This window comes from Staurois parvus, unplaced genomic scaffold (assembly GCF_062004578.1).
Source record: "Staurois parvus isolate SC_StPar_1 unplaced genomic scaffold, SC_StPar_1.0 ptg000394l, whole genome shotgun sequence".
NCBI lineage: Eukaryota > Metazoa > Chordata > Amphibia > Anura > Ranidae > Staurois > Staurois parvus.
This window is the reverse complement of record NW_028318190.1, coordinates 9,256,890-9,328,978: the sequence shown is the minus strand read 5'-3', so window position 1 is coordinate 9,328,978 and position 72,089 is coordinate 9,256,890. Positions and strand designations below refer to the sequence as shown.

The window sequence follows — 72,089 nt, the reverse complement described above, 5'->3', positions numbered from 1 at the left end:
TCTCTGGCACATGCTAACATTTTTGTTGACACATCTACAATAAGGAAAACATTAAACAAGAATGGAGGACATGGGAGGACACCACGGAGGAAGCCATTGCTGTCCAAAAAGAATATTGCAGCACGTTTGAAGTTTGCAAAAGAGCACCTGGATGTTCCACAGCACTACTGGCAAAATATACTGTGGACAGATGAAACCAAGATTGAGTTGTTTGGGAAGAACACACAACACTATGTGTGGAGAAAAAAAGGCACAGCACACCAACATCAAAACCTCATCCCCACTGTAAAACATGGCAGAGGGAGCATCATGGTTTGGGGCTGCTTTGCTGCCTCAGGGCCTGGACAGATTGTTGTCATTGATGGGAAAATGAATTCCAGAGTTTATCAAGACATTTTGCAGGAAAACGTACGACCATCTGTCCGCCAACTGAAGCTCCGCAGAGGATGGGTGATGCAACAGGACAATGACCCAAAGCATACCAGTAATTCAACAAAACAATGGCTGCAACAGCACAGAATACGCCTTCTGGAGTGGCCCAGTCAGAGTCCTGACCTCAACCCGATTGAAATGCTGTGGCATGACCTTAAAAGAGTGATTCACACCAGACATCCCAAGAATATTGCTACACTGAAACAGTTTTGTGAAGAGGAGTGGTCCAAAATGACTCCAGATCGTTGTGCAGGTCTGATCTGCAACTACAGGAAACGTTTGGTTGAGGTTATTGCTGCCAAAGGAGGGTCTACCAGTTATTAAGTCCAAAGGTTCACATGCTTTTTCCTCCCTGCACTGTGAATGTTTACATGTTATGTGCAATTAAACCATGGCAACATCTAATGTTTGTGTAGTATTATGTTCAGCAGACTGTGTTCTTCTATTGTTGTGACTTAGATGACGTTCAGAGCACATTTTATGCCAAATTCATGCAAAACTCCATGTAATCCCAAGGGGTTCACATACTTTTCCTTGCAACTGTACAAGAGAGCTAGTGAACCAGGGGAATCCTGGGAGAGCAGATATATATTCTACTGCAAGTGGTGGGATATCTCTCTTGCCTAAGGATTCAGAGGACAAGAGGTGACTGCTATTCTCCTCAAGTGAGAGACTGTGAGTCTGTGGCTTCAGGACTATGGGCAGCAGATCTGCACGCCGATGTCCACACCAGGATTGCGACAGTCCTTCTCTGCACCAGAACTACCACTGTCCAGCCATCCCTTTCGCTGACAGGCTGTCACTCTTCACATTTCCACAGACATCCAAGAGCCTGAGCAAGAACTCTTTGCTCCTAGGAGACCGTGCTATTTACAGGATTTGTGACTGCCCAACCTCTTTCTGTCACTCTATAGACACTGCATGCAGACATCTTTACACCTCAGTTACCAGGAGATTTTTGCTTTGAGCAGTACTACAGCTTATCTGTTTAAATAACTGAATTACAATTCAATAATATTTATGGGCCCCACCATTGCTAGCAAAAGACAGTGGATACCACCATATTAGGACTCAAGCCACAGTTTCTAGTCTAAGGGACTTCCTCCTTTCTAAGGTCATTGTTACTCAAACAAGGGTTCCTATGTATATTTGTGCAGGTGCATACATTTACATAGGATCTTCTGCAAACGCTCCTTGTAACGCGGGTGGCCAACAAGTCTTCGTTTCCCCCTCTTACCACTAGTGTTACAATTAAATGGTCGAAGCTTACTTCACATAACTATATAATCTGTTGAACTTTACTAATTGACTGTTCCTGTTGTACTAGTGTTTCTGCTTTCATGCTTTAACTGGGGTTGTGCATACTAATCCCGTTATTCCTTTGGTCTACTATTTTAGGCAGGTAGGTGTTACTAAAGAACTGTATCTCTTGCATTATTATTCTTTAATACTGAAATATGTCTGAACCCAGAGCGTCAGAGGTGTCTGGAGGCTGGCAAGGTCAGGGCAACCACTGGGGACAAGCATCATCAAACGGCCCCTACAGGAGTAGCGCTACACAACCTTTAGGATCACTTTAACACTAGCAGGGGGTGCTTACAATGACCAGTTTTTATTTATTCTTTTAAATATTTTGGGATAAACCTTTAACCCAAAAGAATAAAGGTGTTTACTGTAACTGCTTATAAAGTATTAACTGGAGTTTGGCTTCAGTTTGTTAGTGAATTTAAATCTGCTAGTACACCAAACACTCCCCCCTCCAGACTGACAATGCTGCTGTCCAAAGGTGCCCCCTGTACTCATTCATCCAGAGTGGGGTCACTATAATACTGGAGGGGTGTTACTGGCTAGATCACTAGGTGAAAACGGAGGGAGAAAAAAAGCCTAAAAAAAGAAGTCTGATGCAGCCACCACATCTAATGATTGGTAAGATGCAAAATATTATATTTTTGTTTTTTGGGTTTAATATCGCTTTTAGACTGAACTCTGGGAAAGCAAATATCATCTAAACAAAGGAGACGTGTACATTTGTTTGAATCTTGGTGTGCTTTGTGTATTTCATGCAAATCTGCGCATTAATCCAATGTGAACGTTTGCCTATGTGCAGCAATTCTCTGTAACAAAGACCAATCACTGGTGCTCTCTTCATGTTCTGGGTTTGCCAAGGCATTTTATGAACACAAAGTGACTGATTTTCTTGAGAATTTTGCTTTAGATTTACCAAAAACCATATAATATGAGCTCAAATTTAGGCTGGCCATAGATTATCCAATTTTCTTGAGATTTTTGGTTTAGATTTACCAAAAACCATACAATAGGAGGTCAAACCTAAACAACACTTTCAATTGTATCCAATTAGGCAGGCCCTTGCACTACATAGTTGAAGGTAAATCTAAAGGAAATTGGACAGAAAACTGTATAGTGTATGGCCAGCCTTAAACAACACTTTCAATTGTATCCAATTAGGCAGGGCCTTCCGCTACATAGTTGAAGGTAAATTTAAAGGAAATTTGGCAGAAATTGGTATAGGCTAAGGCTGGCCATACACTATACAATTTTCCCAGAGTTCAGATTTTCCCAGAGTTCAGATTACCAATTGGGCAGAAATTGGACAGAAAATTGTATAGGTTATGGCCAGCCTAATGCAGGCCATAGATGGGTCAAAAACCAGCCGTTAAAAAAAAAAAATGAAAAAAACGGTCGTTCAATAGGCCGACGTTAACACCAATGGTAAAGAAAATCGGGCAATTTTCGTCCCGTCTACAGCCGGCATTTAATCACTTCTAACCCTGCAGAGAGCTCCGCTATCTTTTTGTTCATCCTCTTCTTTTTTCCTTCTTTTTCTGCTTCTTCTTTTTCTTCTTCTTTTTCTTCCTTTTCTGCTTCTGCTTGTTCTTCTTCTTTTTCTTCTTCTTCTTCTTTTTCTTCTTCTTTTTCTTTTCTTCTTCTTCTTTTCTTCCTTTTCTGCTTCTGCTTTTTCTTCTTCTTTTTCTTCTTCTTCTTCTTTTTCTCTTCTTTTTCTTCTTCCTGTTTTTCTTTGTTCTTCTTTTTCTTCTTCTTTTTCTTCTTTTTCTTTTCTTCTTCTTTTTCTCTTCTTTTTCTTCTCCTTCTTCATCTCTTTCTTTTTCCTCTTCTTCTTCTTTTTCTTCTTCTTCTTCTTTTTCTTCTTCTTCCTCTTTTTCTTTTTCTTCTCCTTCTTTTTCTTTTCTTCATCTTCTTCTTTTTGTTCTTTTTCTACATTTTCTTTTTCTGCTTCTTCTTCTTCTTTTTCTTCTTCTTTTTCTTCTTCTTTTTCTTCTTCTTCTTTTGCTTCTATTTCTTCTTCTTCTTTTTCCTCTTCTTGCAGGCCATGTCTCATGCACAGATTTTTTATCTGTAAAAATATCGATCGATTTGCCCATCATTGCTGGGAAAATTGGCCGACCGGCAAAATCGGGCAATTTTTTTCCAACTTCACCAATAAAAAAAAATGTGCCCAAACCCCGAAAAACAGCCGACCAATTAACCTATTAACGGTGTGAAAATCGGCTGATTTTTTTTTCCGTCGAAAAATCAGCCGATTTTTTTTTCGGTCGAAAAATCGACCGATTTTCGACCCGTCTATGGCCTGTCTCATGCACAGATTTTTTTATCTGTAAAAAGATCGACCAATTTGCCCATCATTGCTGGGAAAATTGGACGATCAGCAAAATCGGCCAATTTATTTCCAACTTCACCAATAAAAAAAAATATGCCAAAACCCCGAAAAACAGCCGACCTATTAACGGTGTGAAAATCGGCCGATTTTTTTTTTGGTCAAAAAATCAGCCGATTTTCGACCCATCTATGGCCTGCATAAGTCAGAGGAACATAGGGAGGTAACAATAACGTTTTGCACATTAGACAACATCAGTGACACCCCTATACAAAAACAGCTAAAAACCTAAAAGGAGACAGGAAATCTATTTAACCACTTGTCCAGCAATCGATTAAAAAAAAAAAAAAATAGACGGGATCCGATTAACAAAGAATCTGAATTAGGCTGCAGAAAACAAAACGTGACAAAATTGAGATCCTAATTCTTCATCCACAGAATAGGGCTAAGGCTGGCCATACACTATACAATTTTCTTGAGAATTTTGCTTTAGATTTACCAAAAACCATATAATAGGAGGTCAAACCTAAACAACACTTTCAATTGTATCCAATTAGGCAGGCCCTTGCGCTACATAGTTGTAGGTAAATCTAAAGGAAATTGGACAGAAATTGGACAGAAAATTGTATAGTGTATGGCCAGCCTTAGTCAGGGGAACATAGGGAGGTAAGGCTGGCCATACACTATACAATTTTCTGTCCAATTTCTGCCTAATTTCCTTTAGATTTACCTATAACTATGTAGTGCAAGAGCCTGCCTAATTGGATACAATGGAAAGTGCTGTTTAGGTTTGACCTCATATTATATGGTTTTTGGTAAATCTAAAGCAAAAATCTCAAGAAAATTGTATAATCTATGGCCAGTCTAACAATAACATTGCACATTAGACAACATCAGTGCTACCCCTATGCAAAAACAGCTAAAAACCTAAAAGGAAACAGGAAATCTATTTAACCACTTGTCCAGCAATCGATAAGAAAAAAAAAAAGAAAAGACGGGATCCAATTAACAAGGAATCTGAATGAAGCTGTAGAAAACAACTCGTGACACTGGCTAGAAATATTGATATAACCGTAGTCGTCAATCAGGGCCAGCCCTGACCCCTTTAAGAAAAAAAATCCAGACAACGCTAAGCTCGACTTTGTTCAAAAAGCATAAAAAAAAAGATGGAGAGGTTAGAAATAATCGATTGAATATTTATAGCTTTTTCTCACTCTGTTAGAGCAATGAGCTTTATGTGGTGCCCACCAGACAGAGTGTGACCCCAGTTCCTCTCAGTCACTGGGGGAAGGGACTTTGAAGAACCTTCCCTGCCCCAGGCGTAACATATGTTGCCTTGCACCCTCACCCCTCCGCCCTCTCTTACTGCCAGGGCGTCAGGATAGGAGGGGTGAGGGAAGCGGGGAATTATTTTATGTTTATTAATCACCTGCTGTGAATGGAAGTCAATGAATCCACCAGATCATCACTACTTAAAAGTTCATTCTTCAAGCCAAGAGCAAACGACTGCAGGGAGTACGAATGACTTCTTGTGATATCTCCGAACTTTGCTGGGATTGTAGCACTGGTGATAGCCTTACATACTCAAGCTGTGGCCACAAAATGGCCAGAACATCTAATGGCCTGTACAGTCGGTAAGATGATTGTACGAACATTTCCATAGGAGGAACAATCGACCGATTGTCTGATCAGTAGTATAGTACTCTCGACTTTCCCACTTCTCCGACGACAAAAACCGAGGGTGCAAGCCAGAACATGTTTATTGTATGTGAACACAACATCCGATTTTCATACAATGTGTACAGTAATCACACTGAAATAATCAAATAGAAAAAAAATGTGCAGAATCAGAAGCACTGAACAACCCTACACGTCTTCTAGTACATAGATACCTTTGTCTTTGTCATTCTGACTACATCATCATATTATTATTAATATTATTATACAGTATTTATATAGCGCCAACAGTTTGCTCAGCGCTGTAAATGCATGATATACATTTTCATGGGAAACTGAATGATCAGTCATCAGATTTTCTCTTAGGTTCCATTCACATCTGAAGCGCAGCGTTTTTCAGCATTTGTCGCGTGATTTTTTGTACATATTTTACAGCAAGTTTTGCGTGTTTTTGTGCATTTTCATACAGTGTTTTTAGCCATTTTTGATCTTTGGCGGTTTTTTATTAGCCAATAGAGAAAAATATAATCTGTTGCATCATTTGTTTTTCTGCTTTAGCTTCTCCATCAGCTTTTATTTCTTTTTGTTATTATTATTATTATTATTATTAATAACAATAATAATGTGATATTATTTTGTTTTTTGTTAGGGTAAGGGGTTAGAATTAAGGTTAGGTTAGGGTTAGGATTAAAGGTTAGGGTTTGGGTTGGGGTTAGTATTTTATTTATTATTTTCTTCTTATTTATTTTTTTATTTTTTGTTAGGGTTAGAGTAATAATAATAATAATAAAAAAATGAATAAATAAATGTAAAACAAATAAACAAGTTAATAAAAATAATTATAAATAAATACTATGTAATAATAAATAAATAATAATTAACCCCTAACCTTAACCCCCTAACCCTGAAAAAATATATTAAACTAATTATTATTATTAATAATAATAATAATAAATACCTAAATCTGAACAAAAAAATAAAATAAAAATAATAATAAATTAATAAATAAATGTAAAATAAATACATAAAAAAATAATCATAAATACTTGTAATAATAAATGAATAATAATTAACCCATAACCTTAACCCCCTAAACCTAAAAAAAGTAATAAAATAATAACAATAAATTATTATTATTATTATTATTATTATTATTAATAATAATAATAATAATAATAATTTATTTTTCTATTCTGGTGTTTATTTACTATTTATTTTAAGGTTAGGGGTTAATCATTATTTATTTATTTATTATTTATTTATCATGATTTTTTATTTAGATGTGTATTTAATTTGTTTATTTTACATTAATTTATTCATATATTATTACAATTGTTTGGTCCATTCCGGAGTGTGTAAAATACATCATTATTAATAATAAAAATAATAATAAATTAATAAATAAATGTAAAATAAATACTCAAATAAATAAAAAATAATCATAAATAAATACTTGTAATAATAAATGAATAATAATTAACCCATAACCTTAACCCCTTAAACCTTAAAGTTGTATTATTATTATTATTATTAATAATAAGAATAATTATTATTATTAATGTTTTTGTTCTGGTGTTTATTTACTACTTATTTGAAGGTTAGGGTTAATTATTATTTATTTATTTATTTATTATTTATTTATCATGATTTTTTATTTATATGTGCATTTATTTTTTTTATTTTACATTCATTTATTCATATATTATTACTAATTTTTTTTAAAACATTTTTTCATTTGAGCAGAAAATGGCGCAAAGTGCTTGTTACAACGCATGCAAATGCCCAAATGTGCCAATTGTGCATTTCTATTCTTTTCTATTTGAATAAAAAGCGCCAAAAATGTGCAGATCTGCTGAATTTGAGCTCCAAAAGTAGCTCCAAATGGTTTTTGAGCTTCAGTTGCTCTGCTTCAGGCGACTTGGAGTGGAGATGTGAACCATTTCCATAGAGTAATATTGATTCCCCCCCCCGCCCCCGAGCGTTTCGGAGCTTCAAACTTCGCACTACAAAACGCTCAGGTGTGAATGGGGCCATAGAGTGTATTAGCCTTCAGACTGCATTTGTGTACAGAACATAAAACACAAGGGTCCATTCCGGATTGTGTAAAATGCATGCAGACCCATTTGGCTTTTTGTTTCCATGTTCGATGCATGTAAAAAAAACACCAAAACTATACAAATGCACATTTTTTTTAAAAAGCAAAGTGTGAAAGCACCCATAGATTTTAAGAAGGCAAGTAGAGGGTTGAATTCGTATTACACTGCAAATCCCAAACTTATTGAACTCAAGGAATGAATAACATTTTTTCAAAAGGTGAACAGGATCAGATTTGTGTGTTAATATAGCCCATATGAGGGTCTTCACATCAGAGAGCCGATCTAAAACAGCACAAGATGTAAGGACTGGTGGATGTGTGGACTAATAAAGGCTGCAGACAATGTTACAAAGAAGCAGACAGTTTCATCTTTTGTGTCAGAAAGAACAGATTATTTAACGGTCATAAAATGTGATCAGCACACAAATGCATACAGATTCTATTGTACACAATCACATACTACACTCTTTGCAACTTTACCGGTTTGCTTTTAGTCACAGGTCACACCGCAGCGATTTAACCTCCCTGGCAGTCTAACTAATCAATATTTTCGAATGTCAATGTGGTACATTGTTTTTCATGGAAATTTGTTGTTTTTTATTGTAGGCCTGTAATTCTTAGGAATAACTCACTGAAATCTGTCCGAATAAGAGTATAGTAAACATCCCGGGGATGATAAAGTTTGAAACACGAAATCATAAATAATAATATAATAAATAATTATAAAACATAATATTATAATAATAATAATACATTTTATTCAATAATGTAATCAAACCAAAAACACTGAAATTTGAAATATAGCGCCAAGTTCGCACATCACTGAGCTCAGTCGCAGAATCGTTGCTGTCATCACTTTCAGTGTCTGATGAGGAATTTCCCCACGAATCATTATCACTCAATTCTGCAAGTGGTTCTAATTTACTATCGCTGTTCTCTAGCTGGTCTAAAACCGCTTTTGACCTAAAGGGACGCTTTTTGGACTCCATGGACGTTTCCCAGTTTCCAGGCAGAAAGAACAGTAAAAATGCAGGCAGGGCACAGGACAAAGCACTCGGGACAAAATGTATGTGAAATGGTTTGATACAGTAATGTTTTACTAAGAGATTACAGTGTATTGGGTGTATGTAAAATTGAAACTTTTTTGAATCTCCTGCCGGTTCCACCCCCGTACGTCCTGACGCTCGCAGGGAACAGAACTCGGAAGACGGATGCCAGCATCAGCCGGCGGACATGGCCGGGGGACACAGCGGGAGGATATCGCGGAATCACGGGACACGGTAAGGCTTGAGAAATCGCTGCAGTGTAATCCTGAGTATTGCTCGGGGTTACCACTTCTAGTACTGAAATTAACCCCGAGCTACACTCGGGATTACCACCAGGAAGGTTAAAAATCATGCGATTTGTGTGCAATTTCAGCGCGATTTCTGAAGACTTTATTGCTACTTGTGAAGTTTTTCAACGATTTCTTGCAATTTGCAGTGCGATTTCCAATTATATTCTATGTATGTGAAATCACAACAAAACTGTAGAAAAAGCAAATCGCACATGTTAAGACACTGACATTCACATTCATTAGATGCGATTTCAATTCACAAATCAAACCGGTATGACTTAACCCCTTCACAGCTAAGGGTAAAACAAATCTTAATGCCTAAGCACAATTTTACAATGTTGACACGTGTTAGTAAAACCGTACATATCATCACAACTACTTTGTACATCCAGGTGGATTATACCTTGTTTTTTTCAGGACAAATTCGGCTTTCATTTGGTGGTAAATGGTAATGGATATCTCCTGATTTTGTTTTATTATCAAAGGAAAACTGGCCCAAAATAGTAAAAAAAAAATTTTTTTATTTAGCTGTGTGTTTCTTGTTACTACCACAACCTACCACCAAAGAACAACCCAAAATAAATTCTCCATCTCTTGACGATCGCAGAGATACCATATATGTGTATGTTATTTGTTGTTTGTACCTGTAGTACAGCCCAGAAACAATAGCACAGATTTTGTTTTTGTCTTTTTTTTTTACCTAAAACACACTGACACTAACTGACACTGATACCAATTTTTTTTTTTTAAATCCTGACCTTTGACCCTGACCTTAAACCCAAATACTAACCCTGGCACTGAACTAGATCATACCTTGATCTAGGTATTTTTTCTTTATTTTTTATTTTATTTTTTAATATTTATTTATCTTTTGTTTTCTTTTTTTTTTTTTTACAAACATTTTTTTCCCTTCTATGCCAGGAGTTAGAGAGATACAATATATCTCTCTCCTCCATTCATAGAGAGAGAAAAAAAAACAAGGGGGACAGACTGTACAGTGACTGATCACTGTGATAGCCAATCAGAGGCTATCACAGCAATCCTGTCACCCAGAATCGGGAGTCCCGGGTCCGGATTGTTAGAACGGGACCCAGTGCTTTCAGTGACACCACAGTCTTTGTGCTGGGAGCGCACCGTGCGGTGCGATTGAGCAATTAAGCCATGTGGCGTGCTCCCAGCACAAAGACAGATACACAAATATGCGGCCCCACGGAAAAAAAGCCCAGTTCTGTGAGGCCGCATATTTGTGTGATGTTGGCATGAAGGGGTTAAGGTACAAGCACGATTTTTTGCAGTAGTTCTTATCACAGAGCTTCTGGCACAGAGGTCTATTTAAAGTGACACTAAGCAGTATTCTGATTTGTCAAAAATAATCAATACACATCCACTACTTGTCATTTATTTGTTCCAGAATTGTTTCTGTGTTTTTCTGCTTCCTTGTAACATCCTCTGTGAGCTCCTGAACCTCTGCCCTTCCCTCTTACTTCCATTTGTTTGAAATAAGCAGTGGTCATGTGCACTGCTGTCTGCACATTACAAATCCCATAGTCCATCTCGGGAGACAGAGAGGGTGGCCACGTTTCGGCATACAAATGACCGTGGTCATCCTCTAACAGGAAGTTGAGTCACAGCAGCAAAAAAAGGAATTTGGAGATTTGAAGGGGCTATAGAGCAATGGAGTGAAAGAAGGGTCATTTTGGGTTAAGAATACATACTTCAGTGGAATATATTTTTTAATAACCAGAATTTAGTGTCACTTTAACCGCCTCCTGCCCGCCATATAAGGGTGGGCGGCAGCTCTCATGTTCTGGGAGGATGTCATATGACGTCCTCCCACCCTAACTGCGCATGCGTGCCCCCAGGAGCGTGTAGCACGGTGATCAGCGGTGCGCCGTTGTCGTTGGGACACAGCAGATCACCGATCACAGTGAAGAGTTGATGACACCGGCTCTGTCATGTGATCAACTGTGTCCAATCACAGCAGATCACATGTAAACAGGAAAAGCTGGTTATCTGCAGTCCTCTCCTCACGCTGACAGCGCGTGAGGAAAGGAGAGCCAGTAATCGGCATTCCTTAGAGGGGACATCTACACTGATCATCAGGGCACTGATGATCAGTGTAGCCCCAACAGTGCCACTTGTCAGTGCCCATCAATGCCACATATCAGTCCCTACCAGTGCACATCAATGCCACATATCAGTGCCCATCAGACATGTCTTTCAGTGTCGCCTATCAGTGCCAGTCAGTGATGCCTACCAGTGCCACCAATCAGTGCCAGTCAGTGACGCCTACCAGTGCACATCAATGCCACATATCAGTGCCCATCAGAAATGCCTTTCAGTGCTGCCTATCAGTGCCAGTCAGTGATGCCTACCAGTGCCACCTATCAGTGCCAGTCAGTGCCACCTATCAGTGCTGCCTATAAGTGCCTGTCAGTGACACCTAACAGTTCCAGTCAGTGCCGCCTATCAGTGCCATATATGAGTGTTACCTTTCAGAGCCCATCAGTGATTCCTGTCAATGCCCATCAGTGCCTCCTAATCAGTGCCGCCTATTAGTGCCCATCAGTGCAGCCTGTCAGTGCAATATATGAGTGTTGCCTTTCAGTGTCCATCAGTGTTGGCTTTCAGTGCCCGTTAGTGATGCCTGTCAATGCCCATCAGTGCAGCCTATCAGTGCCCATCACTGCAGCCTCATTAGCGCACATCAGGGAAGGAGAAAAATTACTTATTTACAAAATTTTATTTCAGAAATGATAGCAAAAAATAAAAATTCAAAAGTAGAGACTGCTGCGGGGGAAAGGAACCCCCCACACCCTGTTAGTAGGTTGTTGGTCTGCAAACCTGTTACATGTTACACTGTAAATACGGGTGTAACATGGATTAAAAGATGGAGGGCTCTCACTAAAGGGTAACTTTTTGACATGAAAAAAACACCCTAATGCTTAGTCCTCACCTGACTTTGACCCAAAACCTAACCCCCTAGATGAAATTATGACTACTGTCATGGAAAATGTTGTCTTATATATACAGTTGTGTTCAAAATAATAGCAGTCAGACATCACTAACCTGATCAATCACTGTTTTTGGTAGAAATGATATTTCTACATGGCAAATAATTTACTAGCAGGTGTAGTAGAGTAATAGAAATCCAACAGACCCAACAGTCATGACATGCATGCTGCTGATTCTGTGTAATTGAATCACTCATTGAAAGGGGCATGTTCAAAATAATAGCAGTGTGGAGTTCTATTAGTGAGGTCATTCATTCTTTGAAAAAGAGGTGGCAATTATTGCCCTTATTTAAGGAAGGAAGGCAGCAAATGTTGAACATGCTGGTTACAGTGCATTTCTGTCTGAAATTCTGAGGAAAATGGGTCGTTCCAGACATTGTTCAGAAGAACAGCGTACCTTGATTAAAAAGTTGATTGGAGAGGGGAAAACATATAAAGAAGTGCAGAAAATGATAGGCTGCTCAGCTAAAATGATTGCAAATGCTTTAAAATGGCAACCAAAACCTGAAAGACGTGGAAGAAAGCGAAAAACTACCATTCGAATAGATAGAAGAATAGCCACAATGGCAAGGACTCAGCCAACAATCAGCTCCAGGAAGATCAAAGAAGGTCTAACGTTACCTGTGAGTACTGTTCCAATTAGAAGATGCCTATGTGAAGCCAAGCTATCTGCAAGAAGCCCCCGCAAAGACCCACTGTTGAAAAAAAGACGTGCTGAAGAGGTTACAATTTGCCAAAGAGCACATTGACTGGCCTAAAGAGAAATGGCGCAACATTTTGTGGACTGATGAAAGTAAGATTGTTCTTTTTGGGTCTAGTGGCCGGAGACAGTTTGTCAGACGACCCCCAAACACTGAATTCAAGCCACAGTACACTGTGAAGACAGTGAAGCATGGTTGCGCAAGCATCATGATATGGGGATGTTTCTCATACTACGGTGTTGGGCCTATTTATCGCATACCAGGGATCATGGATCAGTTTGAATACATCAGAATACTTGAAGAGATCATGCTGCCTTATGCTGAAGAGGAAATGCCCTTGAAATGGGTGTTCCAACAAGACAACGACCCCAAACACACCAGTAAACGTGCAACATCTTGGTTCCAGACCAACAAGATTGATGTTATAGAGTGGCCAACCCAATCCTCGGATCTTAATCCAATAGAAAACTTGTGGGGTGACATCAAAAATGCAATTTCTGGGGCAAAACCAAGAAATCGAGAAGAACTGTGGAATGTAGTCCAATCATCCTGGGCTGGAATACCTGTTCACAGGTGCCAGAAGTTGGTTGACTTCATGCAACACAGATGTACAGCAGTTCTCAGAAACAGTGATTATACAACTAAATATTCATTAAGTGATTCAAAGGAAAGCAAAATCTTCAAACATTTTTCAGTTTATATAGTGAATGTTTGAGTTTGTAAAGAAGAATACAAACACTGCTATTTTTTTGAACAGTCTAATATTCACTTTTCTTCAATTTTATTTAGAGGAACAACACATATTTTTCCCAATGCATTTGTGAGTATGGAAATAAAAGCTATTAGAAGGATTTTGAGCTTTATTCACTTTTTCCAACACACTGCTATTATTTTGAACACAACTGTGTATATATATATGGTGTTTAGCTTAACCTAATCCCTAAAATGAGTTCTTAAAGAGGACCCCTTTCACTTAAAATCACACCAGCTTTCAACTCTGCATGTTGATACATTCACTAGCTAAACATGTTTTGCTTTTCCTTTTTTTATTTCTTCTATCACAGTTGAGTGAGGCACTGATGATGTAGCCCTGGCCTCTTGGATGCATTCTGGGAAGATTACATCACCAGTGCCTTCCTAGGAAATCTCATCTGTAAACTGTGAGATGTCTCGAAAAAGCATTTTTTGCCCTCAGATGATGTGTACTGTCATATGTTCCAGGATGCAGGCCCAGAGTTCCAGGTAAAGAGGGATGGATTCAACTGCCCTTAGTGAAAATGGGCAACACGATGAGAATGGTGAGGAAAGAAAAATAAGATATGAAAAAATAAAAAAACAGTAATTATTTATACATTTGTAGACTGCCATTACTAAACATTTCTGGTGATGTCCCTTCCAGTGATAATCTTTCCAGTCTTCCGGATATACACACTGCCAATATCAGCTCTCCTTCCATCTGGTGCTATTCCAAGGTCCCCTTGGCTGCAGGTTTCCTTTCGATGTCTCAGCATTGCCTCCTTCGAGTGGCCGTGAGGTTGGGTAACATAGAGCCACACAGCTTAACATCATACCATAGTGCTGCAGTACAGTGATGCGGGAGAGGTGACTTATGGTTTTATGGCCTTACACTTTTTTTTTCACTAATTAAAGTGTACTAATTTGCCATCATTCAGTGGTTTAGAGTGCATCTGTTTGCTTTATGGACACTGTAAATGAACCGTACCCAGACTGCACTTGGGCACTTCCGTTAGACTACTGCTTCCCCGTCCGAACACCGACCACAGACACCACAGCAGACCATACAAGACTAGACAACACCAGTCTTGAAGGAAACCAGGAAATAGACTAGTTTATTTTAACAGAGATACAAGATATATACATTCAAGGGAACAACCCCCCCTCCCTGCATAATGACACAGGGCGGGGCAATCTACCTTTAGTAACAAGAGACACACCAACAGATAGTCCCATCAGGAGGGAAACACCCCCCACCAAGCCAATACACAAACACATATATTCCATAATAGTTTGCTCCCAAGCAAGACGCGCAATAGAACAAATGGGCTGCAACCACATGGCATTAAACAATCAACAACCCCCCACCCCAATATTAGGACAGATCACCCTGTATCCCTAACAAGCACAGGGTGATTTACACATAACAGGGATATGGGGAGCTAAGACAGGGGTCTCCCCACCTTTCTAAAGTGAGCTGTGTTCCATGGGCCCCCCACCCAAAGTTATTCCCATCACATACACCATTATTGGTTTCTGGGGACCATTACGTAATCCAGCACATCCATATACCTTTGTCCACAGCACATCTCAGTCCTCATGCACACTGGACATTTTTACAGCTGCGGTTTTTGGCTTTCGTTGTTTATTTCCACAGCTAGTAAACCCCCCAGCATGTTATCCTATGTGTCCATGCACACATAGACTGTAATCAACGTTTTTTGGCTGGGACATTTCTTGGCTGGAAAAAAACCTAGGATTAGTGGGTTTCTAGAGGAGCTTTTTTAGCTGTAAAAATTCTCTAACGCTGAAAAACATGGCAAAGCACAGTAAAACGCCGCAAATCGGGGTTTTTGGACTTTTTTTGACCAAAAAAAATTTTTTTTTTTCTAACACTGAAAAACGCAGTAAAGCACAGTAAAACGCTGCAATTTGGCATTTTTGGACTTTTTTTGACCAAAAACAAATATTTTTTGGTAAAGAACGCAGATGCGGAAAAACGTGTGAAAACGCAGCTAAACATGGCAAAGTGCTAAAGCAAAAACGCTAAAAAAAGGTGAAAATCTCACGTTTATAATATGACTTTACACAGCTAACGTTACCAGCGTTATCAAAACGTCCCGTGTGAAAGAGGACTTAGTACTGTTGCGTTCTACCAATGAAGACTCGTTTGGCTGCAGAAGGTTTGGATCACAACCCCAACAGCCGGTGTGGTCAGGCTGTTGCTGCTTCTGATTGCAAAATGACAATATGTGTGTATGGGTTATGTTTCAGGACCTGTCTAAGTGTTTTGTTCCTTATAGGAGTCCATTGATGTAAAGTTGATCCAAATTGCCCCTATGTTATAGAAAGTTTTGTATGGGTCAATCAGTCTATAATATTTCCACTGCTCTTTACAGATGCCTTTCTAGCTTTTTTTTTAATTTGTAGGTATGCTGATCTCTACACTGTATAGTGTGTAATAGAATAAAGCACTGCTTATTATTATTATACAGGATTTATATAGCGCCAACAGTTTGCTCAGCGCTTTACAATATAATGGGAGACAATACAGTTTAATACAAGAGGGATAGGAGGGCCTGATCCTGGGAGCTTACATTGGCCTTGCCCTGTACGGGCAGCTTTCAGAGTAAGGCCCCATGTACACAGGACACTTCTGAACGTTGGAAACTGACTGCTGGAAAACGTAGGTTAAAAAACATCTGTTTAGCCGCGTTTGCATGCCGCATTTATGAGCGTTTGCGTGTAGAAGCATTTTTTAAAAATAACCTCAGGAGACCTTCCAAAATGCCCAGAATGCACTGAAAAACAGGAAAAAAATTAACTATTTCAGACATTTTGAGAGAAATAGAGACAGCAGTATTTGTTGAGATTAGCGGTCTTTTTTTTTTTTTGTGGTGTTTGGATGTGTTCCAGCTCATTTCATTGCAGAAATGATTGCAGCAGTGTCTAATATAATTTCTTTCATGTGAAACCTCAAAGTATGGTGTACCAGGTCCATTTGAGTACCGGGGAAAGGCTTTGCATGCATTTTTCATGATGGAAAAAAGGCTCTGGACAGCATCTGGAAATGGAAGCATTAAAGATTTTTTCAAATGCTTATAAACGCAGTTAGCCACGTTTACAAGCATTTGAAACGCTGATAAAATCTACTCCTGAACGGAAGTTGGTGCGTTCAAAAAAATGACTGTAAACTCAACTGCCTGTAAATGACTGTAAACAACATAGTGTACATGGACACATAGGAAAACATTAGGGAGAGTTCAGGGGCTGCTGAAAAAAACGCAGAAAAGCTCCTAAACGTGAGTTTATCAGCTGCAGTGTACATGGAGCCTAAAGAATACAAAAAGACACAGCTAGGTTTGTATTTGTAAAGTTGCCTGTTGTCCCTGGATATGAAAGAGACATTATGATTTAAAGGCAAGTTATTATTTAAACCAAATCTGAGCAATTCAAACTGAGTGTATGAAGAAAAATTACACATGAAAAATGTCACACCCAAGGGCAGACTGACCATTTGGAAACTCGGGCACTGTCAGCAGGGGGCCCCATGAGATGCCCCTGGTACCTTTTTCATAGGCTTTTTTGAGTTTTGGCAAGGACACAGGGACCCCATGATCCCCTATTGCCCGGGGGCCCCATGAGTTGCCAGTCCGCCCCTGGTCACACCCCTCTAGATCCAGAGATAAAGATAGTTGGTTATTTGCAAATCTCAACTTTTTCTGTAGAAAATTCTAGTCTGGCTCTACCCTCCCCTATTCCTTCCGTGCCAATGGCCAACCTCACTGTCTAATAGGTAGGATTAAGTTGATATTTGCATAAAAAACTCATCTGCTTTTACCTCTTCATCTGCTCATCATTCTGATATGTAGTTTTTACTGACAGTAATCTCTGCTTATGTGTTTCACCTTTATCATGTACTTACACTCAAGGCCATTTTATTAGGTACACCTGTTCAATGGCTTGGCAACACAAATTGCCAATTAGCCAATTACGTGGCAGCAACTCAATGCATTTAGGCATGTAGACGTGGTGAAGACGACTTTCTGAAGTTCAAACCGATCATCAGAATGGGGAAGAAAGGGGATTTAAGTGAGTTTGATTGTGGAATGGTTGTTGGTGACAGACAGGATGGTTGGAGTATTTCAAAAACTGGTGATCTACTGGGATTTTCACACACATCTCTAGGGTTTACAGAGAATGGTCCAAAAAAGAGAAAAAATCCAGTGAGTGGCAGTTGTGTGGATGAAAATGTCTTATTGATGTCAGAGGAGAATGGGCAGACTGGATGCTGCGACATTCAGATGGTAGGGTCAGAATTTGGTGTAAACAACATGAAAGCATGGATCCATCCTGCCTTGTATCGACTTTTCAGGCTGGTGGTGGTATAATGGTGTGGCGGATATTTTCTTGGCGCTAGCAAGAGGTGTACCCAATAGAGTGGCCGGTGAGTGTAATTTGCATTGTCACACTTATGGTGCATTTGAGATGATATGTTTTCTCCTTCAGTGTCATCACAAGTTGTCTGACTATCACGTACCCTTTCATTGCAACATTTATTACATACCTGTGTATCTTACACATAGAGCTGGCTTCGTGTTTGAAAAGTACTGTACAGACTAAATGGTAGAATAATTAGCATACTTCTTTTACAACTTTCCAAATAAAGTCATTATAGACAAGCTGGTATCCCCTAAAAACAATGGGCAAAGAAGATGTCCACCCCTCAGTGAATACTGGAGCTACCTGAAGCTCTGCCATACTTGCTGATGACAGTATCAGTGAAATTGCGCTCTTTGCGAACACTCAAGTGTTCTACTTGAAAGAAAATGCATCCTGTTCATGACTACTATGACGCCATACACACATCAAAATGATGCTGGGGCTGGTGTATAATCCTGATGCCTGGGCCCAAAAGGATTGGTCCAAAATGCATTACTATACTAGAGTACCTGGTGATTCAGCCCTGAGAATTAGGAAAATAAATGCTGGCACTGCTTTGCCACTGTATACATTTATTTATGTCACAGGTTTATTACTGAACAGACTCTTAATTTGACTGACACAGAACTACTAATATGAATTTATCTTCGCCAACACTCCAATTTAAATGGAAATTACAGAAAGATATTAGGCACGGCATATACCCAAGTCTACATTCCGCTATCTGGTCATCATTGGAAGTTTACTAAGTGAGGCAGTGCATACAAGCAATTAGATTGTGCAAAGTGCAGTAACTCATATGAAGAGGCATATTTACAAAACAGTGAATGTGACATTCACCAAACAGCAGGTGAATCTTTCTGGTGAATGTGCATAATATACAAAAAAAGATTCACCACCAGTAAACATCTAGAGAATGTCACATTCAGAGGTACCCAAATATGCCCCCAAGCATCAATGTGCTAGAGTCAGGTTAGAGCCCATTCACACAAAGAGGGGGTAGTTTAACATATGCACATTATGGGCAGCACAGTGTATAAATGGTTAGCACTTCCGCCTGGCAGTACTAGGGTTGTTGGTTCAAATCCCAACCATGACACCACCTGCCTGGAGTTTGCATGTTCTCCCTGTGCCTGTGTGGGTTTCATCCAGCTTGCTCCACACTCCAAAGACATGCTGGTAGGTTAATTGGCTCCTGTCTAAACTGTCCCTAGTATGTAGGTCAGGGACCTTATATTGTATACCCCTTGAGGGTTAGGGACTGATGTGAATGTACAATATATACAGTCATGGCCGAAATTGTTGGCACCCTTGATATTTTTCCTGAAAATCAAGTATTTCACACAAAAAAGGTATTGCATTAACACATGTTTTGCTATACACATGTTTATTCCCTTTGTATGTATTGGAACAAATATAAAACAGAGGCAGAAAAGCAAATATGACATAATGTCACACAAAACCCCAAAAATGGGCTGGACAAAAGTATTGGCACCCTTAACTTAATATTTGGTTGCACACCCTTTGGAAAACATAACTGAAATCAGTCGCTTCCTATAACCATCAATAAGCTTCTGACACCTCTCACCCGGAATTTTGGACCACTCTTCCTTTGCAAACAGCTCCAGGTCTCTCTTATTGGAAGGACACCTTTTCCCAACAGCAATTTTAAGATCTCTCCACAGGTGTTCAATGGGATTTAGATCTGGGCTCATTGCTGGCCACTTCAGAACTCTCCAGCGCTTCTTTGCCATCCATTTCTGAGTGCTTTTTGACGTATGTTTGGGGTCATTGTCCTGCTGGAAGACCCAGGATCTTGGACGCAAACCCAGCTTTCTGACACTGGGCCCTACAGTGCGACCCAAAATCCTTTGGTAATCCTCAGATTTCATGATGCCTTGCACACAGTCAAGGCACCCAGTGCCAGAGGCAGCAAAACAACCCCAAAACATCATTGAACCTCCACCATATTTTACCGTAGGTACTGTGTTTTGTTCTTTGTAGGCCTCATTCCGTTTTCGGTAAACAGTAGAATGATGTGCTTTACCGAAAAGCTCTATCTTGGTCTCATCTGTCCACAAGACGTTTTCCCAGAAGGCTTTTGGCTTACTCAAGTACATTTTGGCAAACTGTAGTCTTGCTTTTTTATGTCTCTGTGTCAGCAGTGGGGTCCTCCTGGGTCTCCTGCCATAGCGTTTCATTTCATTTAAATGTCGACGGATAGTTCGCGCTGACACTGATGCTCCCTGAGCCTGCAGGACAGCTTGAATGTCTTTGGAACATGTTTGGGGCTGCTTATCCACCATCCGGACTATTCTGCGTTGCAATCTTTCATCAATTTTCCTCATCCGTCCACGACCAGGGAGATTAGCTACAGTGCCATGGGTTGCAAACTTCTTGATAATGTTGCGCACTGTGGACAAAGGCAAATCTAGTTCTCTGGAGATGGACTTGTAACCTTGAGATTGTTGATATTTTGCCACAATTTTGGTTCTCAGGTCCTCAGACAGTTCTCGTCTCCTCTTTCTGTTGTCCATGCTTAGTGTGGCACAGACAGACACACAATGCAAAGGTTAAGTGAACGTCTCTCCTTTTTATCTGCTTTCAGGTGTGATTTCTATATTGCCCACACCTGTTACTTGCCCCAGGTGAGTTTACAGGAGCATCACATGCTTGTAACATTCTTATTTATCCGCAGTTGTGAAAGGGTGCCAATACTTTTGTCCAGCCCATTTTTGGAGGTTTGTGTGACATTATGTCGAATTTGCTTTCTTTCCTCCCTTTTTTTGTTTTGTCCCAATACACACAAAGGGAATAAACATGTGTATAGCAAAACATGTGTTAATGCAATACGTTTCGTGAGAAATACATGATTTCCTGGAGAAATATCAAGGGTGCCAACAATTTCGGCCATGACTGTATGTAAAAGCACTGTGTAAATTGATGGCGCTATATAAGTACCTGAAATAATAAATAAAATGTTGCATATGATTGTATGCTGCCCTAGGACAGCAGCATACACTATATTGCCGAAAGTGTTATGCCTGCTTTTGCACACACATGAACTTTAATGGCATCCCAGTCTTAGTCTGTAGGGTTCAATGTTGAGTTGGCCCACAATGTGCAGCTATAACAGCTTCAACTCTTCTGGGAAGGCTGTCTACAAGGTTTAGGAGTGTGTCTATGGGAATGTTTGACCATTCTTCCAGAAGTGTCTTTGTTAGGTCAGGCACTGATATCAGACTAGAAGCCCTGGCTCGCAGTCTCCTCTCTAATTCATCCTAAAGGTGTTCTATCAGGTTGAGGTCAGGACTCTATGCAGGCCAGTCAAGTTCCTTCACCCCAAACTCGCTCATCCATGTCTTTATGGACCTTGCTTTGTGCACTGGTGCACAGTCATGTTGGAACAGGAAGGGGCCATCCCCAAACTGTTCCCACAATGTTGGGAGCATGAAATTGCCCAAAATGACTTGGTATGCTGACGCCTTAAGAGTTTCCTTTACTGGAACTAAGGGGCCAAAGCCCAACCCCACAACATAATACCCCCTCCACCAAACTTTACACAATGCAGTCAGGCAAGTACCGTTCTCCTGGCAGCCGCAAAACCCAGACATGTCCTTTGGATTGCCAGAGAAGTGTGATTCATCCCTCCAGAGAACACGTCTTCACTGCTCTAGAGTCCAGTGGTGGCGTGCTTTACACCACTGCATCCGATGCTCTACATTGTACTTGGTGATATAAGGCTTGGATGCAGCTGCTCGGCCATGGAAACCCATTCCATGAAGCTCTCTATGCACTGTTGTACTGATCCGAAGGCCACAGCAAGTTTAGAAATCTTTAGCTATTGCCTGCAGACAGTTGGCAACTTCTGCATTTTAGCATGCGCTGACCCCGATCTGTAATTTTTTGTGGCTGTTGCTCCCAGTTGCTTCCACTTTGTTATAATACCACTAACAGTTGACTGTGGAATTTTTAGTAGTAAGGAAATTTCATGGATGGATTTATTGCACAGGTGGTAACCTATCACGGTACTATGCTTGATTTCACTGAACTCCTGAGAGCGACCCATTCTTTCACAAATGTTTGTAGAAACAGTCTGCATGCCTAGGTGCTTGGTTTTATACATCTGTGGCTGTGGAAGTGATTGGAACACCTGAACTTAATGATTTGGAGGGGTGTCCAAATACTTTTGGCAATATAGTGTATGTAGAAGCAGGAGTCCCATTTTAGATATCAGGCATACAATGTCCGCAAGCCCTTCAACACAGTAGTGCAGGGCACTGGACGTAAGTTCCAATTGTTGGAGAACCAAAATGATCAGTAAGAATTAAACAGGATCTCTGGACTTGTCCTTGGACTATACACCCAGGGATTGGCAGATAGATATGACAGCAAAAACTGGTTGCAGGGCAGAGCCTGTTAGGGAGAATGAGACTTTTATCCACAGGATCTTTAAAGCAGAGCTCTAGTCGAATCTGAGAAAAAATTAGTCAGCAACTACAAAAACTGAAGCTGCTGACTTAAAAAAACCCCCCAAAAACCAACCAGTCACCTGTCCCATGATCCAGCGCTGAGTTCACTGGCTGTCCTTTCTCCCCAGCATCTTAAGTGTGGGTACCCAGCTGTGACAGCTTGCGGCTTCACAGCCAGGTGCCCTCTGCATCTTGTGAACGGTCCCATAAGTGTTCTGGGACCTGTCACGTGTCCCAGAAGACTGGAGGAAGGTAGGACAACTTCTGCTCGCTGAGGCGGTCAGAGTGGGTACCTGTTAAAATTGGGTACCCGCTCCCCAAAGATGCCAGTTCCTCACTGGGAGCAGGGGACCAGTCTTTAAAGCAGAATTTCCCCTTTTGGGTGGAGCTCTGCTTTAAACAATAAAATGTCCTCAAAGGAACAGCCAACGTCTTGGTAAGATAGCAAATGGCTGGATCTAGAACAAGAAAGGCCCTTTTCTGAAGGAACTCCTCCTTAATTGGGTATTGCTGGGCAAATCGCTTGGGAGGAGCGAACATCCACATTAGGCCTGTACCATACAAAACAGGTTTCAGTAGCGAGTGTAATAGGAACGTTTTGGCAGACAGGGGGCCTTACTTACTGATAGCTGAATGCAGTCTGCTCTATGTGTGTACTGCGGCAATAACAACTGAAATGGTATGCCTAAAGAGTAACTCCACTTTTGTTGAGAAAAAAAAACAAAACAAAAAACGTTCCCTTGGCGTAATGTACATTACAAGGATTTTGTTGCAGATTACCACCGGTTTCTGCTCTGAAGAAAAAGTTACTTTTCCTTTGGATACTGGTTCTGAATGAGAGTGATTCATTTTAATCAATGGATGCATTTTCAAGTTGCAGTGTCTGCATCCCTTTAAAAGTGATTAACTCTTAGGAAGGATCTCACCAAATTTTTGTTGCAGAGGATGCCTAAAACCTAACATGTATCTTAGTGCAGACTTGTTCAACAGGAAATTACATTTCTTGGGGGAGTTCTGTACACCATATTGCATTCAGTTTTTACTGTATATATTATTTTCATTTGCTATATATTTTTTTTCATCCACAAAAGTGGAGTTACACTTTAAGCCTAGGCATAATGTCAGTAGACTGAGGTTCCTTAGGTACTAACTCATCCAAAAAGGATAGCTTGCAGTACTCCTCGGTCAAACTGTACAGAGGCAGATGCAACCGTCCTGCCAACGGGAGGGACTGCAGAACTCCTCGCTCTGTGCTTATGGTCCAACATACTACAAGTGTGTAAGAATGCAGGTCACATGAGGGATACTCCTCCTTACAGTGCCTTGAAAAAGAATTCATACCCCTTGAAATTTTCCACATTTTGTCATGTTACAACCAAAAACGTAAATGTATTTTATATGATAGACCAACACAATGTGGCACATAATTGAGAAGTGGAAGGAAAATAACTGGTTTTAAAAAATTTTCACAGATAAGTATCTGAAAAGTGTGGAGTGCATTTGTATTCAGCCCCCCAAGTCAGTACTTTGTAGAACCACCGTTCGCTGTCATTACAGCTGCAAGTCTTTTTGGGTAGGTTTCTACTACTCTCTACTGCATATCTAGAGAGTGACATTTTTGCCCATTCTTCTTTGTAAAATAGCTCAAGTTCTGTCAGACTGGATGGAGAGCGTCTGTGAACAGCATTTCTCAAGTCTTGCCACAGATTCTCAATTGGATTTAGGTCTGGACTTTGACTGGGCCATTCTAACACATGAATATGCTTTGATTGAAACCATTCCTTTGTAGCTCTGGCTGTATATTTAGAGTTGATGTCCTGCTGGATGGTGAACTTCCGCCCCAGTCTCAAGTCTTTTGCAGACTCTAACCGGTTTTCTTGGAAGATTGCCCTGTATTTGGTTCTACCCATGTTCCCATCAACTCTAAACAGCTTCTCTGTCCGCGCTGAAGAAAAGCATCCCCATCGTGAATGCTGCCACCATGTTTCACGGTGGGGGTTGTGTGTACATTGTAATGTGCAGTGTTAGTTTTCTGTCACACTTAGCCTTTTGCTTTTAGGCCAAAAAGTTAAATTTTGGTCTGATCAGACCAGAGCACCTTTTTCCACGTTTGCCGTGTCCCCCACATGGCTTCTCACAAACTGAAAACAGGACTTCTTGAGACACTTGTCGCAGAATTACAGCTGTGTCCCCAATGAACGATCAAGAGAAATTGTTTTGCATGCCTTCCATAATAGAATAGGACCCGCAGTTGAAACTGGCAGGCTTCATCAGTGGAGTGATTTAGGGAATGAAGGTGACACCCACTGAGATTTGAAGATATTGTGGCCCTGCTTTTAGGATAAATTGGTTTGTTACCTCAGGAAGGGCTTATTTTGCATTCTTCTTCTGGATTCAAAGTATTGCAGTACTAGAATTTGGTCTTTCATATGATTTGATGTACATACTTTGTGTCCTGTTTCAATGGTATAAAATATTATTGAGTTAAAGGCAGTAGGATGGATTCACTAAAGGCAAGTACACTGTGCACGTTGCAAATGCAGTAATTTCCCCAGAAAGTAAATGTAGTAAAGCTCTGCTGATTTCCATTATCTAATCATGTGCAAGCATAATTGCTGTTTTTTTTTCCTTGCACCCGGTTGGGTATTCTTTACAAAAATGACGTTTCACCACATTAACTAAGCTCTGGGGAAAATTAGTGCAACTGCACTTGCAAAGTGTACAGTCTATTTGCCTTTAGTAAATCCACCCCAATCTGTGACAAAGTTGATTCTTAGCAGATAGTGTGATGGAAGCCACTGCACTCAATCTATTCAGACACACACTAGTTCAGAAGTAGCCACATTGCTTGCAGTGATGGTAAGAGGTAGAGCTTCACTGCCCTGGAGCTAGTATCCAGCCTTTGAGAACTACATAACATCTGGTGCCAAAGCTTCCGAGACAGGTATTTAGTTTCATGAAAGCAGAAGCCACTCAACTGGGTCCATTAACCTGAATAGGAAGGCACTCAGATTCATGAGAGTTAAGGCAGCCATAAATGGAATGAAATTCAGCTGGTACAGCAGGGACTGGATGGATTTCTATCCATATACAGTTGTGTTCAAAATAATAGTGTGTTGAAAAAAGTGAATAAAGCTCAAAATCCTTCTAATACTCTTATTTCCATACATACAAACGCATTAGGAACACTACACATTCTATTCCAAATCAAAACATGAAGAAAAATATATCACATTTGTGTTGTTCCTCTAAAAAAAAATTGAAGAAAAGTGAATATTAGACGGTTCAAAAAAATAGCAGTGTTTGTATTCTTCTTTACAAACTAAACCATTCACTATATAAACTGAAAAATGTTTGAAGATTTTGCTTTCCTTTGAATCACTTAATTAATATTTAGTTGTATAAGCACTGTTTCTGAGAACTGCTGTACATTTGTGTTGCATGGAGTCAACCAACTTCTGGCACCTGTGAACAGGTATTCCAGCCCAGAATGATTGGACTACATTCCACAGTTCTTCTCTATTTCTTGGTTTTGCCTCAGAAACTGCATTTTTGATGTCACCCCACAAGTTTTCTATTGGATTAAGATCCGGGGATTGGGCTGGCCACTCCATAACGTCAATCTTGTTGGTCTGGAACCAAGATGTTGCACGTTTACTGGTGTGTTTGGGGTCGTTGTCTTGTTGGAACACCCATTTCAAGGGCATTTCCTCTTCAGCATAAGGCAGAATGACCTCTTCAAGTATTCTGATGTATTCAAACTGATGCATGATGGTATGCGATAAATAGGCCCAGCACCGTAGTATGAGAAACATCCCCATATCATGATGCTTGCGCAACCATGCTTCACTGTCTTCACAGTGTACTGTTTTCCCCTCTCCAATCAACTTTTTAATCAAGGTACGCTGTTCTTCTGAACAATGTCTGGAACAACCCATTTTCCTCAGAATTTCAGAGAGAAATGCACTGTAACCAGCATGTACAGCATTTGCTGCCTTCCTTCCTTAAATAAGGGCAATAACTGCCACCTGTTTTTCAAAGAATGAATGACCTCACTAATAGAACTCCACACTGCTATTATTTTGAACATGCCCCTTTCAATTAGTGATTCAATTACACAGAATCAGCAGCATGCATGTCATGACTGTTGGGTCTGTTGGATTTCTATTACTCTACTACACTTGCTAGTAAATTATTTGCCATGTAGAAATATCATTTCTACCAAAAAAAGTGACTGATCAGGTTAGTGATGTCTGACTGCTATTATTCTGAACACAACTGTATATGAAGGCTGGCTATACAGGATAAACAATCAGTGCTTCTGGCTACAGCCGACAGCACTAATCAAGTGTATTATGATGGCAGGGAGAGGTCTACCCACAATAATTCAGAGAAAGTGATTTTCCCATCCAAACGGAATATGTTAAAAGAATGCAAAAAAGAAAAAAAAAAAAAAAGAAGAAGAAGATTAACATGGCCTGCCTTACAAATCTCATGTAAACCACTTAACAGAGACAACATTGGAAAACCTGTTACCCTGTAAATTGTGGGATCTTTTTTGTGTACCCCATGTGGGAATACAAGAACGGTAGAGGAAACCACTAATGCACAGAGACAAAAAACATACAACTTTATTATATTAAAAATTGGACTGTCCACCAACTTGTACACCAAACTGAACAAACAGGTCTTTAGAAAGCACAGAAGTCAGGCAGGTGTTTCACATATCCCAAGACCTGTCATCCTGGGAGAATTTATTGAGGCTAATTTCCAAAAGTGGTAGAAATCAATGTAAAAAATAAAAGAGCGTTAGGTAGGGGAAGATTATACACTTGCTGTCGGAATGTTATCCAGATCGTGAATTCCATCCTTATCGATGACCCGCACAGTGAATGAGGGAAGGCTCAAGATAAACCTCTTCTGAAGCTGAAAGACACGGAGACAAAAAGGTGTCTGAACAATTTACTCCTGGTAAAAGGTGTCAGCATAAATTAATGCAAGGTAGGGAATAAATGTTTAAGAGGCTAAAAAGCTAGCTGCCTGTTGGTATTCAATTATGCAGGTAAACATGCAAATATTTTGACTAGATTACAAAGTTGAATTCTGAAGGTGTAATGATGACACTGAAAACAATGTCAAAATAAAAGAACAGCAACTGCATGTCCAAAAATAAAATATCTGTAAAAACAACACTGCAACCTTTAAACGGGCATTTAAAAAAAACACAGCAAATGACTGGTAGTGAATACAATCTTCCATAAGGGTTCTAAGTTGGAAACAGATTTTGAAGACCAAGTAATGTGTAATGAAATGAATGGGCCCTTGAGAGATGTTGCAAAAAAAAAAACAAAAAACCCTACACTAAACTCTGTATTCAGTCAAATCAACACAAATCTAATTCCATTACATGCATACCCAGTGCATATGATATCATTTTGAAAAACTCTTTGGCTTCAAAGAAAAGTTCCTCGACATTCTGGTCTCTAGGATATCGGATAATTAGACAAAAATGCTTAAAATTTGTACGACTGCTAATGAAATGAGGGAAGTGTTTGGCCAGAACGTGTATGGCCATGTGGTAATGGCTTACCTCTGTTACACATCTCTTAAGAAGTTCTACTGCCTCTTCTCGTGTGAGATCTGAAACACAAAATTAACTTCATTATAGAAAAAAGTGCAAAAGGATATTTATTGAAAAATATGTATATATATATATATATATATATATATATATATATATATATATATATATATAGGCCTGCTAATGTACCAAGTTCAATGAATTACCTTTGTTTCACTTAGAGCCGCTATTCACATTTTTAGGCTTACGCTTACACCTTTTAAACCTTACATTTTCTTGTTAGCATTGTCAGCCTATTGATAACTGGCAGGAGGTACCCAATCCAAAGAGTTTGGCCTTCTGGGAGATACACAATTATCACACTGTCTTGGGCTAGAAGTGACCAATGTTTCAAGATTCCAAAAGCTGTTGCGATCAACGCAGTACACTGTGGGATCAATTACCTAAGAGTTAGAGCAGGGTGCAAGTCGTTTTTGTTTTTATTAAAAGTCAGCAGCTACAAAATCAGCAATGGTTGACTTTTAATAAACACACACTCACCTGTTCCAGGGTCCAGCAATGTTCTCACCTGCACCGTCCCTTCTCTCCCCGGTGCTGGCATCTCAACTGTGGGCACCCAGCTGTGACAGCTTGCAGCTTCACAGCTGGGTGCCCACTGCGCATGCACGAGTCGCGCTGCACATCTCAATTGGTCCGACAGTCTTCTGGGACCTGTGAAGTGTCCCAGAAGACTGCGGGAGGAAGTAGGGGAGCAAAACTTCCGGCTCACTTCACCACGGCAAACTGAGCCGGAAGTGGGTACCTGTCAAAACCAGGAATCCGCTGCCCCCCAAAAAGTGCCAAATATGACTGTGGAGGGGAGGAGGAGGAGGCAAACAAACAGAACTTCGACTTTTGGGTGGAACTCCGCTTTAAATACCGCATTCATTTTTGAGTTAAAATAACTCATACGGCATTACTTACGAACGTGCAATTCACGAATACACGTTAAATACTGAATGAGTTACATTTTTTAGTTTGCGGTTTTTAACGTGTTTTTTGCACAATATTTTAAAGTGGTTCTAAAAAGGTAGGTTTATCTTAAGGCATTCACGTTGATGAGGATAAGGGTCTTTGCCCCCACAACCCTGGCTCAGGGGTTGTAGGGGTGACATCAGAATATAGAAGTTCTTTTTAACAAGGGGACTACCAGATCCCACCTCCATGTGAATGAGTATGGAGAAAATTGCCAATTAAATGAATAAACAAACGCTTAATATGCCTGTTTGCAAAAATGTGGCTTTAGGCGTGTTTTTTATGCTGCTTTTCTCCTGCCAGAAGAAAGGCGTTTAGAAGAGTTGGGCAAACACCCAGAATGCATGGGGCCTAATAAGACAGACTGTTATATTAAGAAAATGAAAATATAAAGACTACCTAGCATTAAGTATTTCTGTACTTTCCCCCCCAAAAAAAAAGAATGTAGAATATATCCATTTGTTCAGTCAGTTACAGCATAAATTGCATAATCTAGGTCTATAGGTGTAATATTTATAGCAGAGGTGGCAATTCATTTTTCCAAAGGGCCATATGAGAAATTGGGACTATTGTGGAGGGCCAAACTGAATTCTATTCAATAATAATTTTGGACCTGGGAAGGTCCGTGAGTAAGTAAAGTAGAAAACAAACACCTGGCGCTAGAAAAAACAGGCACAATTGCCCATGAAATAAGTCTCTTTCAGACGGGGGTTGGGGGATGGTAAAACATGCAGATGACCAGCAGCTTTACCGCACAGCAAACGCAAATTGTAAATAACAGCAGGATGGGGATGTTCATATGCCATGGTCATGATGCTTTGCTTCGCAGCCACTGCATATTTAACTCAGGGTCAGGGGCGGACTGACAACTCATGGGGCCCCCGGGCAATAGGGGATCATGGGGCCCCTGTGTCCTTGCCCACACTCAAAGAAAGCCTATAAAAAAGGTACCAGGGGCATTTCATGGGGCCCCCTACTGACCCCAGCCCCTCGGGCAGTGCCCGAGTTCTCAAATGGTCAGTCCGCCCCTGCTCAGGGTGCAGCACTGCTTGTCAAACTCGCCCACTGAGTTCAGTGAGAAAGCTTACAGGCTCTGAGAGACATGCTGAGAGTGGCGGCTTTGCAGGCTGGACAGGAACAGCTAAAAGGGTTGGAGGTGGCCCTGGGGCCGCATTTTGCCCAAGTCTGATTTAGAGGGATAAATGAGCAGTTTTTTATTCATAAACTGCATGCTAAAAAATGTAAACTGTGCTAGTGGGCCAAAGCCACAAGATTCAGGTACGAAAGATCTCTATTTGATACAAGCTGAAGTGTCCCTTCCTAAATACAAGCACTGTATTTACCAATCACCCTCTGTGAGACATCTGCCTGTGTACTGCCACCCTTACTGTTAGTGTGGAAGCCCTCGGTTAGATGCTATGGCGAGACTGAACTAGTACTGATTTGCAAATGACTTGCAGTCAATTTCAGTAATGAAAGAGTGCTGAAGACAAGCAATGATTGATTGACAGCACTGCTTAGAAAGGGACCTGAGGGACTAAGGAAGGAAGGTGTTGGTGATACCGAAGACCCACCAGGGGGTACTCTGTGATCTGCGCCCCAGCAAGGTGAGGGTGTTATCACACTAACTTATCAGCACTGGTATAACATGTTTGGAGGGCTGCATTTCAAAGCAGGCTCTCTGAATTGACACTACGCCGAGCCTCTCTGCCCCGAGTGATAAACGATTAAAAAGAAAAAAATAACTATAACTATTTCTAGGCTACTAATTATTGCTGCTACATTCAGACTTTTCTTTTTTCATCCTCTGCTCTTCTAATCTTTGTAAGGGCGATACTTAAATAAAATGATGGAAACAATATTGTGCATTGTTTGCGGAATCTCCCCCCCCCCCACAGTCAAAAACAAGCTTCATAATAAAAACTTGCTCATGGGCAAATAGCGAACACAAATTGACAAAAAATTCACATAATATGTTGAATGAACCCGCACAGCTCCATAAACACTTTTTGAATGCATTGTGTTCCTCCAGCCACCAGGCAATCAAAAAGTCCACTGAAGGGCAGCAATTATAAATCACACTACAGAAAGGGGATTCTTTGCCATTTCAATCCTTCAAAAAATGATCAACAGTGTTGAATGTTTATGGTCAGAAAACTAAAACTCTATATTGTAGAGTTTGACCGTGCATGTCAATTATAACCTGGTATTTTGCTAGACTGTTGGCAGTAAAGGATACCTGGTGATCGTGCTAGAAATATAGGCTATACCCAACTTCCTTTTATGGGCTGACAAAGTCTGCTACTGTTGTACAAAATGGAAAGCAGCGTCATAAACCCGCTGTGTGAAATCAATGGCTGGACTACAAGACGTGCCTCTCAATGACAAGTGTAGTTCTGTATCTGCCTGCATGCCTCAACAGGATGTGTCTGAAAACTGTTGATGCCCTCCAGGCAGAAGCAATGAACTGAAAGCACTTTGCACACGGGGAAGGAATGCTGGCGGAAAGCAGATCGAGTGTTTTAATAGGTAAATCTAATGTGATCTAAAAACTTATTTGCAGCAGATTGTTGGTCTCCATATATAGGCAAGGTGCCTACATTTTCTGCAACCTAACAAATAAAGCCATCAGGTCTCAGGCTGTGCACAGCTAGATATACTGTATGCCTCCAAATGTTAGAATAAAAGTTGTCACAGTCTTAAGTTGGGTATGCACGGGCCGAAAATGGTTGGTTCAACAGGAACCAGCTGACTTTTAGCCTGTGTGTAAAGCTCTGCCTCTGACAGAAGCCAGTTTCATGACCGTCTTCTGTCACATGGACATGCTGGAAAACAAGCCAATGGCTGCCAGCACTGATCAGTGTGTCCTGGTGTGGGGGGGCATCCCTATCAGAACACAACAGCTCAGCGGGGAAATCGCCGCACTGATATCGGATGTGAAAGGCTGGCCATACACTATACAATTTTCTGTCCAATTTCCTTTAGATTTACCTTCAATTATGTAGTGCAAGAGCCTACCTAATTGGATATAATTAAAAGTGTTGTTAGGTCTGGTTTGTTATGGTTTTTGGTAAATCTAAACCAAAAATCTCAAGAAAATTGTATAATGTATGGCCAGCCTTAGTAGGACGATCTGTTAGGTTTTTTGTTCAGCATGCTGGGTTGAACAAAAAAAAAAAAAAACTTCCTGTGTGTACTCAGTTTTACTCTTATATTAAAGCGGAGTTCCACCCAAAAGGGGATGTTCCACTTTAAAGATTGGTGCCCCGCTCCTCATTAAGAATTGGCACCTTTGGGGAGCGGGGGGGGAAATTTGACAGGTACCCGCTCCCACTTCCACTTCGATCGCCTAGGCAATCGGTAAAGGAAGCTGTCCTCCTACCCTCCCCATAGTCTTGTGGGAGATGTGACGGGGCCATTCAGGAAGTGGACACCCGGCTGTGAAGCCGCAAGCTGTCACAGCCTGGTGCCCACACTGAAGATGCCGCTACCTGGAATACAGGACGGCTGGTGAAACGGGTTGCGGCGGGGGCAATGCAGGATCGCAGGACAGGTAAGTGGCTTTTTTTAAAAGTCAGCAGCTACAGTTTTTGTAGCTGCTGACTTATGTTTGGAACTCCGCTTTAAGTTTGCTCTGTATCCTGGGAAGAGCCACTTCAGTCCCTAAAAGAACAATGTTACCAACAACTGACAGATTCCCAAAACCAAATATCAGTTTTATATGAAAGTTGCTTTTAAAGTTAATGTGTGATAAGAGAAAAACCGGGGCAGTCTTGCTGATAGCCTTCTAGTTGCCTGGCTGCTGTGCTAACCCACTGGTTTTAATACTTTCTAGTCAATGATCCCAAACATTTGAATATATTTGCTCCAGGTTAGCGACCTAAAGTAATGAAAGCAGAGGAGTAGGATGACAGCCAGGCGATGAGCCTTTTCAGTGTGTTCCTGTTTTTTTTAATGATAAATCTGTGGTCCAGTGAAGCTGTTCATCATATGCGACAATAGGAATGGTAGTGGTGTAGCTTATGCCTGTACACACAGTTTTTTTTTTTATTATTTTCAATCAACACAGCAGGCTAAATGAAAAAAAAAACAAACAAAACACAAAAAAAAAAAAACTGAAGAGTTCTGGAGGGCTCACTGTACCAACTATCAGATCTCAGTACAGCAATACGCCAGGATGACAGGAAGCCTGACACCCCCCCCCCCCTCTTCAATCAGAAAGCACCGGTCAGCGCTTGCAGCTATAGGCTGATGCTGTTCGGATGCTGGTTTTCTGTTGGACAGGCTGGTGTTCACATGATCCAAATGTTGCCCGCTTTGTGTTGAACTGGCTGATATTCGTCCAGGAAGTACCGGGCTTTAGAGGCATGCCCTTACAACTCCTAAAGTGCTGAGCCTTGCCTACCAAAGTGGCTTGGTCGTTGCAGGTAGGTGCCTGCATTTTATATCTATAGCAGTTTGCCCTTCTTCCCCACAGTGAGAAAGGCTTTTAAAACATTAGCAAAAAATGTTATGGTAATGATAATTTGCTGGCCACACAGCTTGCCCTGTCCAAAAAAATCCCACTGAAAAGACACTCCATTCCAGGTCAGCTTTTCGATATAAATTCATGATAGTGCTATTACTTTGTTACAGGGCAAGTTGTGTGTTTGAAGCCTTTTTCCCCCAATGTTAAACATAGGTTGGCAAACTATAAAATCGATCTACATCTTCACATAAACCTTAGTTCAAAATTCTAGAAGAGCAGAAATTATCTGTACAAATAGGGGCACTATAGGAATCTGTTATTTCTTTTGGACTTTTATTTGAAAAAGAAGTAATCTTGATAAATATATTGCTTTATTGACACGCATATGGCAGGTCATACCTGGCTTGTAGTAGCGGTCCAGGATGCTGAGAGTGAGGAGGGCCCCATAGCCATGGGCTGCAAATGGTGCTTTTGCCAGAGCTGCCAGGTAATCCATGTAATAGAGGGAAGGGCCGTCATGATCATCGTAACCAGCCAGCAGCAAGTTAACATGGTAAGGAGTCTGTAAACATAAATAATAAAGCCATATTTAACTAAAGCCATGTAACACCCATTGGTTTACTTGTAGAATAGTATGCTGAAAATTTAGATCTCAAAATACCTATATCTGAAAACTACAATACATTCATCTATACCAGTGATGGCGAACCTATGACACACGTGCCGCAGGGGGCAAGTAGAGCCCTCTCTGTCGGCATGTGAGCCATGTCGTCCCAGCAGCCGAGCATCAGATACCAGTGCACATAGTGGCCGTGCACCTGCTTGGAAAGGAGTAGCGGCGCCATGCGATGATGCCATGAGCTGCGACTCATTAGCCGGCACTCGTCCAAGCTTTCACATGGCCGGTCAGTGCGCTGCCAAGGATATATATATTGGATTGGCTGTGAGTTTTAATAAATTTGTGGAACTTTGCCCCCTTGTGCTGGTGGTCAGTGGAAGCTCTTTTGTGTTTTTCTTTTAAGACAAAAAAAGATGTTAATGTAGAAGTTATTTTTTCTAAACTAAAATCTCAGTACTCAGGTTTAATTGCAGTGCTGGCACTTTGTAATAAATAAGTGGGTTTTGGGTTGCAGTTTGGGCGCTTGGTCTCTAAAAGGTTCGCCATCACTGATCTATACTATTCATACTGCCAAACTAACTACAGAAACACAGGACAAAATAAATTCAATAAAGTCACCTAAAAGGTTAAAAAAACCTTATTTACACCTACCTACATTTTCCATATATGGCAAACCATAATGCGTGCCCACTGGTGTGAACTGGCCTATATGTCCTTAAAACAGCCAAATGCCCATATTGGCTAGAGCCAGTTTTGGGTTGGCATTAGTCTACAAGTACATTTTTTTGTGAAAGGGCTTTATACATTGTACACCACTATATGAAAGGGCACTGTAGTACCACTGGCAAACCTGGCGGATACAAACTCTATGCTGACGATTTATAGTGGGATCTGTAAGTATCAGCATTCAATGTATCACAATAGCACAAAATTTGGAGACACTACTTGAAAATGTATTAATGCTATAAAATCGGACAGTGTGGATAGCCTTTAAGCCCACCTGAAATTTTACACTAAATCAGTTCAACAATTTGGTGTACAACACAACAAAAAGGTGTGCCAAAGGTTACAGGTTTCCTTTAGATGCAGACACAGTATGAGCAGAAAAGTCTGTCCTCTGCCAGTCTGCTGCAAGTGGACAAAGAAGAATCCCTGCTCTCTGTAGGGAAGACCCCTACATGACATGACCCCTGCTGAGTCACAGCAAAGCTCTACTATCAGCAGGGAACATGAGTATTTCTGATTGCAGAGCCTAAAGTCTAACTCAGTAAGGGGCATGTCAGATCCCTGCAGGGGGACCACTACTTCTCTGCAGAGAGCAAGGGCCCTCCTTCACAGCATGATAGCAGGGTACAGGTTTTTCTACTCCTGCTACTTTTAATGGAGAACAACATTTAAGACTTTTGGTACATCTTTTTTTTAGTGTCTGGGATATACAGTATTTAGCCAATTTAACATGTTTACAAAGTTTTAAAAAAGTTTTTGGGGGCTTTAAACTTCGCCAGATATTCAGTGTATGAGCTGACAAAAGTACTTCTACACAACAACAACTATACAGGTTTCGAACTGTAAACCAATCAAGCTTTACTGGAACGCACCAGTGCCATGGAACTGGAAAACAGCGATTGGAGGAGAGAGCTCTGAAAACAACCTCATTTGTGAACTGCCGAACCTTTTCTAACCAAAGTCCAAACCAAGCTGTATTGCTTTGACCGCAGTGGAGAAAAGCAGATGGTCTGAAAAGTGTCCAGCATGGATGCCCAGATTAGAAAGCGAACTGTAAAGAATGAGGCTCCATGTATGCTAGCTTAAAAAATCCTGCTCCTTGAAGAGTTTAGCGTTTTGCCTGCAAAAGCAACTAATGTCACCCTATGTGTCCAACAAGCACATTACGTAGTCTAGAGGTTTTTTTTTTTTTTTTAAATTGGTTGTAAAGACTCAAGGTTTTTCTACTTTCATGCATTCTATGCCTGAAGGTAAAAAACCTTCTCTGTGCAGCATCCCCCTCAATACTCACCTAAGCCCCCTCTTGATCGAACGATGTGCCCTGGAGTCTCGGCTATCCCGGGACTCCCTCTCCTCATTGGCTCCCACTGCTGTCAATCTCAGCCAGTGAGCCAATGAGAAGAGAGAGGGGACAGAGCTGAGCCATGGCTCTGTATGTGCATGGTGCCCCCATAGCAAGCGGCTTGCTGTGGGGGAGCCCGACAGAAGGGAGGGACCAGTAGCACCAGTGAGGGACCTTAGAAAAGGATGCAGGCTGCTGTGTGCAAAACCACATCACAGAGCAGGTAAGTATAGACATGCTTTGTTTTTTTTTTTAAATAAGCCTTTAGAATCCCTTTAAGTTCAGCATTCAGAGGCAGAAAAAAAATACTTTTGTTTTGCATTTTTGAGAGCGTTCTGCCAGAAAAAAACCAAACAAACAAAAAAACAAAAAACAAAACCGCTAACTGCTCCTAAATGCTAGCACCAAAAAAAACGCCTAAAATTTGCATTTTTTTCTGACGAGGACTGGCGTTTCTTTTAAGCCAGTGTGCATAGAGCCTTAAACATTTTTTTGTCAGGTATGACAGTATATTCTTCAGCTGTGTATCTGACTAATTGCCTATGTTGACATTTTAATGCCATCTGCAGATATTGACCTCTTAAAAGTAAAAAAAATAAAAAGGCTACAAAGTCATTACTTAAAAGCTAAACATAAAAAGGACCCTGTATGAGCACCTATTCTTCTTATAGCCAAACCCATTACTACTCTAGCAAACCATTGTGTAATCTGCCCATTCTACTGCATATATATATATATATATATACACATGTTGCTACCAGTTTAGGTATGTACAGTTGATACTTGGAATGACCATACAGCATAAATAATGAGCACATTTGTAAGAACGTGGCAGTGCAGGGTCATGTGCAATGGGCAGAAAAGATGTTGCAGTGTTAGCCACCGTTCCCTAGATACTTTAATTTAATTAGCCACTCTAACATTTATTTATGCCTACACATCCGAGACACAGGCACAATTAACAGGAGGAGGATTTGGGGGGTGGGGGGGTTCTCTCAGTGTTTAAAGAGCGGTGCAGGAGATGTCTCGCCAAAGGTTTGTGCGACTCTCGAGATGCCAGCTTTCTGCATGTGTGAGATGCTCAGGCATAAATAAAAGGGTGTGAGGCAGTTTTAATTAAACCAATACATCTGTGCCAGTTACCATGTCAGACTTCCTCTTGACACGCTCGGGCACAAGGGATGAGCTGTCTAATTTTCACTCATTCAAGGCCACAAACTGCAGTGCAATCCTATGGACCCCTTTTAGAACCATGTTGGGACTGACCCCTTCCTATAACTCAAAGGATCATTAGATAGGGGCTTATAATTCACACTTCAATATTGTTGGAATTAAGGCAACACAAAAACACATCTTAAATATAGGATTTTTATTTTGTAAAAAAGCCTAAAAACTGAAAGAAATTTTTAAGCTGCATTTGTCAATATCCTGAAAATGCTAGTTACCAAACTCCAGTGGGGTCCAGGCTTTAAGTCACTAAACCAGGACAAGTTAAGAGATTTGATTTTACTTTCTTCAAGCTTGTTCTAGGGCAATAACTGCCAGGCTACTAGCATTTTCAGAGAATGGTAAAAAAAAACAAAACAAAAAAACAACAAAAAAACCCAGGACAAGAATTTTCCTCAGCATAGGCAAAATGTATCATACATTCACTATTACTTAAAATAAATAGATAAAAACTACTGGTGCTATCTGCAAATGACAAAGTTCTGTTTCCAAATAGCAGGTTTAAAGAGATCAGTGTGTATTATGATCCTATTTCTGGAGGCAAAAAAGTTTACCTTTCTAAACAGTACCTATACATTTTGTGCTGGTTTCTGTAGCTGGAGAGGTGCAGATTTAATAGATTGCTCAAACTAGATTCCCATTTCCTATGCACAACTATGCTTCAAATTTACTGCGCGTTAAGTTTTGTTGCTTCCATGCCCTGCTCCATATTTGAAAAAAGTAAATTATTTGTGTAAAAAAAGATAAATGGGGAAAAAAAAGTGTGTGTGTATGTATATATATATATACACACACACACACACACACACACACACACACACACACATATATATACACACACACATACACACACACACACACACATATATATATATATACATACACACATACATATACACACACACACACACACACACACAGTCAGGTCCATAAATATTGGGACATGGACACAATTCTAACATTTTTGGCTCTATACACCACCACAATGGATTTGAAATGAAACGAACAAGATGTGCTTTAACTGCAGACTGTCAGCTTTAATTTGAGGGTATTTACATCCAAATCAGGTGAACGGTGTAGGAATTACAACAGTTTGCATATGTGCCTCTCACTTGTTAAGGTTACCCTCAAATTAAAACGGACAGTCTGCAGTTAAAGCACATCTTGTTCATTTCATATCCATTGTGGTGGTGTATAGAGCCAAAAATGTTAGAATTGTGTCGATGTCCCAATATTTATGGACCTGACTGTGTATATATATATATATATATATATATATATATATATATATATATATACACACACACACACGCTTTGACAATGATTTCCATTAACAAACATCACTTCGAGGAAAAAAAAAAAAAAAAAGCAATGGCTACCCAGACTATTTTGTAACATCATACAATAAAAACAAATAAATAAAAACATAACACAACAAAAGAAAAAACAAACAACTTTTGCATTTACATCTGCAAACCCCCATGTTTTCTACAACTGCCAAATTTCTCTTTCCTAGAACACATGGCATCTGTACACAAAACATAAGAGCTCCATCCTCAGCTCAAATGGCTGCTCACTGCTTGAAGTCTGTACAGTACAGGAATCCCCCACAATAAGAGTTAAATCCCTCATGTGATAACGCAAGTTCCACGACACTTGCACATACAGTCAGGTCCATAAATATTGGGACATCGACACAATTCTAACATTTTTGGCTCTATACACCACCACAATGGATTTGAAATGAAACAAACACGATGTGCTTTAACTGCAGACTGTCAGCTTTAATTTGAGGGTATTTACATCCAAATCAGGAGAACGGTGTAGGAATTACAACAGTTTGCATATGTGCCTCCCACTTGTTAAGGGACCAAAAGTAATGGGACAATTGGCTTCTCAGCTGTTCCATGGCCATGTGTGTGTTATTCCCTCATTATCCCAATTTGCAGTTAAAGCACATCTTGTTCGTTTCATTTCAAATCCATTGTGGTGGTGTATAGAGCCAAAAATGTTAGAATTGTGTCCATGTCCCAATATTTATGGACCTGACTGTATAAAGGAATACAGGGGCAGTAGCACAAAGCCTGAACAGATGTTTAAAGGGAAAGATCTTACTATTTGGGATACAACTTTAGAAATTGCTGGCAAGACCTACATCACTATCTGCAGGACAGAATCCTTGCAATGTTTGTACTTCACCCGAGAGGGAAATTCTTGCCCTCCAGAAAAATGGAGATACACTTTAAATGAAACGTCTATTGAGATCATTGGTTCACACTGATGCGGTGCATCGCATGAGATACACACAAGAACCGCACTCCTGTGTAAATCACATGAAACTTGTAGTGCAATTTGAGCCATACAAAAATCGCACCGCATCCGCACCGAAAAAGTGCAGGATCCTTTTTCTGCCTGCACCAGAATCGGATCACATGGGTGTGAACATCCATACGATCCAATTCTGCACATCGCACCACGTTTTGCAAACTTATTTAGGGGTGTCATTAACTTAAAATACACAGATGAATGGGGTGTGATTACGATATGGTGCGGAAATTGCACAGAAACCGGAGCAAACTCTGCACCGCATCAGTTTGAACCCAGGCTGAGAGTGAAGTTAAATTATGTATGAAGCTGCAACTTTCAAGTGAAACAATTCCTCTATAGCCCCCTTGGAATGTGAATAATAGCTGGTATGCCTTGTACCACTAGTGCCTTGAGAGATAACCCCTCAGAGAAAAACCCTCTCAAAGCATCAGCATCTGAGGACTTTTTTGCATCCCTGCTGCCCAAAAAGGAGTTATGTGAGGGTAAGTGAAGTGGGGTGCACTCTCACCCCCTCCCTTAAGATGAACTACTACTAGGGTCCTTTAGCCCCTGGTCACATCGGGTGCAACTTGGCATGCAATTTGCATGCCAGGCAGGGGCGGACTGACAACTCATGGGGCCCCCGGGCAATAGGGGATCATGGGGCCCGTGTCCTTGCCCAAACGCAAAAAAGCCTATGAAAAAAGGTACCAGGGGCATCTCATGGGGCCCCCTACTGACCCCGGGCCCTCGGGCAGTGCCCGAGTTTCCAAATAGTCAGTCCGCCCCTGATGCCAGGTGACTTGCAAATCGTATGCCAAGTCACACCCTATTGTCCGCTATTACAGCAGTCCTATCGGTGCAGTTCCGACTTGGTCGGAGCCACATCGATTTTTAAAGTAGTGCATGCACTACTGTTGTTTCAATTTGCATAGACATCTGTGTCAGATGTCTTGCGAATCGCAATGAAATCGGCAGGTCACCCGATTTTGAAATCGTGCGACTTCACTGTAAGTCGGACGATTTCAAAATTGGCTTGATGTGACCGGGGGGGGGGTAAAGCAAGCTCAATCACAATTGCAATGACCTTCCTTGATCAATTTGTCCCACGTATTATATATGACATACCGTATATACTGTATATAAACTAAATGTAGATTGGATTACTCTACTTCAGGTAGAATGACATTTTAATGCATACACTAACAGTGGCCAATGTTTTACAATGTCATTTCTTAGGACTGCTGGAATACTTTTCTGATTTAGCAGTACGTGACATTCCACTGAGCTCTCACCTCCAGGAGAGCTGTGGTGACAACAGACACTAAGACATACCGAACGGTGAGACTGCACATGGGTGGTTATTGGCAGCGGTGAGACATCTGGCGGAAGGCGAAGTAACAGTAACAGAGCAGAGGTGGGGAGAGAGGAAAAAGATTCCAGCACAGCATGAATTGCACCCACGGGAAGTTACATGTACATACAGGGAGCAATGTCAGAACACAATTAGTACCTTGGGTCACTAGCTGACACCTCTCAATCATGTATCAATGCAATGAGAGAAGGTACAATGTTTCCATATTTGTTATCAAACACTGGAATATAATGCTCTTTGTATAGTAAAGGAAAAGAAAAAAGGTCCTTGATTGTGTTTAGATCCTAGAATACATGAAAAGATGCAATAGAGCAATATACATAAGCTGATAAACCTCTGGATGGTGAAATATATAGGCAAAATATATTCTATAAAAGAAAAAGAAATTATCCTGGAAATTGTGTATAATACCACCCCCCCCCCCCCCACTCCCCCATTCTGTATATGACAGACCAAATATATCAATTCCTTTCGCAGTCATTTGACACATATCTCCTAGTAGAGAAGACAGCACTGACCAAGGGTAGAAGAATAACAACACAGAGGTGTCCCTGTACTGCGCTTACATTAATGCCATCTACCAGCATGTATGACATCATGGGGTCATACGAGGTTACTAATAGGAATATCTTAAGACAGCTTGGAACATTGTCTACATTGGGAAGAGGAAGAGCTGGGTGTCAGGGAAACAGGATGTGGTCCACCACCCATCTATCTTACATAGATATCTATGTAATTGCTCCAAAAGAAATACCATTCTCAGAAAGTAATTTTATTTCTCCAGCAAAAGAACTTTAGACCAAAAGACAAATCCTGACTGGTTTCAAATGACCAGAAGCACTGACAGGTAACTGGTCAGGATATGCATTTGTTTTACAACAGCTCTGCTTAGGTCTACTGACGAATTATGGCTAAACTTAACTGATAACACAAACAAAAAATAAATATATAAATAAATAATATATATATATACACATACATATATACATATACACACACACATACATACACACACACACACACATATATATACATACATACATACACACACACATACATATATACATACATACATACACAGGCTGAGAATGGGTTTGCAAGAACCAGGAGCCAGATCCGGCTCTTGCACAACACACTAATCAGGAATAGGTGGTTAGGGGTGTTTAGGCAGCTCACTGGAGGAGGTGAATATGGGAAAGATCTCGGTGTGGTAATATTAAGAGCCCAATGAACAGGCTGGAGGCAAGTCAGCAACCAACTCAGCAAGCCACAGGCTGTAAATAATGGCATCAATTTCTTCATTAACAAACAGTGTGTATTGGTGTGTAAATCACATGAGTGGTAGAATGGAATTACAAACCTTTTGGCAGGAAAACAACTCTTAAAAAGGTGTATACAGATGTTTAGCTTTAATGAAGTAAAAAGTACATAAATTCAGCTTACCGACTTAAAAAAAAAAAAAAAAAAAAAAAGTTCTAAAGTTTGATTTCTGCGTTCACTGCAATATTTTTCATAAGATTCCTGGGTTATTCAAATGTTCCCAAAGTGACTTGAACACCTTTCTTACAATTCAGAGCAAAGAAAAGCTTTTGCTGAGCCGGCGAGTTACCAGCTCTCAGCAGGCACTTGCTGCTTAGCACATCTCTGCTCTCTCTTCAGGAGTGAGATAACAACGCTGTCTCAGTTTCAGATCCCCTAGAGAGACTTGCATAGGGGCTAGGGAATTTACACCTGTGATGCTGTATCTGTATCAGCAGAGTAAAGACAAAACACCTACCTTATTACAAAAGGGTAGGAACAAGGCTAAGTGATATGGCAACAGGCTCCTTGTTTAACAAGTGTATAAACCTGTGTACTCGGTCCTAACCCATGAAGCTTCTTTATTAACAAGAAAAAAAAAGCAAAATATGTTTTTAAGTCCCATACTGAAACTTTTCACATTAAACATACCTGTACCACTTATCAAATATTAAAGCTGGCTTAAAGAGACCTTTTCTGTAACACCGAAAAAGAACCATACAGATCAGAACATCCATTATGTAGGGGGTAACGTAACTCCCAAAACCTAACTTTGTTAAATAATAAAACTATCAAAATTAAATAATTTTTTATTCTCAGGCCACTTATTAAGGGGACCAGAAGCAAAGTTAAACATTCTCTCTAACCTTTGGCATTTTTCTGCCCCTGAAAAAGAAGAAGACACGAGAAAGTTTGACCATGGGTGATTTCAACAAAAGTTTCCAACCTGCAGCTCACTGGTCTTTTTCTAGTCCTACCACTCATTTGGTGGCAAAAGTCCTTCCTTGCAACTTCTCTGACCAAGAATTGTTTTGGAGGGGACAATGGTCCCTCAAGGTGGCAGGTTTCCCTGCTGATGACAGGTGCTCTAGGGAGTGGCTCCCTTTAGTCTTGTGCAACCTTCATCCCACTGGAGACTTGATTTTTATGCCAGTTCCAAGAGTTGAAACACGGCCTTCAGTTTATGTCACAATAAGCTAGTTTATTTTCTCTTTTAATCCATATGCATGATTATATACATACTACCCTTGTTACCCAACAGCTGCAAGTTAGGCTACATTCACATGGGCAATGGGGTATGGATAGTTTGCTGCATTTACAAGTAGCTATGTGCTGCCTCTGGAAGCAGCAACACTCTGTGCTATGGCCACATACATACTGGCCAATTAGCCACAGCCAGTTTGTGTGCAGCCAAAGCTGCAGAAACACCGAGCCTGGACACACAACAGCTGCATACAAGGGTCAGTCAGAGCCTTTATTTGCATGTAACACTCTGATGAATAGTTACAGTACATGCGAACAATGACGGCATTTGTTATTGATCTATGATCTATACAGAGTACAAACCTGACAGCTGCAGCTGTTCACACATGGCGTGTGCAGGCAGCATTTGGAACCACCAGCAAGAATCTAGCGATTCTCGTCAGCAGACGCCCATGGCCAATTCCTCTGCGCCAAAGTTCTGCTACCTTCCTTTGATACCTACTTGTTCCTACATTCTAGAAACGATTTAACACACACACACACACCTATTAAAACATCAGGTTTCTTTGATGTAAAAAAAAAAAAAAAATATTTAACCTATAAAACTGTACAACAAACTGAAATCTTTTAGGTGGAGGGAAGTAAAAATAAAAAAACTAAAATTAATATGGTTGCATAAGTGTGCACACCCTAAGCTAATACTTTGTTGAAGCACCTTTTGATTTAATTCCAGCACTCAGTCTTTTTGGGTATGAGTCTATCAGCATGGCACATCTTGACAATATTTGCCCACTCTTCCTTGCAAAAACACTTTAAATCTATTAGATTGCGATGGCATCTCCTGTGCACAGCCCTCTTCAGATCACCCCACAGATTTTTGATCGGATTCAGGTCTGGGCTCTGGCTGGGCCATTCCAAAACTTTAATCTTCTTCTGGTGAAGCCATTCCTTTGTTGATTTGGATGTAGGCTTCGGGTCGCTGTCAGGCTGAAAGATGAAGTTCTCTTCATGTTCAGCTTTCTAGCAAAAGCCAAAGGTTTTGTGTCAATATTGACTGGTATTTGGAACTGTTCATAATTCCCTCTACTTTGACTAAGGCCCCAGTTCCAGCTGAAGAAAAACAGCCCCAAAGCATGATGCTGCCACCACCATGCTTCAGTGTGGGTATGATGTTCTTTTGGTGATGTGCAATGTTGTTTTTGCACAAACATATCTTTTGGAATTATGGACAAAGTTCATCCTTGGTTTCCTCAGACCATAACACATTTTCCCACATGCTTTTGGGGAGATTTCAGATGTGTTTTTGCAAAATTTAGCCGTGCTTGGATGTTTTTCGTAATAAAATGCTTCCGTCTTGCCACTCTACCCCATAGCCCAGACATATGAAGAATAGCGGAGATTGTTGTCACATGTACCACACAGCCAGAACTTGCCAGATATTCCTGCAGCTCCTTTAATGATGCTGTAGGCCTCTTGGCAGCCTCCGAGACAAGTTTTCTTCTCGTCTTTTCATCAATTTTGGATGGACGTCCAGTTCCTGGTAATGTCACTGTTAAGCCATATTTTCTCCACTTGATGATGACTGTCTTCACTGTGTTCCATTGAATATCTAGTGCAGTGGTTCTCAACCTTTCTAATGCCGCGACCCCTTAATACAGTTCCTCATGTTGTGGTGACCCCAGCTTCCTTAGCAAGTCACTTAACCGTTTCAATACCGTGCAATTTTACACCTTCCTGCCCAGGCCAGTTTTCAGGTTTCAGCTCTCTCACACTTTGAATGACAATTGCGCGGTCATACAACATTGTACCCAAACTAAAATTTGATCATTTTCTTCACACAACTAGAGCTTTCTTTTGGTGGTATTTAATCACCGCTGGGGTTTTTATTTTTTGCTAAATTAACAAAAAAAGACCAAAAATTTTGAAAAAAAAACAAATTTTTCTTTGTTTCGGTTATAAAAGTTTACAAATAAATAATTGTTCTTCATAAATTTAGGCCGAGATGTATTCTGCTACATGTCTTTGGTGAAAATAACCCAAATTAGGATGTATTTTTTAGTTTGTAGGAAAGTTATAGAGTTCACAAACTATGGTATAGATCTGAATATTGATCAATCCTGAAGTACTGACAGCCAATCTAATATCTTGAGGTCCAAGAATGTCAGAACAGTACAGATATCCCCCAAATGACCCCTTTTTGCAGAGTAGACAGTCCGACGTACTTCATAAGAGGCATGGCGAGTTTTTTGAAGTTGTATTTTTTTGTCATAATTTTTCGGAAAATGAAAAAATGAAAAAAATTATTTTCACTATTTTTTTTTTTTACATACTGTCACCAGTGCAGTACAGCGTCATCATATAACTGGCATGGCGGTGAACAGCGACACTGACTGGTGACAGTATGAAAAAAATATATATATATTTTTTTTATTTTTTTATTATATTTAATTTTTTATTACATTTTTTTTAATTTTTTTTAAGATTTTTTTTCATATTTTACTATGACCAAAATAGTACAATGTTACCATAGTAACACTGTACTACTTTGGGGAAGTGATCAGTATTTTTTTTTTCTTTTTACACAATTTGCTTATAGCAAAGAATTACTTTGCTATAAGCAAGCATTTACCTGAATGAAATCGATTCATTCAGCTTTTTTTTTTTGTGCTTAGCTGTGATTTGGTCACAGCTAATCACATGACATGTGCATGTGATTAGCTGTGACCATTCACAGCTAGGCACTAGTATACAATGGATGGCATCATGAATGAAGCCATCCATTGTATACAACTGTCATGTGACCTGCTGTGATTGGTCACAGCAGGTCACATGGTACCGGCAACGGGAGCCGTTACTCGGATCTGTCATCGGCCGTTTCCGAGGTGCATGGGCGGTGACAGATCGCACTGCTGCGTCGCTCTGCAACCGCGCAAACCAAATGGCGTGCACCCGGAAAGCTGCAGCGCTTTTCAAGCCGCCAAACGGCCATTGGCCGGGCGGCTAATGGTTAAAGGAAAACTGTCACCAAGTCTAAAAATCTGCTATTTCTACGCAGGGGCAGCACTAAACAAAACCACCATTACAAAAAAAAACAAAAACGCCAGCAAACCTGTGAAAAGCGCTTGCAATTGCTGGGGATTTTCTTCTGACACCACAGCCACCTGTCTGACGGACAGCAATGAAAGCAGTCGATCACAACAGTCTAATCCCCCCCCAAAAAAAAAATCATTGGTGGCTCAGTCCCCCCCCAAAAAATAAATAAATCATTGGTGGCTCAGTGTATCACTCCCCATACAAAATATATTGATCAGTGGTGGCTCAGTGGGGGATCCCTCCAAAACCCATTTTATAACATTGGTGGCAGTGGATTTGCAGCACTGCGGGCGCCCCTTTACCTAACTGTGGGTAGCGGTGGTGCTGGTACAGTGTCTACCCTCTGAGTGCAGCAAAATCATCAGACCCGACTTACCAGCCCGGGCATCCAGCTCCTTCAAACACAGGAAGATATGACATCACTTCCTGTGCACCAGCATAAGCGTCAGCCCGTCCTCTAAGGTCCGATCTACACACACACAGCACACACACGATGTACAGACAGAGCGGCACCGTGCCGGCTGCTGTCATGAGTCTGACCCCCGAGTCTGGCGACCCCCGGGAAAGGGCCGATCGACCCCCAAAGGGGTCGCGACCCACAGGTTGAGAACCGCTGATCTAGTGCCTTGGAAATTCTTTTGTACCCTTCTCCTGACTGATACCTTTTAACAGTGAGATCCCTCTGATGCTTTGGAAGCTCTCTGCAGACCATGGCTTTTGCTGTCGGATGCGACAAACAAAATGTTAGCAAAGACCTACTAGAACAGCTGAACTATATTTGGAGTTAATCAGAGGCACTTTTAATGATGGCAGGTGTGTACTGACTCCTATTTAAAATGATTTTGAATGTGATTGCCTAATTCTGAACACTGCTACATCCCTAGTTATAAGAGGGTGTGCACACATATGCAACCACGTTATTTTAGTTTTTGTATGTATACTCCCCCCCCTAAAAGATTTTAGTTTGTTTTTCAATTGAGTTGTACAGTTTATAGGTCACATTAAAATGTGGAAAACGTTCTGAAATGATTTATCTTGCTCTCATTTTTTTTCTATCACAGAAACCTGCCATTTTAGCAGGGGTGTGTAGACGTCTTATATCCAATATATACCTATAAATATCAAAATTAAATTCAAACTCATACATTGGGGTTGATTTACTAAAACTGGAGAAAGCAAAATCTGGCGCAGCTGTGCATGGTAGCCAGTCTAATTTCAAATAAATAAAAAGTGCAGCGCTAAAATGTAAATAATATATCGAAATGAATAATCTCAAAAATGACAAATAAGTAATTAATCTCAAAGTGACAGTCCGTGCATAATTAGGTGGAGGTAGTAACAATCACGATCCTGTGTCAGTGCTCCAATGGTGGTATGATAAGAATGCGCACTCACCAGATACGCAATGTTAATGCGCATTAACAGTAGCAGTGGTTCCCTCAAGGTAATGGATATGGTCCTGGACCAGGGAAATCCTCTCTCTGCGTCTAGGTGGTGCTGTAGGAGCTTGCAGGAGGAGAAGGGATCAGACAGCCAGGGGCCCCTTTAAAAGGGGTGGATGGACGCATTTTGTGCGCACGCACTTCCTCAGAGATTGGTATCCAATCTCTGAGGAAGTGCGTGAGCACGAAACACATTAGGCGGAGCCAGTACGTCATGACGTCACGCTGCCGGAGCCACGTGGAGGCCCGGCGGCCATCTTAGTTTTGGGACGGTTAGTCCGATTCACATTGCTCTCTGTGATTTTGCCCTTATTCTTATCCCGATGTAAACTACTTTTAATACCATTCAAATAAATTTATCTCTCTCTGAACTACTACACTATGGGCACTATTCTTTGGCTTCCCATGTGGAGCTATTAATTTCCAGAGCCACTTGGATTCTAGAGATGTACAGCTGTCCCTAGAGGAGAACCTGGTTTATACGCTGCCTCATCCATCCACCCATTTAAAGGGGCCCCTGGCTGTCTGATTGATTGTCATTTTTGAGATTATTCATTTCAATATATTATTTACATTTTAGCGCTGCACTTTGATCGATGAAGGTTTTATATTGGTTACCTTTGGTGCATTAGCTGCTGTTTTTAGAGCGCTCACTTTTACATTTTTATTTTAGCTTCTAATTTCAGCTTGTTCAATTAAGCTTTGACAAAAAAAAAAAAAAAAATGGAAGCCGATTGGTTTCTATGCAGAGCTCCACCAGTTTTTGCACTCTCCAGTTTTAGGAAATTATTATTATTATACATGATTTATATAGCGCCAACAGTTTGCTCAGTGCTTTACAATATAAAGGGAGACAATACAGCAACAATACAGTTCAATATAAGAGGGCTAGGAGGGCCCTGCTCCTTGGAGCTTACAATCTAAGAGATAAACACTATTGTGTCATGTGGATGAAGACTCAAATTAAACTCAAATTTATCATGTTTTAAAACTTATTTGGACTCTAGCTGTTAGTAAAAGGTCACCAAAAAGGGGACAATCTGTACCAATTGCTACAATTTGCACTGTCAGAGGCTGTACAGTGGTAACAGCAGGGGCTGTGAACACTGTGATCTTTAACAATAGTTTTACACACCCCACTCCCTCTTAGGCATCACCATCTGTAGCACAGCGCTACATCTCCGGCATGCAAACACATCTGCCTCTGCCAGTGTCCCCCCACTGAGTTACCCATCTGGAACAGGTGCAGAGAATCTGGGCACACAGGAGAATGGATGCAGGACCTCTATCAGAGGGAGGAAAAGGGCTGGCACTCTCGGAATAAAGGAGTCAGGACTAAACGTGGCACCATGTCACATCCTGCTAAATGTGTCTGCCAAAAAGCGTGTTCAATTACCCTCGTTAGCGGCATTAACTTTCGGCGTGTATAGCAAATGGATTTCAGCACTTGGGAGACAGGATACTTAAAAGTAACAGCTTTACCTGCACCATCTGTTTCAGAGGGTTATGTGAGCACCCGAATATTAAACTGTAGCTAGATGTTAAATGAGGAGAGGAGCTCACAAGGTTCCTGCTGCTTCCTTCCTAAATAGCAGCTTGTCATACAGATGAGGATTTTTTGCTGCTGTCAACATTCTCCCATAAATAATACTTTACTGGAAAGTAGAACAATGATGAAACAGACAAAACATCTAACAGCTGTATTTAACAATGATACATTTAAAAGGTTCAGAAAATGCATCCTAGTAAAATGGCAGAGCATAATCACAAAAGCTAAAATGAAATAGATACAATATATTATACAGGACTTATATAGGGGCAACAGTTTGTGCAGCACTTTACAATATAAAGGGAGACAGTACAGCTACAATACAATCAAAACAAAAGGATTAAGAGGGCCCTGCTCCTAAGAGCTTACAATCTAATAGGGTGGGGCAAGTGGTACAAAAGGTTGAGGGGATGTGGGGGATGAGCTGATTGCAAAGACAAATGTTTATTTGATGGTTCCCACCAGGAGACAGGTAACAAGTGAACAAACCATGTAGGCTGCCTCCCATGTTTATTTAATTAAACCTGTCATAGGAGAAACTGGTGGACTGCCTCTGAAAATGCCAGCTGCCTGGCAGACACATCTGGCCTGCCAGCTGTCTCTGCGGAATCATTGATGTCATGTAGGGAACATTAAAATAGTTACAGATTTTAATGAACTCACCCTGCTTCTAAGATAGTCAGCCAAGTTTCTGCGTGTGAAGTTTGCAGCTGCAGTGGGAGACAGTTCATATCCTTAAAAAAAAAAATACACACAGTGAAATCAGAACACTCGAGTCACCTCTGGACCTTAAAATAGGAGATTTTGGTAGGTCTTAAAATCTCTTCTTCAAATGAGGATCATTTTTCTATTTACACAGGAAAAGGAAAGATCCATTCACTTTGCTGGAGTATATTCGCTTCTAAAAAGTGCTTTTCACCTCCCATCTATTGCATAAGGGCAACTTGCTGTTCTAAGGCATGCTTGGACCAAAGACACTTCAATGTGCACTTGTACTGAGAGAAACATATAGGCTCTCTGCTCTGGCCTCCTGCAGAAAATGCTACTTATTTGGCTGGCTCTGATTTCAATACCTTGAGTCACTGACCCTAACTAAGCATACGGTAGGTGAAATCAGAACAAAGTCAAACCTCCTGATGTGCATATGTACTTCCAAGTCAGCGATAGAAAAAAAAACAAAAAAACTCAAAACCACTGGATCAACATGAAAGCCAGGCATCTAGTGGAAGTCAACAATGGCAGCTTATGTGTTCCCTCGGTTCCGGTTTCCTTTTAATTGCAGGAATTAACCAGTGTTGCATAAGCCTGAGCATTTAAAAGGTATGTTATGCTGTGCTGTGTTTTTGAATGTGCTAAAGTGAGCATGCAGCAGCTTTTTCTTTTACAATGGTTCACATCTGGTGATTTGGGATAGCGGCAGAGATTGCCAAGATTCTGTACGCGATTCCAAATCGCACTGCAATCATGACAAAGACACAGCATGCATGTTTGTATGCCATTCAATTTTAATAGCACATCAAACAGTGTGGTTTTGCAGCGATTCTTGCACAATTTATAGTGCGGCAAACCACACTGCATGAAGTTTGTCGCCAAAAAGAAGCTCCTGCTCCATTTTTGGGAGACAAGCTTAGCGCAATGCTATCACTGACTTGGAAGAAGTACACATGCACACCGGGAGGTTTAACTTTGTTCTGATTTCACCTGCCATGTGTTTTATTGTGGTCAGTGATTCACAGTATTGAAATCAGAGACAGCCAAATATCTAGCATTTTCTACAGGACAGAGCGTACAGCCTACACATGTTTCTCAGTCCGACAGAAGTGCGCAAAATTACACTGCATTTGAGACACCACTGAAAATTAAAACACAAATGCATGCTCTGTTTTGCCATGATAGAGTGATTTGGAATTGCAGGCAGAATCGCGATGGTACCACCTGTGATCCCAAATCGCCAGATGTGGACGGTGCCTAAGCACAAGGCATTTGTTTTAGCAAGCCCTTACTTGTGTTTTTCGTTTTAAAGAGAATGGGGAATAGTTGAACCCTGGTCAGGATTTTTGCTTCTGTGTCCTGCTGGGGTGAATTACCTTTGTTTCTTTGTGAACTTTGTTAAAAATGACAGGTGCTCCCCTGTGCTCAAAACAGTGCCCCACATGGATGTGCACTCACCGTCATCCCTTGACCACCTATCTCTAGGATAGTCTCATGCGCTTTATTTTGGACTACCCAGAGTGCTGCATAGCAATGGTACGAATACTCCTTCCTGGGGTAGTATGCAGTGTTGCTGGTGGTAGCCGATGTTCTATGACAGAATTTTAAACAGCGCTGCTAATGGTAACAGTATAACTCCACAATGGCTGTGTCAGAATTCCTCCTCTTCTCCATAGGCAGTAAAGCAAGTATCAGCATGAAAACAGAGACAAAAGTGGACATCCCATAGTGTAAAACCATAAAAACTTTTAATATAGGGGTTAAAGTGTAAAAATACAACTAGCAAGTAGAGTGCCCCTAACCTGGCACTCAGTGTATTCAGCCTTGTTGCTTGTGAATGGAAACCAAGATGGCCACCGCATTCCATAGGGCGGAAGTGACACCAGCGGAAGTTGCCTGATGACGATATATTGGTCGAAACACGTCAATGTTTGATGACGCAACTTCCGCTGACAACACTTCCGCACGGAGTGCCAGGTTATGGGCACTTTGCTTGAGTTGTATTTTTACACTTTCTCCCCAATATTTAAAGTTTGTATGGTTTTACACTATGGGATTTCTGCTTTTGTCTCCGTTTCCATGCTGATACTTGCTTTACTGCCTGCGGAGAAGAGGAGGGATTCTGACACAGCCATTGTGGAGTTACACTGCTACCATTAGTAATGCTGTTTAAAATCCTGTCATAGAACATTGGTTAACACCAGCAACACTGCATACCCCCCCCCCGGGAAGGATTATTGGTTCCATTACTACGCAGCACTCTGGAATAGTCCCAAATAAAGCGCATGAGATCATCGTAGAGATAGGTGGTCAGGGGATGACGGTGAGTGCACATCCATGTGGGGCACCGTTTTGAGCACCTGTCATTTTAACGAAGTTCACAATTAAGCATTCAGCACTTTATTCTCATGAACTGGGACTAAATAATATCAATTTATTACAGGTGTAGTAATTACCACAAGTATATATATATATATATATATATATTTTATTGCACTAAGTTTATAGTATGCGCGGTCCATATGATATTTGTTTTTTGTGTTTATTGGTTCACAAATTAGGACTGCTGCTTAAATACGGTTCATTTGCATTAAGATTCTATTCATAAGCGCAACAGTATTTTATTCGTTGACCTTCGTTTCCTGCCTTCCTTTCCTTGCTTTATTCCCATAGTCATCAAGACAAAGGAAGTGAGTAAATCTTGCCAGCGGTGACAAACACTGCACAAAAATTCTAAGGTCCTAACCCTTCCTTACTCTATCCAAAATTGAAAAAAAAAAAAAAAAAAAAAATACAGTCCATATAATTCCTAAAACTTACCATTTCTCATCTTGTATAGCTGCACGTTCTTCTGAATGTACTCTGCAAACTGCACAGTATCTCCAGCCTCTCCCACACACAAAAGAAGGATCTTCTCGCTCATTTTGAACATTTTATCCACATCTGTAGGAAAAAGCAAAGCAACATATTTATAAAATATTCAGATTAAAAAGATAAATTTTCCCCAAATGTCGGTACGGTAATACAGAGTTAGGAAGTCTAACAGAGACAGGATGAAATCCCTGGAAAAATAAATTAGGAGCAGTTGTACATGGCACCCAATTAGATGTGTCCGGACACATTCACCTGTCCAGGCCAATTTTCAGCTTTCAGTGCTATCACACTTTGAATGACAATTGCGCGGTCATGCAACACTGTACCCATATGAATTTTTTAGCATTTTTTTGAGACAGATAAAACTTTATTTTGGTGGTATTTATTCACCACTGGGAATTTGTATTTTTTTGCTATATAAATGAAAAAAATCCAAACATTTAAAAAAAAAAAAAAAAGTATTTTTCTTATACCATTTTGCAAATAAATAATCTTTCATAAATCTTGGCCAAAATGTATTCAGCTATCTTTTTGGTAAAAACAAATTAGTTTATAACCAAAAATTATAATTTTTCAAAATTGTTTTTACTTTTATTTTATTATTTATGGGTTTTTTTTTTTTACATACGGTCACCCTAGTGACACTGTGCTACTTTTGGGGGGTGATAAAGATTTTTTTGTACACCGATTGCTTTTACAGCCATAAAAGCAATCATTTCTCCTTCTCTTAGAAACAAATATTCTGTAATTGCTGACCTATTTCTGAATATGCTAGTTGCCTGCCTGTCATGCTGACCCTCTGGCTTCAGTAGTATGAGTCACTAAACCAGTGAGTAAATATATATCAGACAAATCACAGAAAAGCCAGAAGCCTTTGTTCTGATTTAGTGACTCAAACTATTGCATCTATAGAGGAGCACTGTTGTCACATTATGACAGAACTACAGAACACCTCCCCCATCCTCCTCTAAAACACAGTGGTGTTCTGTAGTCCACATACAGAGCTGGGGAAAAAGAAGTTAACTGTCATCGCAAGCAGTAGGCAAAGTTAATAAGTCAAAAGATTGCTGACAAAATCAGCAGATTTTCTTGTACAGATAAAACTAAAAGCTTTCAAATGGTATTATTAAGAGGCTAAAAGGGAAGCAAATGAAAAGTTGATTGTTAGGGCTCACATACACTTTCCACTGTCAACTGATTGGGTAGGTAAGTGATTGTACTGCAACAATGTTTATAAATTTCAAAGAGATTTCAAAAATATGCAATCAGATTGTTGTGTGTGTGTGTGTGTGTGTGTGTGTGTGTGTGGTCAGACTGACTTGCCACAGTCACCGTTACAATTAACACATCTATGGTCAAGCATGACAGACATCAAAGCTAGTGTTGTGGTTTTATAATTTGATTCTGTCTTCTTGTAAAGTAAAGTAATATTAAGGAAAATTGCTGAGAATAAACACAGATCAGTCATAACATTATGACCACCCACCTAATAAGGAGTAGGTCCCCTTTTTGCTACCAAAACAGCTCTGACCCATCACAACATGGGCGCAACTAGACCTCTGAAGGTATGCTGTGGTATCTGGCACTAAGCTGTCAGTAGCAGATCCTTTAAGCTTCCACCGGCTTGCCTTCTTCCCATAGTGCATCCTGGGTCCATCTCTTCCCCAGGTAAGTGAGGCACATGCACCCAGCCATCCACATGATGTAAAAGAAAATTGGATTCAGCAGACCAGACCACCTTCTTCCATTGCTCTGTAGTCCAGTTCTGGTGCTTACGTGCCCATTGTAGGCACCTTTGGTTATGGACAATCTTCAGCATTGGCACCCTGACCGGTCTGTTAGCTACATAGCCCCATACAAAACAAACTGCCATATGGGTTCTGACACCTTTCTATTGGAACCAGCATTCACTTTTTCACCATTTTGAGCTACAGTAGCTCTTCTATTGGATTGGACTACATGGGCCAGCCTTTGCTTCCCACAGGAATCAATGAGCCTTGGCCACCCATGACCCATTCACCAGTCTTCCTTCATTGGACCACTGTTGGTAGGTCCTGACCCCTGCAGACTGGAAACATCCCACAAGAGCTGCAGTTTTGGAGTTGCTCTGACCCAGTCATCTAGCCACTACAATTTGGCCCTTATCAAGTCACTCAAATCCATATGCTTGCCCATTTTTTCTGCTTTGAACACATCAACTTGCAGGGACAATATGTTCACTTGTTGCCCAATATATCTCACTGACTTTCAGGTGCCGATGTAACAAGATAATCAATGTTATTCACGTTACCCGTCAGTGCTCATAATGTAATGGGAGGAGCCAGAGCACGACGTCAGCACGTACCAGAACGTGGCGGCCATCTTATTGGTTTGAAACTTATCATTCATCTTCATGGTGACATGCTGTTATACTAGTTACTTTGATGTACGTTTTATACTACACTATGAGGATTTTTTTGATTTTTGAAAGGAATTTTCCTCTGAGGATAAATCTTTTCTGCAGGCTCATCTTTCTGTTCAATTTTTGGAGTAAAAGTTTAAAGTCCTACAATACAGTCCAGAGAACAGCTTGCTTTTGGAATTATCCAGCGGCTGTTTATCCATCTACCATTGACGGCCAATTCAAACTTTTTGGTGTCATAAAGCGTCCAGGTCCATGGCATGCGTCTGGAATTTGCATTGCACATTTTGCTCCATCCCCGGTCAATTTGGACTAGTAAGAGGCAGAATTTTTTGGGTGTTGAAGATGGTGGATTTCCTTCATCTTCTTGACCAGATTTGAAGCATTCATGACAACATTGATGTCCCAGGAAAGAGAGGCTTATTTTACATATTTCCTTTACATGCGAATTGGACTTCCGATTTATTTCACTTATTTTCCATAAACTTTTTGGTTACACGAAGCGCCGCACTTTTATGTTTTACAATGTTATGGCTAATCGGTGTATAGAGGCTACCACTGCTAAACTCTCTTACTGAAAATGATAGTTTAACTGCTATGCCCATTCCAAAGGAGTCAGAACTTCCGAAGTCACTGACCTACGCCAGGTCTACAGATAGGCACTTCGACTCTCTTCTGACTTCACCTGATGCATGCTTGTATGTACGGAATTGAAGACGCACATAACAAGATGCCAGGTAACTAGCATTTTTATAAGCAGGTTGGGGCAGCACAGTGGCTAAATGGTTAGCACTTCCGCCTGGCAGTACTAGGGTCATTGGTTCGAATCCCAGCCACTGCACCACCTGCCTGGAGTTTGCATGTTCTCCCTGTGCCTGCGTGGGTTTCCTCCCACACTCCAAAGACATGCTGGTAGGTTGACTGGATCCTGTCTAAATTGGCCCTAGTATATGTATGTATGAATGTGAGTTAGGGTCCTTGGATTGTACGCCCCTTGAGGGTTAGGGACTGATGTGAATGTATAATATATATGTAAAGCGCTGCATAATTGATGGTGCTATATAAGTACCTGAAATAAATAAATACAAATATGACTGCCGGCCTATTTCTCTCAGTACGGCTTTCCTATAACTCAGCAGTAAATGTGCTACAAACACTACACTGCCCACCAATAAATGCTGACCCCCCCCCTTCCTACGTCCATGTAATACAAAGTGGACTATACACTTTATTTGAACATACAGGTAAAGAAATCCAAACACAAGGATGAAAGGAAAGCTTTATTCTAAGCTATAAAGTAACGTCATTTACTAATGGAAGTGTTTATCATGCAGAGTATGAGAATAGGTGGAAATAAAAGTTTGGGGATTTTTGCTGACAACGGATATGCAGAAAAGCAGGAAGCTGTGAAGAGCTGCAGATTCTTTCACTTTCACTTCCAGCAACTCACACCAACACCATGATGTGACAGATTTCCACAATGACTCACAGCTCTCAAACCAGCCTGCACGCTCTAACATTCTCTTTGTTCACCATCTCCCATCTTAATACAGCCCCTCAATAAACACATTTTTAAACACTGTGCTTCTTTCAGCTCTTCCGGTGTTTCATTGTCAGGCACTTACATCTGGCATAGAGGACAATGCAAATGTGGTATTTAAAGCTGAACTCCAGGAATATTTTTTGCCAACTTACATTGGTCCAGCTTAGCTCAATGTAAATATGCATATGTGACATCCAAAGGTGCACTGAAAATCACTGTAGTAATCTGCGCTACATAGGTAGCTGCGATTCTAGGTGCTGCTCCACAGGTTTCCTCTCTGCATGCTGAACACGGCTAGATAAGAAGGGAGGTTGTTTGCTCTGTGCGCACTGCCACCGTTTATAGAATTCATTTTTTCCCCCCAATGAATACAAGACATTCTCGGATTGGATGAGTTGAAGACAGTGACATCTCCACCTCATCCAATCACAGAATGCCTATTTTCCATTGAAAAAAACCCCAAAACATTCTATCAATAAGGGAGGTACTAAATGAGTGACCCCTGCAGTCAGTGTGAGGGAAAACCGCATGGAATCTGGAATATCATGGCTATCGCTTTATCTAGGAAGGACTATTACAGCGATTTTCAACTCCCCCCGAGGCCTTCCAGATATCAGATATGCATTCTTACATCAGACCAAGCTGGACCAATGCAAGTATGCAAAAAAACATAATTGCTAAAACAAAACTAAGCAATTTTTTTTAATAAACTGATGTGTAGTGAATGATTCACTTCCGTCTGGCAGTACTAGGGTCATTGGTTCGAATCCCAACCACGACACCACCTGCCTGGAATTTGCATGTTCTCCCTGTGCCTGCGTGGGTTTCCTCCAGGTACCCCAGTTTCTTCCCACACTCCAAAGACATGCTGGTATGTTTACTGGATCCTGTCTAAATTGGCCCTAGTATGTGTATGTATGAACGTGGATTAGGGACCTTAGATTGTACGCCCCTTGAGGGTTAGGGACTGATGTGAATGTACAATATATATGTAAAGCACTGCGTAAATTGATGGTGCCATGTAAGTACCTGGAATAAATAATTTACATAATACAAGGAGTTCTGTAAAATAGAAAAAGGGAGAGGAGGATGGATAAATGAGTGTGGCAGCAGTCCTAGAAGTGGCCTTCACCTCACATGCACACTGCCTTAAAAAAAAAAAAAAAAAATCACCAGTCTCTGACAGAAAAAAATGCTAATTTGAGCATTTTTTATATGTCAGAAAAAACACTCACATACGCTGAGCTTAAAGTATAACTAAAGGCAAAACATTTCTTTTTTTTTTTAAGTTTTGGATAGAGTGAAGATGGTTTAGAACCCGTGGTTTTTTTTTTTTTTTTGCTGTCTAGGCCCCTGTTAGAGAGATTCGCCCTATTTTTCCTGTTTATAGGATTTTTTTTTTTTTAATTTTGGATACAGTATGGGAAAATTATAACCACTGTCAGGTTTGTTTGCCATCTGTGTCCCACTGGGGAGGTTTCCCTTTACTTCCTCTCCCATGATTGACACAGGAAGTGAGAGGAAATGCCTCCAAAGTGACGGGACCCCTGGATTTCTCTCTCTCCCTGCTCTGGACAATTTTTTTTTCACTTTTCATGAGAACAGTAAAGAGGACAAATAGAGAGGCTGAATCTCCCTAACAGACAGCAATAAACACTGACATGCATTCCAATCCAACTCTATCAAAAACGAAACAAAAGGTTTTGCTTTTAATCATACTTTCAAGTGTTACTAAACCCAGACCCCTGCATTCACTATATCTGGTCTCCCACAGTACACACCATGGAAGTGCAATTATTTTAGAAAATAGAAACTGTTAAATACCTTTTCTCATTGGCAGTTACAGCAGTCTTGTGACTTCTATCAGTGTCCAGCCGAGCACTGGTTAAAGCTTTGTAGGAGTTTTCTTTCTGCTCTAGGAGGATGCAGGACCCCTGACCTGTCTGGACAGTGCTGATCACATGCACTCTCCCAAGAAAAAAAAAAAAAACCTCTCTAGCAATACCCACTAAACAAGTGCAGAGTGACTCCACACGATATGTCTTATTAGGAGATAAGAGGGGGACACTGAAAGAAGGGGAATATCAGAGAAGACATGATCAAACACCGTTCTTACACAATGCAGAGGATTAAGTCACGCGACTTACAGTGCAACCTTGTCAGGCAACTTGGGTACTACTTTGAAGCAACTTTTAGGGAATGCCTGGGTGATCTTTCTGTAATGTCGGCTCCAAATCACATCAGTATAGATGAGGATCTGACTTGGAGGCGACTTCCACTAAAGTCTATGCTGGGCAGATTAACCACTTCCAGTCTGGGCACTTTTACCCCCTTCCTGCCAAGGCCAATTTTCAGCTTTCAGTGCTATCACACTTTGAATGACAATTGCGCGGTCATGCAACACTGTACCCATATGAATTTTTTAGCATTTTTTTTGAGACAGATAAAGCTTTATTTTGGTGGTATTTATTCACCACTGGGATTTTTATTTTTTTTTGCTATGTAAATTAAAATGTCCAAAAATTTTGAAAAAAAGTGTTTTTTTTTTTAAATTTTGAAAATAAATATTTCATCATAAATCTTAGCCAAAATGTATTGTTATATTTTTAGTTAAAAAAAAAAAAAAAACAACCCAAATTAGTTTATAACCAAAATCATAATTTTTAACTTTTTTTTTACATTTTTTATTATTTTTTTTTACATATTGTCACCCTAGCAGTACTTGTGGGGTGATGAAGATTTTTTTTTTACACCCATAAAGGATGTAAAAGCAATCATTTCTCCTCTCTAGCTGCATTCTTGCAGCCATTGAGAACTACTGAGTGAGCTGTGATTGGTCACAGCTTGTCACATGGTAAAAGGCTGTTGTGAATAGCCTTGTACCATGTGACCTCTGTGATCATTCACAGATTTCACACATAGTAAGCAGTGATGTCACAAGTGACATCTTGCTTACTACTTTACAGAGGTCCCGTCCGACGATCGGTGTTTCACTGTGTCCGGAGGACACAGCAGGCACTCGATTGCGGTGCTGCGCGCTCCCAGGGAGCACGCACAAGCAGGGTGCGGGGAGGCCGTTTATAAATGGCCACCCGACCCTGCACTGCCACCGTCCGGACGTTTATATACAACGGGAGGTGGTTAAAACGCAAACTACAAAAAGCATCAAAAATGCACTACATGCTTTTCTGCAGTGTCTCCACTGAAATCTATAGAACCAAAAACGCAATGTTTTGCATTTAAAAAACTCCCGAACCCTTTCCAAAAAACGCACCAGGTGAAAATGCGGAGATGTGAACCTGTCCCATAGCAAATCATGTTAGGGCCAGTTCACACTACAAAAATGCACTCCGGATGCGTTTTTGCTTACAGTTCACACCCCACACTATTCCGGTGCAGTTTTGATGCAGTTTCCCATGTTCCAGTATGCTTCTGTGCAGAAAAAATGCTGCAAGTTCTACTTTTTTTCTTCTGCACCGGAAACTGACTGCACTGGTGTGAACCAGGGCCATTGGAATACATGGAAAACACTGTGCATGCATTTTTGATGCAGAAAAAAAAAGCACGCTGGACTGCATCTAGTGTGAACTAGCCCTTAATGGACTGCTGTGCGTTTCCGGAAGACGCATAGGTGTGAACCTAGCCTTACATGAGATTTCACACGTCATGCAACTTGGGGGTCTCACAAGTCGGACCCCAAGTCGTGGCAGTGTGGACTGAGCCTTAGGGAGGTTCAGCCTCTCAATTTGTCCTGATTATTATTGAAAGTGAAAGTAAAGAAAATAGCACATTTTAGGTTGCCTCCCCAACGGAATAAAGGGGGAAATCTTCTCATGGTGACAACTAGGGATTCCCTCACTTTGGAGAGATTTCCCCTCACTTCCTGTCTTGCCTATGGGGCAGGAAGTGAAGGGAAATCTCCCCCAATGGGACATACATGGCATAAATAAACGTTGCAAAGGCTATAACAACCCCCCCCCCCCCCCAACTAAAATGTAAAAATTACTTCTGCCTTTAGTTCTTCTTTAAGAATATAGACTTGAATGGGATTGTCTTTAATGACATTGGAGACGGATATAACTATGGTTATGAACGAGCTTAGATCATGGAGTGTATGTCAGTTTAATGTGTCTAGAAGTCATAAGAGCCATGAAACCCAAAGGCACCGGCTCACGATGACCATGCCAGTCAGGTGCCGTGTGTGATGGCGGGCGGGGGGCACTCACCATGCTTCATCTGGATGATACTGTTGGCACACACAGTGTCTGCGGCCACCATCACGTAGTCTGGCCCCTGGATCCCGATCAGATACTCCATGGCTACTCTCAGCTCTTCCTTTCCGGTAAATCAGCTCAGGACGTTACACAGCAATTCAGCTCAGGCCGGGATCCTGGCGCACTCCTCTGACGTCACGAGCAGCGCCGCTTCCAAGGGATGCTGGGAATTGTAGTGGGGAGCACGTGTCTTATTGTGTGCCTCTTTCCTGCTTTTTCTGTTTGAGGATTTCGCTAACATAACGTCAACGGTGTCTTCGTGCATTTGTGTATGTGACAATCCAGGGAAAAGCAAAACAAGAGGCAGAAAGAAGCACATGTGGGTGTAACGGCTTACCCTCCTGGGGATTTACCTCCCTTCCTGACCAGGCCATTGTGTGCGTTACTTTGACAATTGCACGGTCATGCAATCTCTTCTCCACCCCCCCAACTTTGCTCACCCCCTATTTCCACACCCCCCCTCAACCCTGCTCACTCCCCTTCTCTATCCCCCCAACTTTGCTCACCCCCTATTTCTATACCCCCCTCAACTCTGCTCACTCCCTATTTCTACACCCCCCCTCAACTCTGCTCACCCCCTTCTCCATCCCCCCAACTTTGCTCACCCCCTATTTCTACACCCCCCCTCAACTCTGCTCACCCCCCTTCTCCATCCCCCTCTTCTCTATTCCCCCCAAACTCTGCTCACCCCCTATTTCTACACCCCCCCTCAACTCTGCTCACCCCCTATTTCTACACCCCCCTCAACTCTGCTTACCCCCCTTCTCCATCCCCCTCAACTCTGCTCGCCCCCTCTTCTCCATCCCCCTGACTCTGCTCACCCTCCTTCTCCATCCCCCTGTTCTCTATCCCCTCCAACTCTGCTCACCCCCTTTTCTCCACCCCCCCAAACTCTGCTCACCCCCTATTTCTACACCCCCCCTCAACTATGCTCACCCCCTTCTCTATCCCCCCCAACTCTGCTCGCCCCCTCTTCTCCATCCCCCTGACTCTGCTCACCCCCCTTCTCCATCCCCCCAACTCTGCTCACCCCCTTTTCTCCACCCCCCCCCAACTCTGCTCACCCCTCTCTTCTCCATCCCCCCCCAACCCTGTTCACTCCTCTATCCCCCCAAATCTGCTCACCGCCTCTTCCCCATCCCCCACAACTCTTAACCCCCCTTCTCCATCCCCCCCCTTCTCTACCCCCTAACTCTGTTCACCCCCCCCCCTTCTCCATCCCCCCAACTCTACTCACCCCCCCTCTTCTTCATCCCCAACTCTGCTCACCCCCCCTTTTCCATTTCCCTAACTGCTCATCCCCCTCCCCCCCAAGGGAGAATTTTGGATATTTGTACAATTCTATGCTGGGGGGGCAAGGAAGGGTGGTCTGTACTAAGAGGGTACTGAGGATATGGGCTGGCAATTTAAACCACGCCCTTTTTCTTTTGCCTCAGCTAGACCACACCCAATAATGAATGCCCCACTCCTTATTAAAATAATATTCCGCCTAACAAAAAAAAAAGCATCCCTAAAAAATTTTGGGGAATTTTGGTAACTGTGTTGAAGCCTTTCAACACCCATTCATGTCTATGGTGATGCTCCTCAAACGCACTGGCATGCATTTGCGGTGCTGTTGTGGAGCGTTAATAACATTACAGTTTAGTTTGTGGTGTGGTTTCAGTGCTTATAAAACGCATCAAAAGTGCATATAAGGTGTTTGGGGAATGTTTTTATTGCTTGTAAAAAGCCAGTCTAATGCCTATCCTAAAGCTCAGCAACGCCTGTACTAAAGCTCAGCAATGCCTATCCTAAAACTCAGTTACTCCTATACTAAAGCTCAGTAACGCCTATACTAAAGCTCAGTAACACCTGTCTTACTCCTATACTAAAGCTCAGTAACGCCTGTCTTACTCCTATACTAAAGCTCAGTAACACCTGTCTTACGCCTATACTAAAGCTCAGTAATGCCTGTCTAATGCCTATACTAAAGCTCAGTAATGCCTGTCTTACGCCTATACTAAAGCTCAGTAACGCCTGTCTAATGCCTATACTAAAGCTCAGTAACGCCTGTCTAATGCCTATACTAAAGCTCAGTAACGCCTGTCTTACGCCTATGCTAAAGCTCAGTAACGCCTGTCTTACGCCTATGCTAAAGCTCAGTAACGCCTGTCTTACGCCTATGCTAAAGCTCCGTAACTCCTGTCTTACGCCTATGCTAAAGCTCAGTAACGCCTGTCTTACGCCTATGCTAAAGCTCAGTAACGCCTGTCTTGCGCCTATGCTAAAGCTCAGTAACGCCTGTCTTGCGCCTATGCTAAAGCTCAGTAACGCCTGTCTTGCGCCTATGCTAAAGCTCAGTAACGCCTGTCTTGCGCCTATGCTAAAGCTCAGTAACGCCTGTCTTGCGCCTATGCTAAAGCTCAGTAACGCCTGTCTTACTCCTATGCTAAAGCTCAGTAACGCCTGTCTTACTCCTATGCTAAAGCTCAGTAACGCCTGTCTTACTCCTATGCTAAAGCTCAGTAACGCCTGTCTTACGCCTATGCTAAAGCTCAGTAACGCCTGTCTTACGCCTATGCTAAAGCTCAGTAACGCCTGTCTTACGCCTATGCTAAAGCTCAGTAACGCTTGTCTTACGCCTATGCTAAAGCTCAGTAACGCCTGTCTTACGCCTATGCTAAAGCTCAGTAACGCCTGTCTTACGCCTATACTAAAGCTCAGTAACGCCTATTTTGCACCTATAATAAAGCTCAGTAATGCCTGCCCTACGCCTATACCAAAGCTTTGGTAAGAGTTAGAAATTTAGTGTGAACAAGCCCTTCGGTTCATTCACACAAGTGTTGTTCTCTGAATAGCGATCCGGGTACAAAATTGCTCTTCAGGGAGCATTTGACAGGCATTGTATCACTTCCCTGCAGCCTAGTTTAAACCCTTGAATCCTGAACTAACTTGAAGCTGCAGGACGCTTGCAGAGCGGCCTTGTTCACTTTAACAGGTCATAGTTGGGCAAAAGCGACAGGGGGGTATGATTCCTGCCAAAAAGCATCATGGCCACAGCATCTGTACACCTCCATCTGCTGCCACTGCAGATAAAAGGGGTTGCTGTTGGGGGAAGGGGGCAGAAAAGGGTGGCTACCCACAGGGTTTTACTGTCCTCCCACCTCACATGTGATCAATCACTAATTTAGCAAAGTCTCTGTCAAAGGTGTGCAGTATATCTGTAATCCCTGAAGCTAAAACCCTGGACAGACAACTGTGAAAGATTCTCACATTTCTGAGAGTTTAGCCCCCAATACACTTGACAGATCAAAGTCGTATGACACATCACATTCTATTTGCCACTATGGAACCATTCAAATCATGCGACTTGAGTCAGAGCAACTTTGAAAAAAATCTTGCACTATTTTTGTGCAATTTCATGTGCGACTTGCATTGACACCTGTGAATGCCTATACTAAAGCTCAGTAATGCCTGTCTTACGCCTATACTAAAGCTCAGTAATGCCTATACTAAAGCTCAGTAACGCCTGTCTAATGCCTATACTAAAGCTCAGTAACGCCTGTCTAATGCCTATACTAAAGCTCAGTAACGCCTGTCTAATGCCTATACTAAGTGACACCAATACACCAATACAGTGATCAGTGCTAAAAAAAACAGCACTGACACTGTACTAATGCTGCTGGGCAGGAAGGGGTTAATGTAAGGGGCGATCAAAGGGTTAACTGTGTGCTGGGAGTATTTTACTAGGGGGTGGGGGGTGTTCACTGTAAGCAGATTGATCGGGATGGCTGTGCTGTGAACAGCCATCCCGAGCAGTGTGCCTGAGCTGACAGCCCGTCGGTGATTGTCAGTAATCACCGGGTGCTGGCGGGTAGTCACCTGCCAGGACCCGATGATTGACATCCGTGGCCGCGCGGCACGCGCGCAGCTCATGTGTGCCCCCTGCCGGGAAATGCAAAATCACATATATACGTGATTTCGCGCGCACATGCTGCCATGTAGCAGTATATCTACTATATGGTGGCGGGTAAGCAGTTAAGTTACACCTGCAACCCCCAGACTCTGAATTTGTTAGATACACCCCAAAAATGGCATCATTGTGCACAGGGCATGTATAACATGTCCAGTACTTCTGCCCTGCTGCCTGTCCCAGTACTGGACAGTTCAGCTCTGATTAATCAAAGCAGCATTGCCAAGTAGGAAGAAAAAGTTGGAACAGATGGAGCAGTAAAAAAAAGGCAATGTTTATCAACAACATTACTCAACCCCCAATACAGAAACATACAAAGAAACATTGTTTCATTTTGTATCTTTTATATTTATTCATCCACAATTCAAAATGATGAACTTCAATCTGCAGATGAAATCAGTTAAAGCAACCTGACAAGTAAAAAATACGTTTTTTTTTCCTTTTTACTTAAATGTTCCTCTGTTTAACCCCTTCTTAACCCTTAGTTTACTCCAATCAGCCCTAATTAACTCCTTTTCTTATTCTCCTTCTCCGTTCAATTAGTATTTTTTGCTGATTCTTTTTTTCGTTTTTATTTTTTAACAATATTTAAACTTTGTTTGCTTTGTTTGTTAATATTTTTACAAGCGCAAAATTGAAAAAAGCCCACTTTACTTCATTTGTAAATAACTTTGCAGTACTTTGAATTTTCTACAGAAAAAGTTGAGATTTGCATATAACCAACTATCTATATCTCTGGATCTAGAGGGGTGTGACATTTTTCATGTGTGATTCATACACTCAGTTTGAATTGCTCAGATTTGGTTAAAATAATAACTTACCTTTAAATCATAATGTCTCTTTCATATCCAGGGACAACAGGCAACTTTACAAATACAAACTCCTAGCTGTGTCTTTTTCTATTTCTTAGGCTCCATGTACACTGCAGCTGATAAACTCACATTCAGGAGCTGTTCAGCATTTTTTTCAGCAGCCCCTGAACTCTCCCTAATGTTTTCCTGTGTGTTCATGTACACTATGTAGTTTACAGTCATTTACAGGCAGTTGAGTTTACAGTCATTTTTTTGAACGCACCAAACTTGCGTTTAGGAGTAGATTTTATCAGCGTTTGGAAATTTTTTTTAACTCTTCCATTTCCAGATGCTGTCCAGTCATGCAAAGCATTTTCCCAGTACTCAAATGGACCTGCTACACCATACTTTGAGGTTTCGCATTTAAAGAAAATATATTAGACACTGCTGCAATAATTTCTGCACAGAAATGAGCTGTAACACATCCAAACACCACAAAAAAAAGACAGCTAATCTCAACACATACTGCTCTCTGCGTCTGCTCTCTCTATTACTCTCAAAATGTCTGAAATAGTTAATTTTTTACTGTTTTTCAGTGCATTTTGGGCATTTTGGAAGGTCTCCTGAGGTTATCTTTTAAAAACGCTTCTAAACACAAACGCTCATAAACGCGGTATGCAAACGCGGCTTAACAGATGTTTTTTAACCTACGTTTTCCAGCAGTCAGTTTCCATCGTTCAGAAATGTCCCGTGTACATGGGGTCTAACAGGGACAGGAAGACTGCATGAACTACCACAGCATCATGGTAGTTCATTGACAACTACAAGCTGACATCTGCAAAGGATATTGGTACTTACAGTTCATTCATTGACAGAACTCTGTGAATGAATAATGCAGCCATGTGGGTGGAGTCCCGCACAGCCACGCTGTTTTCAAAACCTGACAGCTGGTGTGGGAAACTTCTCTCCGTACTGCTGTCACGGGGGGATTGGGCAGTGGCTTCTGCAGTGGGAACATGTTACATGTTCCCAAAGGTGAACTTATCCTTTAAATAGGTTTAACAAAGGAGGTCACAAAATAGAATGCCTATCTGTTTATAGCTACACCCCCCACAAAAGAAAGAGTGTGCTGTAGGTAAGCAAAATATATATAATATGAACCGAATCAGTTTATTGATGTCCTTCATTTTGTTCTTTGGGTTCCAAATCCTTCTGTCTCTTTCCTCTGCAAATGTCTCTTTTTTGGTCTGATGCACAGTATATGCAGACATACTATTCAGGCTAGGTTCACAGTGCAGTTTGATCTATTTCTGCAGTGCCTTTTGCTTTTTGAACATGTGTTTTTTATGCGTTTTGCTGGGTTTTTTTTTGCCAACTTGTTGCTGGGCATATTAAAAATGCAAAACGCATCAGAAATGCATCAAAATGCCCTACATGCATTTCTGCAGTGTCTCCATTGAAGTCTATGGAACCAAAACACAATGTTTTATGTTTAAAAAAGTCCCTGACTCTTTCCAAAAATCGCACCGGGTGAAAACATTTCCCATAGGAAATCATGTTACATGGACTGTAGTGCATTTCTGCAAAATGCAAAAGGCTTAGGTGTGAACCTTGCCTTAACTACTTCAATACCAGGCACTTTTACCCCCTTCCTGCCCAGGCCAATTTTCAGCTTTTGGCAGTCTCACACGGTCATACAACATTGTACCCAAACTAAAATTTTATCATTTTGTTCACACAACTAGAACTTTCTTTTGGTGGTATTTAATCACCACTGGGGTTTTTATTTTTTGCTAAATTAACAAAAAAACACCTGTTTCTTTGTTTCTGTTATAAAAGTTTGCAAATAAATAATTGTTCTTCATAAACTTAGGCCAAGATGTATTCTGCTACATTTCTTTGGTGAAAATAACCCAAATCAGTATTTATTATTTAGTCTGTAGGAAAGTTATAGAGTTCACAAACTATGGGATATATCTGAAAATTGATCAACCCTGAAGTACTCATGGCCAATCTAATTTTTTGAGGCCTAAAAACGTCAGTACAGATATCCCCCAAATGACCCCTTTTTGCAAAGTAGACAGTCCAAAGAGGCATGGTGAGTTTTTTGAAGTTGTAATTTTTTTGTCATAATTTTTCGGAAAATGAAGACATTAAAAAAATATTTTCAAAAATCTTTTTTACATACTGTCACCAGTGCAGTACATCATCATCATATAATTGGTGTGGTGGTGATCAGGGACACTGACTGGTGACAGTACGAAAAAAAAAAATAGATCTTTTTTTTTTTTCTTCCAAATTATTTTATTTATTTATTATTTTTTTTCTTTTTTTAAGATTTTGTTTTTCATATTACAATATGACCAAAGTAGTATAATGTTACCATAGTAACATTGTACTACTTTGGGGAAGTGATCAGTATTTTTTTTTTTTACACAATTTGATTGCTTATAGCAAAGAATTTCTTTGCTATAAGCAAGCATTTAACTGAATGAAATCAATTCATTCAGTTTTTTTTGTTGTGATTAGCTGTGATTGGCCATGGCTAATCACATGACGCAGATGGGCTGTGATTGGCCCAGCCTGTGCATGTGATCACTGTGACCATTCACAGCTAGACACACTTGTATACAATGGATGGCATGAAAGGAAGCCATCCATTGTATACAACTGTCATGTGACCTGCTGTGATTGGTCACAGCAGGAGACATGGTACTGGCAAAGGGGTCGGTACACAGATCTGTCATCGGCCATGTCTGAGGTACACAGTTGGTGACAGATCTCGCCATAGTGTTGCCCTGCAGGCACACGCAATGCACGATCTGGAAAGGACATCATATGACGCCCTCCCGGAGGGACAAGAGGTTCACCCAGCCATCATATAGGCCAGACGCGAAGTGGTTAAAGTCTATCTAACAGTGTCTTTGTCATTTTCTGTGAATTGAACTGAAACTTAAACCAATGTTAGAGAGCATTTATAGTTCAAATCAAGAGAGCAGCCTAATGTAACAACTATGGCTCTCCCCATAATTACAATGCAATAAGCGAGCTTTGTCGCCCTAGAACAAGTGCGTTACTAGTAGGATCACCAGGTGAAAATTTAAGGGAAAAAAAGCCTGAAAAAAACTAATGTAGCCATCTAACCTACTCGGACTGGGAACCTGCAATATATAAATGTTTTTTTTTTTAACTTCCAGTTTAATTTCAAATACTCATATAAAAGAAACATAGTGGTGAAAATATAAGTGGTTTTCGGTGATCATATTTACTCTTTTTTTCCCCTTCATGGTCTGGTCTCTATGATCAGACATGTGAAAGAGGTTTGGCATTTAACCTATCATCTTGTGCTACAAGGTGCCCCTCTTTCCAATCTCAGAAAGTTGGGAGGTACTGTATGTGATAGTGGATGTACAGTGTCAGGATAACTGTCTTCTTTTCAAAGCAGAACTTTCCATGCCACACTGAATGTTCAGTTCCCCGACTGGCAGAAATGATGCCGCACTTCATCCAGCATTGCTTCCAGGAGTTGGGCACTGGCAGTCTCCAACATGGATTAGGAATCTTGGCTCTTACAGGTATGAGCCTTCCTGACAGGTTTCCTTTAATGTGCAGCATTAACAACAATGTAAAAAGTGATAATGAGAGTCTTGGCTGTCTTCCAGGTGTATTTGCAATCAATTTGGAAGGAAGGTTTATGCAAGCTTTTTCAGACTGTTGTAAATTTCCAAATTAACTTTAATAGATTTTTTTGGGAGTAGATTCTTAGAACGTTGATATTACAGATGGGCATTCTATAGGGGAAAGAGAACTGTATGGTATAGTGGCAACACCATTTTGAGACTGGTAAGAGCAGAGGCAATGGGTATGAATTACCAAGATTCTACCACTCTAGTGTAGCAGAATGCCTCTTTACTATCTAAGAATAGAGCCATAGTTGGGCACTCTTGATAAGAACCTCCCCGCCACATTGGAAGATTGTGATGGTGAGGGGGGGCATTAATGGAAGAGACATAAGCACAAGGAAAACTTCCTACTGTCTGAAAGCTATATCCTGTGTGAGGATTTTTGTGGGAGGTTTTTTTGGCTTTAAATGCTAAAAATAATAAATATATTGAAAAAAATAAAAATTGCATAAAATTAATAAAACACTTGCATAGCATACACTTATGTACTCTATGTAAACAGTGATTGTGCCACACATGTTATTTATTGCCACAAACATTGAACTGTGAGCAATAACCATAGGTGTCCGCATTTACCCTACCTCATCTTTTCTTTAATACAATAAAAGGGAATAAAATTGTGTTTGCGTGCAATAAAAGTCCTTTTAGTGTTTTCTTTTTCTAAAAAAAAAAATATATATATATATATATATATATATATGTTCTGGGGATTTCTGGTAGTCTTATAGCCAAAACTATAGATTTTAATATGCATTCGAAAAATGGAACAATTGCTCTAGTGAGGTAGTGGTTAATAGCATGCAGCTTCTCCAGAAGACCCACCTACTGTGGGGAACCTCATTTACTACCAGAGTACAGTAGTTCTAGGGTGGTAAATCCAAGTGTCTCTTGGCCTTGGATTGCCCCAGCTGTTTGCCTGTATAACCAAAGCTACCCTGTTTTTCACTCTGGCAGATGCTGTTTAACCACATCTTTACTGCACTATAACTGAATGATGGCTACAGCGCGATTGTCCAGTTCTGAGAGGGCGTCATATGACGTCCTCTCAGAATGCGCCCTCCCGTGAGCCCCCAGTGGCGTGCACCCAATGATCTCCAAAATTGATGTGTCCTATGGACACAGCTGATCACATGATGAGGTAAAAGGCCAATCACAGCAGCCTTTTACCACGTCATCAGCTGTGTCCAATGACACAGCAGATCACCGAGTAAATACAGTTGCGCCTATCAGTGCCCATCAGTGCTGTCAGTCAGCGGCGCCTATCAGTGCCCATCAGTGCTGTCAGTCAGCGCCGCCCATCAGTGCCGCCTATCCTTGCCCATCATTGCTGCATATCAGTGCAGCATCATCAGTTCCTCCTCATCAACGCCCACCAGTGCTGCCTCATCAGTGCTGTCTATCCGTGCCACCTCATTAGTGCCCATCAGCGCTGTCTATCAATGCCCAGCAGTGCAGCCTCATCAACACACATCAGTGAAGGAGAAAAATGACCTGTTTGCAACATTTTATAATAGAAAGTTTATAGTGGAAAAAATAAAAACACCCAGTGGCAATTAAATACCACCAAAAGAAAGCTCTATTTGTGTGAAAAAAAATATACAAATTTCATATGGGTAAATGTTACATGACCATGCAATTGTCATTCAAATTGCGACAGCGCTGAAAGCTAAAAATTGGCCTGGGCAGGAAGGGGGTAAAGTGCTCAGTAGGCAAGTGGTCAAGGATAAGTACAAGTAGCTGCTTGTGTTTTCTGATACTTAACTTGCCTGTCTTTTGGTATAAAGTTATATATACTTTTTGTATTATTCTGTAGTATATGCATTCTCTTTGCCATCCTGACCCTGTTTCACATTATTGGTGCTGTCTTTGCACTTGTTTAAAAAAACCTGTAAGTTACAGTTACCCCGTCTGATAGTTTGGATGATTATTCTGTTAAAATAGCATAACATACTGTATACTAATATCACCAGCTGGCCCCAATCTTTGCTGACATTGCTAGCATGAAGATAATGTGAACAATACAGACATACAAAATAATGGCAGACAGTGCTAATAGTATTTTGAAAGGGTTGAAAA

At 41.0% G+C, this 72,089-nt stretch overlaps 1 protein-coding gene across 1 annotated transcript; it reads right to left on the bottom strand.

Moving 5' to 3' along the window:
- Positions 1–27,253: 27,253 nt before the first annotated feature.
- On the bottom strand, positions 27,254–61,732 carry PSMB2 (proteasome 20S subunit beta 2). The gene is made up of 6 exons (XM_089686325.1): positions 61,540–61,732; positions 53,316–53,438; positions 50,448–50,518; positions 34,002–34,164; positions 28,130–28,179; positions 27,254–27,465 (listed from the first exon to the last, which is right to left on the bottom strand). The coding sequence occupies exons 1-6, from the start codon at positions 61,628–61,630 to the stop codon at positions 27,364–27,366; spliced, it is 600 nt and encodes a 199-aa protein (XP_089542451.1). The 5' UTR covers positions 61,631–61,732; the 3' UTR covers positions 27,254–27,363.
- Between the last annotated feature and the right edge of the window lie 10,357 nt (positions 61,733–72,089).

Excerpts from the sequence above, each read along its gene's own strand:
- PSMB2 (XM_089686325.1), bottom strand. The coding sequence starts at position 61,630 with ATGGAGTATCTGATCGGGATCCAGGGGCCAGACTACGTGATGGTGGCC. Across the intron at positions 53,439-61,539 it reads TATCATCCAGATGAAGCATG|ATGTGGATAAAATGTTCAAA; the intron begins GTGAGTGCCCCC and ends TTTTTCCTACAG. Across the intron at positions 27,466-28,129 it reads TTAAGAGATGTGTAACAGAG|CTTCAGAAGAGGTTTATCTT; the intron begins GTAAGCCATTAC and ends CGTGTCTTTCAG.